Raw genomic sequence first — 72,089 nt, 5'->3', positions numbered from 1 at the left:
GTGACTCAAAATTGCAGTTTAAAATTACTAGCAAAAAAAGAAAAGTCATCAAGAGGAGGTGCCTCCCTTTTTACCTTTGTTACGTGGATCAGTTTGGGCTGGTCCTTATGTTGTGTATCATTTGAGAGATTTATCTGAGAACTACCTGGGGGCGGGGGTATGCTGCTGAGCATCAGTCAGCTGGTAGCAAGAAATTGTGTTTTGCATCACTCCTCCCTGCATCTCTCTGGCTGTGTGTGTTTGTTCTTTTCTTTCTTTCTTTCTTATTAATCTGTTGTTATTTCAACCCATGAGTTTTCTAACATCTGCCCTTCCAATTCTCTTTCCCCTCATTCAGCTTGGGGTGGGAGAGGGAGGGAGTAGCTGTATGGGGCTTAGCTGCTGACCATGGCAGTGGTTAAACCATAACATTGAGGCATAGGAAAGCAAAATGTATGAAGCTAGGTTTTCTAATCAAACTGTGCTCTTCTAGGAGCCTTATTGTTTTTTTTTTTTTCCTTTTTTGGTGTTTTGACCCATAGAACCTGAAGTTGGAGATTTGTAGGTTTTATTGCTATTCAGACCTTCAAATATACTTAAAAATTTTAAAGAATGTTGGGGCAGCAATCAATCCCTTTTCAATACACCATGTGAACTCATATAGCAACTGCAGCGAAAAAGGCATGGGCCCCAGATTTTATCAGGGAAGGTGTATTTCTGCTTGTCTACAGAAATAAATTATTAGTTTTTTACAAAACTTGTCTTCATTAATATTTATTTAGTTGCTGTTCAGCTGCTTGACTCAGTTCACTCTAATTAATTAATGTGATAAGATACAATACCCTAGTAGTCTCTGCTTACTTATTAGTACAAATGAATGGAAACAATTTTGAGCACCTGTTCTTTGTAATCTGTGTAAATGCTAGTGAATTGTCTCTTAGAAATAACAGCGACAATGACATCTTTTTATTCCTTGTTGCTGGTTGATAGAAGCTCATTATTATGAGCTATGAGTTATCACATTGCATAGAATGCTTTGGAAAATGCAGTCTCTCTGACTGTAAACTATGCTTGACCTTTGTACATCTAGAAGATACAGCTTTAATTTGCTTGCAATCCCAATGTGTCCATCTAAATTCATGTCCTGAAATGTTCTAATACGGAAGTGGCTCAAAAATTAATATATTAAATACCACTAAGGTCTAAAGAACCAAGGAGCAAAAAGTACAAGAACATCTCTCATTTTACCCTTTTCTGTGTCCTGTTTTTCTTAAAAAAGAAATTCGGCTTGTTCAAAATCTGTATTCCAGAGCTTCAGCTAAAAATACTGGGCTAATGCTCAAGCCCAGAGTCCTGCCATTTTCCATGAGTTGAAACTGACAGAAATAACATCCTGAATAGCAGATCCTTCTTTAGTCTGTGATCGTGTGAAAACTGCTCCTAATTGTACGTAAGCAAACTACTCATAGAATGGTTTGTGTTGGGACCTTAGAAGTGGTTTAGTTCCAATCCTCTTGTAAAGGACAGAAGCATCTCCCACTAGATCAAGTTGCCTTGGGAGGGGGCCTACAAGCATCTTACGGGGAGAGAGAGGCTGAAAATTTGTATATCAGGTTTTTTGGCCTTTGGCAGTGAGAAGAGGCTGAATTGAATTTTTGCTTGCTTGTTGCATGCAGCCCTGAGATTTTGGCTGGTATGACAGGAAGAATAGCAACTGCAGCTGGTGTGCAGCCGTCACTCTAAAGGAGTAGATCCTACCAGATGTGAGTGAAGAGTGAAGAAACTAAATAAATTGAGACTATGAAAGTCAGTTGGTGCAGTGTGCTGTGTGTACTGCCCTTTTACTGATGATCTCAAGGGAACAAATAAAGAGGACTCTGATAGGAAGTACAGCATTTGTGTTGATAGGTGGCAGGAGTGCTAAGAACAAGTCCTCTTCCTGGAAGTATAAAGGTGTGGTTTTGCACACACACATAAGGTATCCTCATTTTATAGCTTATAGCTATATGTATATCTATATATATCTATATGTATATAGCTATAGATCTGAGTATCACAGCTGACTTGTGGAATGGAACAACTCTAATAAAACAAAGACTTTCTGGCAAAGCACAGAAAACTTGCTAAGGGATTGCTACTAATGAAGTCAGTGGGATTTTTTCCATTGTTTGTTGAAAGGCTGAAAACACCAGAATAAAGAACAAGAGGAAAAAAAACACACAAAAAAGCAAAAAATAAAACAAAAAAACACCCCCCAAAACAACTCAACCGAAAACTTGAACATACAATTATACAATTGCAGGACTTGTTCTTACAGCTTTTACTCATACAAGTAGCTTCACTGATTTCCAAAGCTTACTCCATGTGGTTAAACATTGTTTTTCCCAAAGCTTAGGTTGCAGTGCTGGTTTCTTAATCGTTTTCAAACATAAAAGTCTTTGGAAACAGACCTTTTTCCTGTTGAGGTAATGAATAACACTTCTTACTTATTTCAAGGGTCCTTTAATCTTTCCAAGGTCTTTTTAATTAAAATGAATTATTTAGTATTTGTACAGCACGTTGAAAATACACAGAGCTATGTAAGTGCTAAATGTTGTTATTATTCACCTCCTTATTATCTTTTACGTTTCCCATAAAACTAGTTATGACGTAGTAGTTAAGCTCTTCAGTTCTCAAGGAAAATAAACATTAGAAAATGCTATGACTTTTTTTATTAAGGCACAGTAAACTAATGTTGCTACTTTTTGCAGCGGTGCTGATATTCTATGAGCACCAACTGAACCAAAACAGAGACAGGCTGTAACTTCACTTCTTTAAGAAACTGTACACTTAACGAGTTGCCATGCTAACTGGATTGTGATCCTGACATGGCACATGTCATGGGCAAATAAAAACAGTCTGTTCTCTTTACACTCACTAGCATTGAACACTACACTTGTAAACTGATATGTCCTTGGAAAATGATTACTGCATACCTAACCCATAGTGGTGTCGGTTACAGCAAGTGGTATAAGAAAGTGGAAAGTCAAAAGTGGAAAATCTTTCTTGCAAGGCATTTGTGTTATCCCTGTGCATGTGTTTCAAGGATGAGCACTTCACTGAATGCTGTTACAGTAAACTGAATTCTGTACAAATGCAAGATGCCGGTCATTTGAAAATCAGTGCTTTTGAAGTTTCTATGCTCGCCTGACTATTCTTGTTTAGAATCAGATATGTGTGTACTTCAGCACTTTGGAAGAGATTTTGAGGTGGTTTTAGGAAAATTATCTGATTTTGTTGAGAGCAGATACAATTTTAACTCATACCTTACATGGTGTACTGGGCAGTAGAATATTTTAGCTCTTAGAAATTTTAAAATAAATGTATTATGATAGATTGGATATAGCCTATTTTTTATTTCTTAAATTAATAGTGTTAATCTTACCTGTAGACAGGGAAGATGAGGGCTCTTTCTTCACTTGTAATAAGACTTCATAAAGAGAGTCACACAAAATCCTGACAATTTTCCTGGTATTTTGGGCATAAGGGAATAATAAGTGGCTACTGCATAGATAACTCAGAGGAAATAGCTCAAGATACTCCTATAATCAAACCTTATGTGTGAATGGCATTAATTTGTGTATTGGATATGTTATTCTAACTGTTAGTAATATCTGACACTTAAACAAGACCTTTATTATGAAGATATATAAATAACTTTAAAAGCTAACTTAATTTTCACAAAAACCTGTGTGAGATATAACTCTTTAGATAGTATATACATACAGAATCCATGGCAGAGGTTTTCAATGCTTTATTTAAAAGCACACAGAAAGTTCCTTGTTAAGTGGAATGATATTTTTTGACTCTTAATCTACTGTTCTGTCTAGAAATCACTTAGCTCCAACACCAAAAGGATTCTTAGGCATTATCCTTGTCTTTCCGAATCTCTGTTTCCTTTCAAATATCTTTTCAAATATTGTTAGGATAAAATGAAGACTAACGTTCTTGAGTATGTGCTTGTTGCAGCTATTGAAACGACCTGTCACATTCAACCTATGAAGAAGCAGCTTTCATCATCTATAATGACCGTACCTTTCCCAAGAGGAGGCTAGCAGCTTGTAAATTTTTTACTTCTTAAAATTAGGAAGTTGGCACAACAGAAAAGATAACCAGTATTTAGGCAAATTTAAACATCAAAACATACTTATTCAGAGCAAAGGACATGGTGAAAGGAAGCAAACTAAATCCTGTACCTGTGACAAATATCTCTTTAAAATATTTTTGTTGTTGTTATTAGATTGTTTCTTTCTTAGATTTTTTTTTTTATTATGCTCATTGAATTGTCCCATTTTATATGCACGATTTTCTGGTCTATTTTAAGATCAAGTCAGTAAGATTTTTATTTTTTCCCCTATAATTGGCCAACGTTATTTGTTGCAACATCATGTGACTAAGACTCAGCAATCAAAGTTGCTGTTTTTCTATTTATTTCTGGCTGAAATGATGCTTTGACTTGATAAGATTGGTAGAGGGTTTGACTGAAATAAAAACAACTATGAGATCCTGGAATTCATGTCCTGGTTGCTACACAATCGTGTAAGTTGTAGAGTTCCTCTGGGATTCCATTTCTTTCTCCAATCCTTTCTTTCAGCATTTTCTATTTAAGCTGAAGCCCTTCAAGGCAGAGATAATCAATAATATATAGTAACACAAAGTTTAGTATAGTTGATTATATGGCCTAAACTTCATATTTCCTACTGAAATGCACAGACCATAAAGAAATGTGTGTGAATCATGACCCTTATATGGAAACTATGGGAGAAAATGGAAGAAACAGACTGTTGGATAGTGCAAATATCAGTTCTGACCATATAGAAACTGAACACTGAAAGAACCATGCTTTTGCAGAGCTTCCTGGATCTCAGTAACTTCTAAGCAAAATAGGGTAATGAGATTAAAAAGAATTTAAGAATAATTCAAAAAATGAAGAAGTTAAATTTTACTGTAATCAAAACAGAGGTTTGAATAAAACTGCACTCTCAATGAGCCTGAAGAGTGCGCCAGCAGAGTAGAAGACAAAGTATGTTTATAACTCATAGTACACGGTTCTACTGTACATATTTTTCAGTTAGTATCCTCTGTAGCATCCATATTACCTGTGTAAATACAGTTCAGAAATGTGAGGAGTGATGTCCTCCATATAAAAATGAAATGTATGGAAAAGAAAGGGATATTTTTTGAGCAATGACAGATTTCAAATATGTTCCTCAATTTCTTGTGTCACCAGAGATCTGGAAAGTACTCTAAAAAAGTACTCATGTAACTTTGTATGTATTTGACACTATGGAAAACACAGTGGAAGTTTCTTACATTATCATCTAGGTGGTTTTAGAATGATAGAATTATCTTTTTATAGTGTAGTAAAGAAAATGTTCTGCATAGACAGTCCATCAGTCCACCATACTGAAGGAAAATAGCAGGGGGGGTGGGGAGTGGGGGGAGTAGAACTGAAGAGATCTTGAGCAGATATTCTGAGTGGCTTAGGAAAAAGCTAGAGTCCCGGGGCTAAGGGACATGTTGAGCAATATTGTGTAATTATGTCCCGTGTATATTTAAAAGATTTTAATAAAGAATATTGGAAACTGAAGGAGTTAATTAAGGAAATGCTAGCCTTTAAATGTCCTGAAAGCAGGTAGTTTACAAGGAGCTTTGGACCACTGCAAAATGATTTAATCCAAAGACCTGTAGTTTCTGTCATGAATACTGAAAATGTCATACTGGAAAAAGGTTTGGCCTTTTATCTTTGACATAAGCTCCCTTTCCTTACTTTGGAAAGTAAAATGTCCACAAACTCCTTACTATCTCAGACAATAAGGCCTAGGTAATGTCCTTCTTCCCAAAGATATGATGATAAATATTTCACCTCTAAACTCATGATTTATAAATGGCAGTAGTAGAACATCTGACAAAACTATGAGAGGAAAAGTTAGGCTGGGTAATTGAATCCTATTGGAAAAAAAAACCAAAAGAAACAAAAAATAAATAGACCCACAAATCAACACTCAGTCAATACACTAGAGGGAAGGGATGCCATCCAGAGGGACCTGGACAGGCTGGAGAGGTGGGCCTATGCCAACCTCATGAAGTTCATCAAGACCAAGTGCAAGGTCCTGCACCTGAGTTAGGGCAGTCCCAAGCACAGATACAGGTTGGGGGAGAATGGCTTGAGAGCAGCCCTTAGGAGAAGGATTTGAAGGTGTTGGTTGATGAAAGACTCTACATAAGCTGGCAGTGTGCTCTTTTGGCCCAGAAGGCCAACCGTATCCTGAGTTTCATCAAGAGAAGCATGACCAGCAAATCAAGAGAAGTGACTGCATCCTTCCAGTACCTAAAGGGAGCCTACAAACAGGAGGAGAGTCAACTCTTTACAAGGGTAGATAATGGCATAAAAAGGGGAAATGGTTTTAAGTTGAAGGAGGGAAGATTTAGGCTGGATATCAGGGGGAAGTTCTTTACCAAGAGAGTGGTGAGGTGTGGAACAGGCTGCCCAGAGAGGTTGTGGATGCCCTGGCCCTAGAGGTGTTAAAGGCCAGGTTGGATGGGGCCCTGGGCATCCTGGTCTAGTATTAGATGTGGAGGTTGGTGGCCCTGTCTGCGGCAGAGGAGGTGGAACTTGATGATCTTTGAGGTCCCTTCCAACCCAAGCCATTCAATGATTCTGTCCTTCTACTCTGTGTCCAGTTCTGGGGCCCCCAGCACAAGAAGGACATCGAGCTATTGGAGTGGGTCCAGAAGAGTGCCATGAAAATGATCAGAGGGCTGGAGCACCTTCCCCATGGGGACAGGCTGAGAGAGCTGGGGCTCTTCAGCCTGGAGGAGAGAAGGCTCCGAGGAGACCTTATAGTGGCCTTTCATTACCTGAAGGAGGCCTACAGAAAAGCCGGGGAGGGACTTTTTATAAGGGCATGTAGTGAAAGGATGAGGGGAAATGGCTTCAAACTGGAAGAGGGTAGATTTAGACTAGATATTAGAAAGAAGTTCTTCACTGTGAGTGTGGTGAGACACTGGAAGTAGCCCAGAAAGGTTGTGGATGCTCATACCCTGGAGGCATTTAAGACCAGGCTGGATGGGGATTTGAGAAATGTGGTCTAGAGGAAGGTGTCCCTGCCTACAGCAGGAGAGCTGGAACTAGGTGATCTTAAATGTCTCTTTCAGCCCAAACCATTCCATGATTCCATGATAAATTTGTTTGATCTGAGAATGAGTGTGAAATGTATTTAACAGAGCTACTGCTGAGAATGAAGCCCTGGTATAAATGCTCATGGCTATCAGCAGGGATGGTCATTCCACCACATTTTTTTCTTGGCATGCTTGAAGGGCTTTGAACTGGACAAAATGATGTATAAGGGCATGGGATGGTAATTTGTGGGATATTAACTATGTAGCAGGAGTCTCAAGAGCTGATTTACAGACTAAGAAACCTAGGAAGTAGGCAGCTGATACTGACCCCAGAATGGCATTAGCATTCTGGGGAGTTTTTTGCTTACATTTATAACATAGACCAGGTTAATCTGAAAATAAACTGCATTGTTTGTTTTTAAAACACGAAGTTTTGTTAATTGTCTTTACTGGTATGTTAAGCTGAAGAAAAATGAGGAGAATTGAACCACTTCAATATCAAATGCTGAACAGGATGATGATAAAATTGTAGTTTTCTAATGGCTTCCATTAGCAGCACCCAGTGCTTCCTTTAAGTTACTAATACTTACAGCATATAGTTTCTAATCTCAAACATCTAAAAGGCATACCTGGAAAAAGACCACTTTTTGTTGCAGCTGTTAATTTTCTGTTCTAGTGCTCCAAATGGCCCAGCACGCACAACAGACAGCCCTAAATATCCCATTCATTTCCAAAGCACAGCAATTTTTACATTAGAACTTCCATAAAGAGGTACTGTGATTACCTCTACTCTTCGAGCTAGAGACATTCTGATATAGACTGGAAGCCTCAGCTCTCAATCCAAATAAGATCTGAACTTTCTAATTGTCTTTGTTTGGGAAGAAAGAGTTGGATAATAGGAATCAAGCACAAGGAAATAGGATTCTTGGCAATTCCTGCTTCTGACTGAACTGGAAATACAATGATAAGGAACTTTATTATGCTGTTTCAGCATTTCTGTCTCCACTTCTGCACAGAAAATTATCCATGGAGGATGGAACTTTAAAAATGCCTCAGGATATGAAGGAGGGAGACGGAAAGCTTGAGCTGTGGATAGCTATCATCAGTGACTGAAGTTCACATACAAACATGGGACAAGAATGACAGGAGCACACACCTATTTTAATTCTACAGAAATATGCTGGATTAAGAGCTCTCCAGAGGTATAAACTGAAGAAAAATGCATGTGGTTTGCCAGGAAACAGGAAATGGCTGAGAAGCTAAGAAATCTGGGTCTGGAGGACTTTTCTAGAACTTCAGATTTACCTTAAATCAGTTCTTAGAAAACTGTACAGAGATCTTACTAAAATTTTACCCTCATACAAATCTCTCTGGTGTTTAGGATGGATGGGAATACATTAGAATCATAATTTAGAGAGAGCCATATGAGACCCTCCTGTACATATCCTTCATCTGGAGAGTGAGTGTAAGGCTTTCAATTCTAGACCCAGCTTCTCTTGGGAGTCTGGGATGTTATTTACAGAAACTACAGGAAGATGAAGTTGTTCTGTTCTCACATTCAGTACACTTGAAGTCCTTTTCTTCCTCTTGTGCAATATTCTAAAGGCTTATTGATTTTGCTTCTGATGAAGTTTTTGGATCATTCTTATTCATAAAATCAACTTTCCAGTTTTTCTTAAGAGAAACTACCTTATATTTTACGGTGATTAGGGTGTTTTGTTTTGTTCCAAAATTAAGTCTGACTCAGCCAGGTGTGTTTTAGCATCAGGTTTGTTCACTGTAGTTTATTGGAACATGGAGATTGTTTTGCATAGAAATTTGAGGTTCATTAGCAAAGGGATGTAGGGACTTTTTCTAGCCTCAAAGTTGTCACTATTACACACCCACGCCCACGAGTCAATTATTTCACTTTGCTGTCATACAGTGAATGCAGGCTCTTAGAAGGTGCCAGATTGGCAGCTTTGAAGTTGGAACAGATTTTGCAGAGGCATCTGTACTCCCAGTTCTCATGCACTTCTCTTTTTGAACCACAGTAGTCTGATTATAAGACAGCCTCAGTTGTAACAAGAATCTGGGTATAGCTTGCAATCTCTTAAGATGTAATTCACCTACACAGAGGTGTCCTAGCTTCGTAGCCTCTTTCTTCCTTAATTTGTTTGAATACTGTCTTAATCTGGAATCTGTTGGCTGAAATGCTCTCCACCTGTAGTGCTGCCTTGTGGACTTAGTGGGCAATGAGACTGGCTTTGTTTTCCTGTTCCACGAACTCCCCTCCAAACCATTATGAGAAGCCTCCCCACGTGAGTAGTTTGCATTTTCACTACCTATACTCAGTCTCACTGCAGATAAACTAGAGGCATCAGGTCTTCCAGGCTATTAAATCAGCATTTTTCAGAGCTGCCAATTTCTCAGAACTGGCTGAACTTTCAGTTGTGCAGCATAATGGCAGTGGTAGAATGACCACCAAATCAAACAGAACCAAAGGTGATACAAAAGGTAAATAAGGCAGTAAGGATATATTTAGTGCATTCACCTTTGACAGGCTGCTAACTGGGTTGTTGCAGAGAACAGAAGCAGCTTTAAGCAGGCAGAATGAGGCTGGGTGCCAGTGGGATGAATGTTGCTCCATTCAGACATGGTGCTGTGGCCAGGGTTGTCTGAGGCAGGTAGGGCCTAGTGACACTGAACTGTGGATAATCCATCCAGGTACCACTGTGGCTTGCCTTTGAAATTTTGTTTTTAATTTAAGGCATTATTTCTTTAAGAAAATATTTTGCTGATCCTAATAAATAAGTTGAAATATTCAGTCAATATCTCATGGCATTTTAAGTAAGGGAATTGCTGCTGAGACATGGGAGATTTTTCTCTTTTGGCAAAGAAAAAAAATACAGTTTTATAAGAGAGACACATTTCTGTTTGGCTGTAATAAACAAATTTTGCCCAAGGCAAGGGAGGCAAAGGTATGGCAAAGCTAAACTATCTCCTCCCCATCTCAAGCCATATCACTCTGCAGCTGTGCAATTCTCGGAGGATAAGCTCATAGACACACTAACTAGCTCTCAAACAAAAAGTTTCATTCTTTGATTTTGGCAGTGAAAACAGTGAGAAGCAACAAGGCAGACACACAGGTTGCATGAAATCCTTTGGGATGCTTTTTCCCATGAACCTCCAGGTGTTAGGACCAGAGAAGCAGCCTTTTTGACTGTCACCATCAGGTAATCTTTCCCAGCTGTGCTGCAAAGACTTCGAAATAGTCATGCTTAGTTTGAGAAAGTAAGGCAATCAAAATATCAATTGAGTCCACTTGTTCTGGGGTCTAGGCTCATGCAGTAAAGTACCCAAATATGGTAAGATTGAATGCTGTGGCAGCATATGCACATAGTTCAGACACAGAAATGTGAAGACCTGCACAACAAGTGAAGACTGTAAAATGCACCATCAGAGATGCAGAAAGTTCTTATGGATCCAGTAAAAAATGAGACCAGAGAATATGGCCTGAGCAAGAGTAACTCTGCCTCAAATTTCCTGTGTTAAGGCACAGTTATCAAGAGAGTTGCAATAAACAAAATTGCTAGCTGCCAGTATCCTAATCTTCACACTGCTGTGGTTGAAACCGGGAAAAAAAATGAATCTATGCATGGATATGGTTTTGATGGCACTGATTTCTATAAACATTACAGAATATTAACATCTATACTGATACTGTTGACTTTAGCCGCATACAAGGTCTAGTAACAGTGAATGCTTTAATGCTGTTGGCTTCGCTCATTCCATCTTGACAAATTATGGATGATATGTTTAATTTCCCATTACTGAACCTGACTGCTCCTTAGATTATGGGTGGACTTTTATTTTCTCTTGCTGATGGAGAACTGAGGTACATTGTAGGACTGTTCCCAAATAATATAGGAAGGTATGGCAGATCAGGTAACTGAAATGAGCTTTAACAGAAACTTATCTTAATTCTTCCATGTGTTATCTTCATCCCTGCCTCATTCTTCCTCGAGTATGGAATTCACACAGTTTTCCTTCAAGACAGTAAAAGCTCTCTCAATGCCTCAAAGTCTGAAATATCTACCATTTCTTCCTTCCTTTATGAAGATATGCAGGAAAATAACAAGAGACTGTTGATAGAGTATATGCTGCAGATAAATTTTTGTACTTGTCTTTCAAAAAAGATGCAGAGTGCTTTTCCCTGTATTTTTGGTGTCTGAGAGAAATAAATGCAGTGATGAATTGTTTCAGTTTTGAAAGAGAGAAGTGATAACAATATGAAGAAGCAGGGATTAAGATTTCATTCTCTGCTGAGGGCTGCTGTACTCTGTCAAACTGGAAGCAATGCTTGTGTCCTGCAGGGACAGACTGCTACTGAAGTCAGCAGTGGCAAAAAGCTTCTTTTTACATTTTCATTTAGTCAGAAGAGTTTTGTCCTTGTGGTCGGATTATCAGCATCTCTTGACTGGTGCTTTCAAACTCACAGTCTGAGGTAGCTGTGTTTAATTCAATATGCACAGTCTGCCTCAAAGGCAAGGAAGGTGACAGAATAAATATGAAATAGCATCTCAAACTTGTGCTCCATGAGCTTCCTGTTCAGCTTCCAATACACTTCAAAGCTCCATAGCTGTCTGGTCTCCAGCTGTCTTACAAACAACCTCTTCACCCACAAAGCACTCTGTGGGTAGGGGCAGTTGTTTCACAGGAACCCAGAATACACTCTGTTCCCAGCGTAGGTTCTTGCCTGATTTTACCTCAGGGAACAGGAAGAGCCTGAGCTGGACTGTCCTCAGTGCTGTTTGCAAACTATTCTCAGAAACAATGTCTGATGATTCATCTGGCATCATCATCAACAATCCTCAACCCTGTCTTTTAACAAACCTTCCAATGTAAAGAATGGGGAACTTCCCAGACAGAACCATGTATGTGATGGATCTACAGAAGAGTAATCTAGGTTTAAGAGTGCTTGTAATCAAGTGATTACATATGCTTGCTTGAGGTTAGACAGCAAGCTAGTTTAGCAGCTCAGGGGACACTTGTTCCTGTGTTGTGCTCACATGAGAAGAGCACACTAACTCATCCATTTGTGGAGATATATAAATGCCTGCTTATAACAATTTTTTGCAAGTGTTAGTAATAAAACCAAATATTTGAGGTTGCAATCCTATCTGTGGCAACAGAACACAGTCGTCACCAACATTCTGACTTACAAATTGTTATGGTTTGAGAAAGAAACACAATTCCTTTTTTTTTTTGTGGTTTTTTTGTTTTTTTTTTTTTTTGTTGTTTATGCTGGTAATGCAAAAGGTCACTGGTTTAATGTGAATAACCTTTAAAAGTTATTTCTTTGAGTAAACATTTGCCGGAAGATATCCTGTCTGAGTGGTATCTTTTGCAAATGCCTGATGTTGTGCTACTTATACAAATGTTTCTTTCGAAGCACAAGACAAGACATAAGGGGGACTTTCGAGAGGTATGCATCCTAACATAGTGGCAGCCCAACTGCTACTGCAATATATGAAAGTAAAAGACCCCAAAACAGAGAAGATTGATGGTGTTTACCTTCTGCAGTTGCTAGCAGTGGAAGGATAGTGATGACTGATGAAGACTAAGACACACTGATGAAGGAAATTTGCACTGCTCATCAAAGATGTGAGTTGACCGAGGATAGACATCACGCTGGCATCTTTGGTAGGGAAATGGATCTGGTGAGGAGAGCCCACAAAAGCACCTAGGGAAGACGTCCACTCAAAAACAAAATTATGGATGTCTGCAACAGGAAATAAATGTAATATTTATCTAAGGAAGTCAAAACCATGTTAAAAAAAAAATCTACTCTACCCCCTAGCATAATAATCACATGGAATGAGGTCTAAACATTATGGGGGGAGTGAAACAAAGAGAAGTGAATGAACAACAACAAAAAAACACCTTCAGCATGGGGCTGCAAGGGAGTCTTAAAATGTTTGTTTAACAAACTTACAGCCCAAAATGACTTATCTTTATTACACTAGTGTGTGTAGATAATTATCATGAGGAATATTGTAGTCCTTGAAGCTCAGCTGATTAACAGCTTTTAAAGATGTAACATTGTTTTGAATAGGGGACTTATTTTTTCTTTTTTTCTTAGCATCTTCTTTCACATATCAGTAAATGAAGTTAATTCTGAGTGTTTATTTATGTTTCCTTAAATATCAAGAAGGTAAAAAAAAAAGATATTTAAACACTATACATGCTGTACTTTATGAAGGTGGGAGAAAAATGTACATAAATATGCCCTTTCTTGGGATGCATCACCTCACACCCCTTCCTGGAAAAGACAAAAGGGAAAAATAAAAAACAGCCATGAGGAAAAAAAAAAAAACATCCACAATAGAAGCCTGCGTTGCTGTGTCACTTTCCACGTCATATGAAAATACCTTTTCCAAAATTTGAAAGCATTTCTTAAGAGCAGTCAGAAGCATATTGTTTTTTTTTTTCCTCTTTCCTTTTCAAAGCAAAGCAGCGTTCCACCCTTGCTGTCTCTCTCTCTTTTTTTCTCTCTTAAAAAAAAAAAAAAAGTTTTGAGAATTTCACTTTTCTATTCACTGCAGTCCTGGCCAAAGTAAAGCCCTCTTTTACATTGACGTCAAGATCTTTGCTAAGATTAGGGTTTCATTTCTCTATTGCAGCAATTAGCCAGGGAATGTATAAAAGGCTTCAGGGAAGCAAGCTAGAACTCCAGAGGGGAAAGCACTTTGCACCACAGGCAGATAGCAAGAGCGGGCGAGAGGAGGAAGGCAGGAACGGAGAGAGGGAGGGGGGGAGAGAGGGAAAGAGAGGGAGGAGGAAGGGAGGAAGGAGCAGAAAGTTTGTATGTCCACAAACCTTTTTTTAACAAAAGTATTGTAGCACCTGGTAGCTAGCTTTACTGACACAGAAGTGGGAGGTCTGTTCAGTGCTTAAATAGCTGAGAAACAATGGGATAGCGCCGGAAAGTTAACAATTAACAATCTCAGCTTAAATTTTGTATCTGCAGGGAACTGGAAGCACAGCTGCCTCTCTCTTCAGCAAAAATCAGAAGGTCTCCTAGTTAAGGGGAGAATTTTTGTTAACATCTTAGTTTCTGAAAATTAAGCAGCTTTGAGTTGAATGAGTATCATGCAGTTACGGTTTTAACCAGCCTGCTCATATTTAACCATCTCTGTTCATTTTGAAGAGTGAGACCGAGAGAGGCTAATGAGGCTTTTAAAATGCTTTTTACTTTACTTCTGTAAATGAGGGTGGAGGGCAAAAAAGGGAGCTGAGTTCATCCGGCAGAAGAGAAGCAGCAAGGAAGATGGGTCTGTTAAGTGTGGATTTGCTGATCACGCTTCAGATCTTGCCGGTCTTTTTCTCCAATTGCCTCTTCCTTGCGCTATATGACTCTGTGATCCTCCTGAAGCACATGGTGCTGTTTCTGAGCCGCTCCAAGTCTGCGCGCGGTGAGTGGCGGAGGATGCTGACCTCGGAGGGGCTGCGCTGCGTCTGGAACAGCTTCCTCCTGGACGCCTACAAGCAGGTGGGTGCGGGACGGCACCAGCACGTTGGGGTGGGCAGCTGCTCTGAGCATCCCTGTTGCCAGCAGAGAAGGGAATTACACCGTGTGCTGCACAGAGTCTCCTATTTGAAGTTAAGTTTGGTGGGAGAGGTAAAAGCAGAAAGGAGCAGTGCTTGTAGTTTGGGGCTGAGAGACTGGAGAGCTGCTGGCTTTTCTCTGCCACTCACTCTTTGTACAGCCACGGCCATATCACTTATTTGTGCCTTGGTTTCTCTGCCAATACGAATAATAATGTTTATAAAGTACTTTGAGATCTGCACATAAGAATAATTATACAATGTTCTAAATGCTTTGTAAGTTGTTGCTTAATTGTTTGCCATGTGAGATCCTCGCTGATTATGCAGAGTGCATCCTGAGATAGAGCTCTAGGTGCACAAATGTTCTCTACCTAACAGAGAACAAATTTAATTAGTTTAAAGTATAAAAATGAATCTTTGTCATGACACTACCATTTTCTCTTTCATATATGTTAATTTTTACATTGGAAGAAGAATTCAGGTAATAGTAAAACTGGGCATGGAGTGAAACAGTGAGCCTTTTTTCCTCCTGAAAGCAATGAGGATGTGTCAGAGATTAAAAATGAACTTGACTGACTGAGGGACAGCTGCCTGGTGATTTAAGTTAATAATGCTAATAGCAGTTATGCAATATGTACTTTTTTTCCCTTTAAAGTTTTGTACAAACATTACCCATTGGTACTGCCCAAGTCTCATGTGGTGGTTATAATTCCCTTTTATATATTGAGAAAGTGGACACAAAAAGATGAAATGTATTAAACAGGCCACCCAGTTAGTAGGTAGAAGAGCTGGATTCAGAGTCCTGTGGCTTCTAAAACAGTACTTAGTCTGTTAATGTGTTGTCTTATTTAGACCATCTAATTTAACACACCTAGTGATGTTATGAGGTCATAGGGGTCCTACCCAAATGATAGCTCTGTATCTTTTGAAATAATTATTTTTGTATTTTCTCACCCCCTAGACCCCTTTCACATTTTCTCAGTATTTGCTGTTACCTAGAGAAGTGAAGAGCTGGTGGTGCTGGTGATTGCTGGCTTTGTGATACAGAATACAAGCTGCTTAGTCTGAAACCAAAGCCACAGAGATGTTAATTTTCAGTATAAGACAAATATAAATAACATCAGTCTTTGCCAAATGGGTCAACCTCTTATTGCCACACTAGGAATCAGCCAACTGGCTATCCAAATAAAGTAATGCTGAATACTGAAGTTCACTATTCTCTTATCCCTTCTAATTTCTGGTTTTAGTCTTTTCACAAACATTGAGAAGCAAATGTTTCAGCAGCCTTATTTAATGGGTTGGTGAACACTATTGTTCCCATTTTACAGATGAGGCAAGACAGAACAGTTAATGCATGACTTGGTCAAGGCTCACAAGGAAGTCAGCAGCACAGCTCTTAAACAGCCAAATTTCCACTTCCCAAAAGTTTGACCTGTATATGGCCCAGGTTCTGCAGAAGGTGTGGAGCTGTAGGGAGTCACATAACCATGAAATATCTTCAGTCTCATTTTGCTTAAAATTATACTTTTGTTAAAGTCGTACTTTACATTTGCCTCAGTACTGTTTGAGTCAGCCACAGAAGTTATGGTTAGGATGGCTCTGTGCTGTTTTTGGTGTTGGCAATGAAATGCGTAGAACGTAAGTATCTTCCTTATCACCATTAAATGACCTAGATTGCTCAAGCCAGTCAATCTCTACTGTCCCTAGAATGAAATCAGCAGGAAAAAAAACATGTATAACATGTACAAATGTAACCAGATTTTCTCACCTAATTCCAAAAAGGGTAAATAATCCATTCATGCCAGCTGTTCTTAAGACAAAATGAACTGGCTGACAAATAATGAAAAGACTCCTTTTTACTTTACAGAGTTACAGGCCACAAAGCTAGAAAGTTATTGGAAAATGTTGATTGTCACAGAGAGGTTGATAATTGTAGAGATCAAATTATAGGGGTGACAAATAAATGGAGCAATATTAGCGGAAGGAGGAGAGTCATCTCTGCCACAAAATTGGTAGAGGTGAAAAAATACAAAATATACACTGTTTTATGACATAAGAGTTTAAAAAGCATGATAAATAGTGACATATATTAGATTGTCCTACAAAGCATCTTTTCCTTAAAATATCTTTTTTTACGTCCTGGAAGAGACTATCCAGTTGTCATATCTTAATCTTATCCAAGGTAGGAAATGAAAATATTATGGAATCAGGATACTGAATAGCAAAGCTAAATGCAGCCTATATCATAACTTTGGTTGCTTATTGCTCCAGTTTTCTAGCTGTAGCCAGGTATTAGCAAAGTACATAAGCAGGTTCTTAAACTCATTCAGTTCAGGGGTATTTATGAGGTAATCACAGATTTTTGGCTAGATTAGCAGAACTGAAGATGGTGAGGTAGACCAAAGCTTAGCAGAAGCTTTGCCAGTTAGCAGAAGTGTGGATCAGAGCAGTGACTATACTTGGTTGTACTATGTTTTATGTCACTTACGCAGAATTCTTCCTGAGCACTTTTCACAGTATATCGCATAAAAACACTTCATGTACCATTTGTATTTACAGGAAAATTTACTGGAAGCCATTCCAGAAAAAATCAGTGGGTAAATACTGGGTTCTAGATCAACAGTGAATTTATTCTAAGAAAGGCGCTCTGACTTGCGAGCACGCAGAACTAAGTGATTTTGTTTAAAGACTGGTGTACAAGAGATATACAGTAGTCTATTCACCATTCACTTTGTGAATAGCTGAAGTAGAGTGTATTTGAAAACAAGGTACTGGTGCATTTTCTCCTGTAGAAAAACTTTTTAATATCTTACCCAAATTTGAACTTCCTTTTGTTCTGTTTTTTGTTGTTATTAGGTATGGCTACACATGATTTTTTGGTTAAGGCACTTATTTAAGAGGCAAGATTACTTAGCAACAGCTGAGAATTTTAATATCCTCAGTGGACAAACAATACACAGTTTGATGTTTTGTACATAGAGTGTTTTCTATATTCTCTTTTAATGACATATTTTATTTTATTTATTTTCCCTACATTTTACTGTCCAACTAGAATAAAAATGACTGGTCTTATTTATCTTTGTTTTCTCGTGTGAATTTTATCAAAGACTAATATATCTCTTTTTACTTCCTTAGCCCCGAAGTTCAGTATCTGTCACACTCAGTGCTGGTACTGTCCAGAGCGCATCATCTCTGTTATTTAAGGAACCTTTACTATCCTTTCCCGAGAGGCAAGCGTGTCTTACTTTACAACAAGGGAGTCATTAGAATCAGATTAATTGTCATAAAAGAGATAAATAGAGCTAGTAGACAAATTACATTAACTTTATATAACTGGAAGGGTACTACTATTTTATTTAGATATTATTTTTCCAGTTTACTGCTGTGCGTTGTTTATCTACAGAAGCAGGATTATTGACTCCTGAAGAGAAAATCTTATATACATTTGTGTATAGGTATTTACACATTTTTATGTTTTTCAATGTGTACAGATATGCACGCACATGTGTATTTGTCTCTATATAGGTACATGGATATGTGTACAAATGCAAAACATGGACATAAATAATTTGCTCTTTCAGAAGACAGTCCAATTCCATTTCTCCGTGTATATATGTATATATACACATGTGTATACATCTGCACACATGTAGATACGGGTGCATGCACACCCACTGCTAAAAGATTAAAAACAAAAGAGATTTTGGGAGTGTATTAGAATACCTTCTGCATGAATTGTATGGTTTCATCTATACAAATGCTGTGAAGCATCTGTTCTAGCCTACAGCACATGTACTGTGTTATGTACCTTACAAATTTCTAGAGGAAAACCTGGAGACATTTTGAAAAAATATTGTATTTACTTTTAATAGCTTTTTTTTTCACCCAGTAAGTTCCATGCTTCATTTAGTACTGGAATGAATCCAATTTCTATGATTCTAAAGGTAAGAAATTGTTATGTAAGCTGCTTTTAAAATGAGTGCAGTAGTGCCCATGGTGAGGCCTTGCAGTGGGAGGTTTTCCAGTACCAGATGCAAGCTTTCTGTTTTGGCAATGCAGTTTCCTGTTTCTGGTCCCCAACACAGACCTGTAAGGATACCATAGAGGAAATCCTTCCTCTTCTGCACTTTAGTGTGGTTTTTTGAGGGGAGGCCTTCTGCCAGGACTTTTTTCTCAGTGGCATCTTCCTGATGAAGCTAAATGCTTGGCAAGGTTGTATCTCCATAGTGGAATGGTAACAGATGTGTGTATGTAGTTGTACACCTTTTAATTGCCTTGAGAAAGGGCCAGCAGTGAGTGCTGGCATTGCAGGCCCAGCAGGGAGGGGAGTTCTGGCCGAAGGTCCCAGCCTCAGAGCACAGGCCCACCTCTGCTTCAGGCCCACTGAGATCTTCTCAACTTCAGGAGGGTACAGTTAAATTACTTTTGGCTACTTCTACCTGCCTAACATTTAAAACATTTATTGTTTAAAAAAAAAATGTATGCAAAAGAGGACAAAATGGAAAAGGGTCAACTTCTGAGATGTTAAGTGCATGCTGTGCAACATTATCACAAAGCAGGATGTGAAGGTAATGGAAAAGCATGTCTTTTACCTGCTCTTTTGCTGTTCAGTATCTCTCTGCATTTTGGTGATCTTTTTTAATTGGAAGAACGACATAACTTACATACTTTTCTTAAGGTAAGGAGCATCTTTCTCTGCAGTTGACAGTCATAAAGCCAAACTGTGAAATATATGCTCTCCTGAAGGGTGAGTGTTGTGTAGTTTCAGGGTTTAGGACTAGACATTGTGTGGTATTAAAAGCTTTTATTGGCTTTACGATCTTCAGAGTTAGCAGAATTGTTTTCATTGACATTTTCAAATAAAAACAATCATGAAAGAAATGAAAAACAAAACTAAACCACAATTAAAACCTTTCCTGCTGTGTTTGGAACATAAATTCTACAGGGTTTGGCCTTGTCATTGTCATTATTATTAAAACATTGTCATTTTTATTAATATATAATCATGTTTATTGTAACAGTGTTTAGGGACCAACCTAGATCAGGGACCCATTGTGCTAGGAGATGTCCTAAACAAGAGCAGCAGAGAGTTTGTCCCAAGGAGCTTGCAGTTTAAACATTCAAGGCAGACAAAGGATAGGAGAAGAAATATGGTGACTCTTGCACTGCATGGGGTCTTGTCCTACCCACTTTATTTTGAGGATCTAACTTAATTTCCAAAATCTGTGCAGTCTTCTGCTTTCACTCTTATGTAGGAAAAGTTCTCCCTTGAACTGATTGAAAAGACTGCTTATCTTTTTGTGAAACTCTTCGGAAGCACCAGTTTGGCTATAAGATCTATATGAAAATTAGATAGTGTGCATCATCCAGGAAAAATCACACTTGGTCCTTGCAACTCAGCTCTGCCTCTACAGCAAAATCACTACTGTGAATTCACACAGTGATAAAGCTGAGGAAAAAGAATTAATAACCCTTCAGAGTAGTGTCAAATATGTGTCTGCTACCTAGACAGTGCTGACTAACCGGCCTGTCAGTGCAGGCCTCTGGCATCTGTAAGTAGGGTCAGTAAGGGCAGCCTGTGGCCCACAGGTGAACATGTTGCCCCAGAGGCCATAATGTCACAGGCTATGCTCCCATCTTTAGGGGATCATAAGCTCTAGGGAAGATTGCTATAGGTTCTCTGATCAGAGGAACTAGGATTTTCCTTTTCTTTATAAGAATGTAAGGCAAAAAGCTCCTTTATGCTTTCCCTTTGCTATGCATACTCATTTATGGGACTGGCAGTTTTTAAATAAAGAGGGCAACATTTGACTAGTTATTTTTATCTGAACTGTGACCTTTTAATTTGTCTCCCATTTCCCTCCCTCAGCTTCACACACCTGATCCTAAATAAAGACTGGACTCTGAAAGAACTCCAGTAAATTTCAATCTCTGCTCCTCAGTTTGGGTACTCAAGTTTCTTAAAGCAAACCGCCACCTCTGCATGATAAATGAAGAGTTGCCATTCCTGTACACTAATCCAAACAAGAACCTCCTATAACTTTTATCCACTCCAAAACTCTGACATATGTAAGAAGAGAAAACAAAAATAATAATATGTATACTTCTGCAGCCAGAGTCTGATTATTATTTGGATGAAGCACTGAGAAATATCAGGCTATTTGGAGGCTACGCTTAACTGAATGGAATCAAATCAGAGGAAAGCAAGGAATATGAAAAGAGCAAAAAGCTCCACGGATTCAGTTCATAACCAGCTGATGGACTCCAGTCCCAAGCACAGCATATCTGTATTTAAATGGCTAATATCACAGATTGCTAGTTGTCTGGCAACACCTATTTTCTTTAGGGGTTTGACACAGCCTAATGGGTGTGCCAAACTGTTTGAAAATCCCTTGTGCAGAGAACGAAAGCCATATTCCAATGCACAGAATCCCAAGAGAGTTATGCTAAAGCTGATAAAAGCAAAACAGCAAAAATGTAAATGAGGAGGTGATGTTCTGTCCACGGGGCTTTTCTTGTTCTCATGGAGCATGAACAACAAAGTTAGCAGTATGAGCTGTTTCTAGCCTGTAGTTTATGAATAGAGCTTTCTTTCTTGCTCCTAAGTCTCCTTCATTTTTCAGTCTGCATATTAAACATCAGCAGCCTTGCTCCCTTTTACGCTCCCTGCACTCAGAGGAGGAGATGCAGTACCAAGGCTCTCAAGCGAACACAAAATTCATTCTAACAATCCGAGTCAGTTCTTTTGGGCCAGGCTGGCTTGCACATGTGCTTTGCTTACCACACGTGTTTTACAGGGACAGGTGGCCTGGTTTCCACCTCTGTCTGCTGTCCAGAATGCTCCAGCTCAATGCTTGAATCATCACACACATAAGTACGTGATTATAGAACTGCTGGATTGCGTGTGAGGGATATTCTGCTAGTTTGTTTCTCAGAATATATATTTTGCCTGCCTTTGTGTAAGATTTCAAAAGCGGTTTGGCTGAATACATGGCTTTTTTGTTTGTTTTCTCATTGTGTTGATTTTCTTTTCCAAGAGCTATTTTTTCTTTCAGTAAATAACTACAAAGAAGACAGCCAAGCCCACAATGCAGATGATCAGCAAGGATGATATTGTCATCCTGTGTCAGTCGGTTCCCCAGCCTGGTGAAATAAAGAGTCCCTTTGGGAACGTCAGCGCTTCATCAAGACCAATTAGTGGAGATACCACTGCTTGTGTTTGAGCATTAATGACTGGGCAGGGCTGGTTTTTGGAGTGCCTGACACTGGCATGGAACAAGGCACCGACCTAATTACTCTTCTACAAGAGCAGAAAATGCCTTGTGAATGCCCTCTTGGCAAGGATGTCTCATTAAGGGGAAAAAAAAAAACAGCATAAGCACTCCTAGAAACAAAAATTAACACGATAGGTAACCGACGGCCATGAGACTCACTTTGTGGCTGTGGGAAATGAGAAACTGCTATAAGGTGGCAGATGACATATTCGTACCTTATTTTCTAAATCCACCTATTTTTTGGTCATTAAGAAATTTGGTAGGTGGAGCACAAGCATGCATCATTGGAGAATAGTGAAATGCATTGCAGTTATTGGAATCACTGTTAAGTAGTAGTTGAAGGGCATTCATATATTGGTGTTCATTCAGAGTTGTTTTGTTAGTCTGTTCTTTCATGGTTTGCAAACTTGCCTAGGAAAAGAAGCATTTGGTAGGCCTGAGCAAAGAGTTGGTGATGAGGAGCTTACAATATTTAGCCTCTCTTTCTGCATAAATATGATTAAGGAGAAGACTGTGGTTTCTCAGTTAAAGATTTTAGTGTTGGTTAGAGTATTTTTGGTTGTAATAGTGTTGTTAAAATAGAATCTGAAGAGTCAGAGGAACAGTTTGCTCAAACGTTTCTTGTCTCCTGAGCAACTCTGTTCACTGCTCAGTTTTACTTGCTTCTGTCCTTTTTACCTTTATTTTCTTCTCCTTTGAAATGTGCTGGCATATAATAGGAATTGAAAGTGTGTTGCTCAGTTGTGATTTATGAGACAAATCACATGTAATTACTTATTTTCCTTGATTGATTGAGCACATACTCTTAAATACTGAGGTCCATTATTCATCCAGTGAGTGGGTGCAGCAGCACAGATATTTACATGTCATACTTTGCCCAAAAGATGGATTTGGGGCAATTCAACTCTGAAAAATCAATTGCACGGTAGTGTAAGAATGGTTAAGCTTTCTAGGTGAGGGGAATCTAGTGTTCATGCAGATATTATGTTTTTGGGAAATTATCCACCTAAACTGTGGAGCTGTCTAGCTGGCTTGTGGATGAATGCAACCCTTAGAATGATTAGATCACTTCCAGATGATCTTGACCTTTATATTTTTTGCTTATATCTGATCTTTACCATACAGACTTCTACTTTGCCTATCTTACATATCATGGCAGAAAGAAATGAAATGTTCAACAGCTCTGCAGAAGAGTATTTACTGTCTGTAATGAAGTAGGTGTAGCACCTCTTAAATGCTGGGAGTCTCTTGTAACATGGATAAACACTACAGCCTGAGCATCTGAAGCTGCCTCTCTCCAGAGAGATCATTTCTTCAATTGAGAAGAATTGAGATACAGCCTTTTTCCTTCCTTGAGTTCAATGGGGAGCCCACTCACACAGCAGATCTTAAACTCATGTATTTCAAAATTTGCTTGTTTCCAAAGGTAAATGAGCATGAGCCTTTTCTGAACTGTTACCAGGGCTCTAGCAGATGGTGCATGTTGCAGATAGAAGGTTCATAGGGGTCATGGAGGGCTTTGCTTGCCTGGAGCAGCACTTACTCCCCTTGGCTGCAGTGCAGCTACACATCTGCTTCCAGGGGTGTCATCACTATGTGCTTGGCCTGGAGAGATTCAAGGGTCTTGGGTACTTTTATTTCCATGGTTTTCTCTCTTGCTGAAGTTTGAGTACATGGCATCAAATTTGTGTCCTCATTTGCTCCATAGAAAATATTTGAAATGATGTTTATATCCTGCACCAACATGTGGGACCTTTTCATGCAACTGTAAAGTCTGGCATCATTAAAAGGAGAGTCTTACAAAATCTGCTTTGGTTAGACTCTGATTCTATTGTTATTCTGATGAAATAATGCAGAGTCATGAATAACTGTAGATTTGCCCAGGTTAGTCAGGATTCTCAGGGGGGAAATGCAGGATCCAGTATCTATAAGGTACTTGCCTCTATATCTGTGTGGAGAAGCAAATACATCTGTTAAGTATTCACCTGTTAACTCAGCTTCTTACTATATCTGACTCGTCAGAATACCCTACAATGCAATATAGATTAAAAATATACCTGAAATCAGTAATTAATTTACCTTTTACACAGTTCTCATTCAGTGTTAACTTCTATTGATTTCATTTGGAGTGTAGCTTCAGAAAGAAGTGAATAAAGTATGAAGAACTTCAGAATTTGGCCCATATGTGTCCTTCAAAGCAACACTTCCAAACATAATCAAATAAACAGGAAGAAAAGAGAAAGACAGAGAAATAACAAAGGATAACTGCATAGTTATACTAATGCTTGATATTAAAGGCAGATGCATAAGAATTGCTGTGGCAGAACTCATTAAAACTAATTGTCTTAAGGAGTAAGATTTTGTGATTCTACGGCAGTTATCAGCTAAAGATCTCAGAGTCCTCTGCAGGCACCACCTTATTCTGGCAATCCCAAGTGAGGGATAATATTCTGTCCTTTTTCTGTAGGAAGGGAATCTCAGACAAATGCCTGCTGGATTTCACAACTGCCTGTTGGATCCGAATTACTTCTGGGGTTAGATCTGAGAACAGCTACCTTTCTCTTCATCCTACTTGAGCTGTCATAAAAACTTTCTACTTTCCTTGCTGTTTTTGTCCAGCCTTCCAGAGAAGCACTGTAGTAGAAGGAAATGAATCACTTGATCACTAGCAGAGTGATTTGAAGTGCATTGTTATCAACGGTCCACTGTCAAAACAGAATGAGGTATTCAGTGTTTGTCTACAGAGATCTTTCTTGTGTTTGTTACTCTGAGTATTTTCATTCCCGGACTGCAGGATGGAAGAGAACATTTGTATATAAAATCTTCAAACTTCTCAAAATTGAGAGGCACTACGTGTGTTATGAGGATCAGGAATTCAATACAGACTGATTTTGAAGAACTGGAAAAGTGATTTGGAAATACGGGATGCTGCTCTATGGAGATGAGTACAAAGCACTAGATTCAGGCTGGGCTGGTGATGTACACAAATCCATGATGAGGAAAATCTAGAAAGGTGAAAAAAGAAACCTAGGCATTACAACAGCTCATTAGCTAACTCTTAGTCAATAGTTTGCTGTTTTTCCAAAAGAGTTATTGTGGAAAAAGCAAATAACTGGAACATATAAACAGGTGTAACTTGTGGAACTGATGAAATAATTGTCACAGAAAAATGTTAGAAGAAACAGAAGGTAGTCCACCTGAAAGCAAGCTAGAGTCTGCAAACATAAAAGAGTTGACAGGGCTATGTGTATGGTAGACAGGACAAAACAGGTCATAGAACAAATTTTCTAACAATAATGCAGTGGTATACACATCAGGAATGCCACATTTTCCTGTACTGTGAGTAGGGATGAACTAGACGAACTTTTTGATGCTGATGCTTCTAAAGATTTGAAAAATGTCAAATCCCCATGCTAGTGTCCATGTGGGCAATTGCAGTACTATTTGAATAGGTAATTATTGATTTGAATGCAATAATCATGAAGGATACTGGGCAAGAGGTCATGCTAAATTTCTATAATATTCTTTGTTCTGTTGTCAGGTCAAACTTGGAGGAGAAGCTCCGAACTCCAGTGTAATCCACATAGCCAAGGGCAATGATGGCAGCAGTAGCAGCTGGAAGAGTGTTGGTGGCAAGTGTGGAACCAAGTGCCATCTTCTGGATTTTGCCAACTCTGAGCGGCCACTGGTGGTTAATTTTGGCTCAGCTACCTGACCACCATTCACTAGCCAGCTGTCTGCCTTCAGCAAGCTGGTGGAAGAGTTCTCTGGTGTGGCTGACTTTCTGTTGGTCTACATCGACGAGGCTCACCCATCGGATGGCTGGGCTGCTCCTGGTATTTCCCCTTCTTCTTTTGAAGTTAAGAAGCACAGGAACCAGGAAGATCGGTGTGCAGCTGCTCACCAGCTCCTGGAACGTTTCTCCTTGCCACCTCAGTGCCAAGTGGTGGCTGACTGCATGGACAACAATGCCAATGTGGCCTATGGGGTTTCATTTGAGCGAGTTTGCATTGTGCAGAGACAAAAAATCGCCTACCTGGGAGGTAAAGGTCCCTTTTTCTACAATCTTCAGGAGGTTCGTCTTTGGTTGGAACAAAACTTCAGCAAAAGATGAAATCCATTCTCTACAGAAAATATGCCAACAGATATGTCCCTTTAAGGTGATGTAAAAGGGAAATAGGGAAAACATATGCTGGTTTGAATAATGCCTTTCAGATGATTGCAGGAGAACACAGTTTATAACAAGGTCAAACTAGGAAAAGAAAATGAAGAACCAACTCACATAAACATTACTGTAAGAAAAGAATCCCACTCCTGCACTCCCTATGGGACAGAAAATGTGAAGAGGCTCTGGAGAAAAGGTGCTGCTGGTGTGCAGGAAGAGAGATGAGGTAAGATTTGTCTCCTGAAGGAACACATCTCATGAAGTGTCAGTGCTGGGGTGAGCTGGAAGCCTTGCTGCCTGGAAGACAATCCATGGAAAGGCAATGCTGTGCATTTCATCGGTAGCTCTTCTTTACTTTCCTGTGGCCAATGCAAGAAACTTTGAAGGAGCCAGGGTCTTGCAACGACTTTGCATAGAAATGCAGTTGAGTGTGCCATTCCTCCTGTCTTGGTAAAGATTTTCTTGTTTAGAGACTACAGGAACCATCATGCAATGCATCGTGCATGCACATGATTGCTCAGATCAAGATGAAACATTGTATGCTGGTATTTGTACTCTCTGTGGACATCTCTGCACAGCATATTAACAATGCAATTCTATCTATATGTTTGCATCCAATAGGTAGGCCTATGCCTGCTGAGAAAGATAATAAATTTTTTGAAGTTGTACCAAAAAAAGAAAGATGATCAAATAAGCCCATTATGATCCACTTTGAAAACTAAAAATTTGGACTATGTGTAACAACACAGCAAGAACCATCTAGTACTGGTATCACGAGACAAAACTCAGCTGGTGCCAACTCCTGGTTTCTCAGAGCTGGCATCAACATGCATTTATCAATACTCTTCCATTCTCCTCTCTCTTTCTATTCCCCCTTGATCCCTTTCTGTCTAGAACTAAACTTAAAGGTTGCTTCATTTTTAGATTTTTTAAAAATAACTTATTTCTCTCTTTTTCTTTTTATTATTTTAGTTTTATTTTTATTTGAGTTAATGACCATACAGATGCATTTTGGGGATGGAGGATCTTACATACAACATACTTTACCTCACTGAAGTGGAAACTTATTCTATCCCTTAATCTGTTAAGTGTAGTCATGCTGATTTTTGCTGTCTTAGATACTTGCAAGTAGTTTATAGCTAGATTAGTTTAGCTGAAAGTTAAGTAGTTTGCAGCCTCAAAATTAATGAACTGCACTTCTGCTCTTGGATGAGACAGTAGTCTGTGTTTGTTTCACTCGTGCTCTCGAGCGTCTTCTCAGAAAAACAGGGAGGACAAACAGTGTGAATAAACATGAGTAAGTGTGAAAGAAGGCAGAATTTTCATAGGAATGGGTTTGAGGAATATTTTTAATTATGTTTTAAGAGACGATGTCAATTTAGAGTAGACATTAAATTTAGGTATATTAAAAACTAAAGTGTTTTAATCAAGCCTGATAAAAGGGCATGTTTACAATGAGCTAACTTGTTAGAGCTTGGACGTGAAAGCTCATAAGGAGAGATGGACTATCAAGTATTTTCTCAGCTTTGACGGAAACAGGAAAGAGGTAAACAGGGTAAGCTGGCAAAAATCAAATTAGTTCCTTTAATTTCTCATCCCGCCAACTATCAGGAAGATGATGTATTAGTACTAACACATGAAAGAACAAAAAATGCATAAACATTTTAATTTTTAAAATGCCCCTTTAATGTTGCGTATTTCTTTTTGCTTGGCTTTTGGTCAAGTTAGCCAATTAAGAAGGCCTTTGGAAATGTATTTTCAAGTACAGATCTAAAATAATGACAGTAACATGAGTGATGTCTGCAATATTCTGGTTCAAACTTCCCTTTCTTATGTTTTCTTCTGGAGACTGTTAAAGGTAAACATGCTTCTACAGTCTGGCAAAGTGTTATCAGAAGAAGGGTGTATAGAATGCTCTTCAGGCCTTCTGGTGAGCCTAGTTCCTCAGAAAGAGTATGTGTGTGTTTATGTATATATTTATGTATGCACATAAATGTACATTGTATGTTTGTATGTATGCATATGTATGTATACAAGTGGTATAAGTGGTGTCTAAGGCCAATAGTAATAATCATTCTGTCCTTCCACTCATTAAGGTTACTGTAACTTATTGCTCAGCGTGAAAGATTGTTATACATCCTCATGCCTAAATGTGGTATATCACTGAATTTTTAAAACCTAATATTATAAAAGTAGTGACATAGCCAAACTCCTTGGTTTATTTAATCCAGTGTACTGCCTCTGACTGTATCAGATGCTTCAGGGGAAGGTGCAATAATTTCTTCTGGAATTTTCATTATTTCAGATGTTATTGGATTTGTCATATCTAACGTGATCACTGATGTCATCCTTATCTCTATGAGAAGCTGATCCAGAATTATGAGACCTAGATATTTCTTGAGGTAGGGAATTCTATAATCAAATCCCAGTTTAAAATTTGAATTAGCTGCTCAGGTGTCATTCTCATCTCCTGCTCTTGTATGTTAAAAAGGTATAAAAAATGATCCCAGTTTTTCTTTTGTATGTCAGTGCTTACATTCTCTACATCAAAATTTTCGTATTGGTTTACATTTGGCTTATTTTTCCTTAAGCCAAACAATAAGTCACAGTCTTATATAGGTTCATATTCTCTGCCTTTTTCTGAATCTCTTCTGTTTTTGCTACGCAGTTCTTTTACTCAGGTGAGTAGAGCTGTGTCCAAGTGAAAGCATACATTAGTGTACCTCATATGGCACCTTTTCCTAATTATATTCTTAGTCATCTGAAACTTCATGAATCTCCATATTCTTTGTAAAACTCAAAGTAGCAAGTCTTTTCTTTCTGTCTTCTCTTCCGTGTCATATAGATGAAATCTCAATTGTTTATCTGAGAAATGCTAGCCAAATGGTTATCACAGCTGTTAAAACATACCTTTAGCTCGAAGGAGGGAGTCTGACTTACTTATTCAATTAGTTAGTACCTCTTTGTATACCTAAAATCCCAATTCATTTTCAAGTCCATTTTTCTTCTTTCTTTTGGATTTCTATTATTTTGCTTTAGTGCAGTATCTTGTTATTCGTAGATGCTTGTTCATCACACAGTATAAAGGAATTATAAAATTGGCTGCTCTAAATGGGAAATCCACAAGGATTTTCCACAAGAAAAGATACACAATAACTTAATTTCTTTCTTGGCAACAAGAATGCCTTACTCTGCCCAAAACTTAAAGATGGTTCAGGCTCAATGAATATCAAGACAGAAATACATTCTGTAAATGCTTAAATTTCCCCAGAAAATTTGCAGTCGGTAAGCAAGGGAAATATTTAAAAAATAAATAGGCTTAGAGTAAAAAAAAATTTCTGTAAGTGAATGATAGAGGTCTTCATATATATGGTCTTCAATTTTTTCTTGACAAGATTGAAACATCTTATAGGAAAGGTTTGAAATTAAGCTTTATATATTTTCTATAGTTGATGAAAGAAGAGGACGTATATCAGATACATTAAATTTTCAGGTAACTGTGGGTTATTTCATATCCAGGCAGAAAGTTTGCTACCTTGTTAGCATCCTGTTTCATCATTAGTCTAGTCTGCTGTGAGGTTGGATTTGCTTTTATCTCTTACTCTCACTATTTGAGGATGTTAAACTACATTACCCAAGGTGCTTCAGTATGACATAGTTATTGAGCAATAGCTTGCCAAATAGGTGCCTGAAAGTATTCTGGAAGGCTAGTGTATGTAATAGAGGCTCTAATACTGTGCCTCAGCATTAGTATGGGAAGCTTCCAGTACTTTTTCTTTTTGAGTAAGGTTAATAACCATTCTGGACTATCATTCTATGTTGTTCTGTGCTTAGCTTCATTATTTAGCACTGTATAAAATGAATGTAAAACATTTTGTACAGAAAACAATAGCATTTTGCTGTTGCTTGTGTAGACAATGACATAAATTTAAAGCAACAGGAAACTATGCCCTGTTCTTTAAAAAGAAGGAAAGACATTCCAGAACATGTTGTTAAGCAACTGTCTGAACACTTAGAAAATGCAACCATTTGTATGAAGGTGATCTTGGTGGGAAAACCCATAAAACTTCTCAGAAAGGTATCAGTGATACATTCAGGTGTGTGTGGGGATAGAGGTTATGTTTCTGTATGTGTTAAAGTGGCTTTTCTGTGATGTACAGTATAGGTTTAATGGTTTTTAAGACTCATTCAGTACTATAACCAAAGCAATAAAAAGTATCAGTTAGGGAATACTGGCCAGTTTTGTTCATCTCTACACCATGTCAGTGCTGGATCCTTGTTCAGTTACCTATGGGCCCAATGCAGAGACTTCAAAGAAGAGAGATTGGGGTGAAACCTGAATGCTTGTGTGTTTATGAAGAGCACTAATAAAAGAGTAATTGACTCAGTTGGTGTTCAGATGCTCTCACGCTGGTATTCCCCTGTGCACCTTGGTGTCTCTGTGCTTGAAAGGTGGGGAGTCTCTTTAAATGCTGTTAACAAAATTACTGGGGTGTAGATGCCTGTGTGTACTGATTGTGTGCGTCATTGTTTAAATGTCAGAAATACACTTTATAGGAGAACCAGCAAAATTTTGTTACAATATGGTGCTCCATGAAATATGCTTTCTTGATTTCTTTTATTTTTTTCTCATATTATAATAAACTATAAACAAAACCATATCTCTTCTATGTATTTTTATTCTAATGTTGGTAATTAATGTGCAGTGGAATTGACATTACTTAAAACTTAAAAAAAATGTTTAGCAACATAGTGTACATCTCCCTGACTTGATTGTAAGCAATATGAGCAAAACCCTTCATATAAATGCTGAGACTTATGTTTTCCTACTTTAATATTTGATTGCTGCTCAACTTCTAAGAAATATAAAGGAGAGAAACTGAGATACTAGGACAGCAATTGAGTCTGCATGGAATTACAGTATTTCAAAAAAACGTATGCGCTTGAAGAAAGCATGCCAATCCTCATATAGCACACAAACCTTGGTCAAATTTCTTGTGAATGCAACTGTTACACATGCAGCTTCCACTTCAATGAACATGAAAAAAAAATGAACTGCACACTTATGTGAAAAATAAAATTAAAATCACTGTCACAGATAAGAAAAATGTAAATGCAAGGAAGTCCTGCAGCTTCTGAAACAAATTCACTTTGTGATTTAAGCTTTATTTTAGAATTTTTCTCCTCCTTGTCACCTTTGTTCCAGTAAGCTTTAAAGGACCCTGTATCTGAAAATTACTTGTGAATATAGGGAAGAAATATAAAAAGAAATAGATAATAAATATAAATCTATAAAAAATAGATATAAAAGAAATCACCAACAGGGAAGATACAGAAAATGTTACATCTTGGTGTCCTGAGCAGAAAAGTTCACTACACTGTGCTGGACATGCCTTTGGAAAAACAAAACAAAAAATCTCTTTACATTATCCAGTTCAGGTTGCAAAAATAACCTCAAAAGTACTGAAAGAAGACTTAAGCTGTGTGAATATTCCTGTAATCTGGCTGACGTGTGCTATGACCTTTAAATCGATTGCTCCTTTATATCAATTTTTGCTCTTCTGGAGACACCTTATGTGAGTGAGCACCCTGGTCAAATCCTTAAGGCCTCACTAAGTCACTTGACCTAGAAAGGAACAATCATTCTAGATCATATAAATCAAATATGAATACCTTAAAGATTCTAGTTCCTGGTAAGATGTTGCCTATTATATAAAGTTAAAGAACAGGTAGAAAGAACTGAAAAAAAAACAAAACCTCTCTCTTTTTGAATCAGTATTTCCCAGATTTTCATATATATAGTATTTGCATTGACTTTAAAAAAGCTGTTCTGATTTGGTGATTGGTTATGTGTGCAGGAAATAGGAGGGGAAGCTTTCTCCAAGCATTATCTTCTTTAGGAGTTAGTCAGCCTTTGATGTTCTTTGGTCCAGATCCTTACCCTTGTATCCTTCCTGCACCTGATTTCCTATCTTTTGCTCTTCTCAGCCTGTAATACTCATGATTTTCCCATCACAGTTGTTGGATTTGTGTAGTTTATTTAAGGCTACAGATTACCCAAGAGCTTCATTTCAAGTGTAAATACTTTTAAAAAGCTGTCAGTTGTCAGAAGTTCATGTTAGATATGCAGAACTTTATTCTGTTTACCCTGGTATCTTCAGTGTGCCACTGATCATCTGCACACAGGTTTGCTCTCACAGATAGTTTTCCATGTGCCAGCCTGCAGAGCTAAGCACTGGGTTTCTGGGCAAACAGTAACAGTATGAACAAGTAGTTCACTTCCTGCAAACTGCAAGGCAGGAAACATTCAGATTTTAATCTCAACTCTGGCTACCGGAGTTCATCACTCCCCACGTCTGTCAGCAGTTACTAAAAACTCATAAAGCTGATGTTCCAGTCTTGCACAGGGTGAAGGTCTGAGTGCCGGGAGTACCATACGCTAGACCTGGCCAGATGTCTTATGAGGCAAATCTTTCTGAGGTTTACTCGCAGACTCACAGGAAATTAGATCAATCCCTCCAAACCAGAAATTGGTGGACTGTGCTTGTAAATGAAAAGCACTTGCTTGATGAGAAGAGAAAGTCTTGTAGATTGCTCTCGGTATGGAAGAAACAGTAAATTCTTAGCAGATGCAGACATTCTTGCCAGTGATCCTTGAAGATCTTTACAGATGGGCCGAATGGCACTGTGTGGGGCTCAGTGTTTCATAGCACTAAAACTACCCTCAGAACTTCACCTAAATACTGTACACATCTGATGGAAAATAGCACCACTTTACCATGAGTGCTTCCAGAACATCTGAAAGTACTTGAAAAGTCAGAAGTACATCTCAATCATAGAAAACAGCTAGGCTGGATGTAAACTTTGTAACTGTTCTTTCAGGATATTTCTCTTGGCTGTCACCGACATCTGTATACCTTCTTATAATGTTACTTCTTTGTTGTACAATACTATCGCAAACTGTTCAGCATCACACCTAGTTCATCTTGGGCAGATTGCAATGAGTCCTTAATTCATTCTCAGCAGTGATGCTGAGCAGATTGGAAGTTCAGGTCATCCCGGTTATTTCTGCAACAGGTTTCTATGAGACAGTAGTTCAGAACTTTTTTCAGCTGTGGAAGTATCACAGGAAGTGAGACTGGGGGAGAAAGTTCACCGGATCTTTTCTGTTCCAGTAGGACTAGCTGTTGTAAGAGGTCTCCCTTACATGTTTAGGTGGCTCTGGAGAGACCTCATTGTGGCCTTCCAGTATATCAAAGGAGCTTATAAACAGGAGGGAGACTGACCCATTAAATTCTGATACTGATAGAACAAGGGGAATAGTTTTAAACTAATAGAGGAGAGATCAAATTAAATGTTAGGAGGAAATTCTATACTCATGGGGTGTTGAGACACTGGCACTGGCTGCTCAGAGATGTGGATGCCCCATCCCCAGAAGCATTCAAGGCCATGATAGATGGGGCCCTGGCAAGCTGATCTAGGGGCAGCCTTGCCCATGGCAGGGAGTGGGAATTGGGTGGGCTTTAATGTCCGTTCAAACTCAAGCCTTTCTCTGATTCTATGATTTTATGATATTTATGACAAGCTCCATGAGGCTTCATTGGCTCCATGAAGCTTCCATTTACTTGTGCCTTTGGGACTTTGAGTATCTGAAATGAAATTTTACAGGGCACAAATAATTTCCTTCAGGTTTCAGAAACTCTGTAACTGTGACAAAGCCGGGAAATGCTCCTTGTGGTTTATGACAGCTATTTCGACTTGTTTCTGTGTGTTATAAAAGAAAGCAGACAAACAGTCATTGTAAACTCAGTATCAGAGCCCATGTCAATATGAGGCAAAAGGCAGATTTTAAGGGCAAAGTCAGTCCTTCACGACCCCATAAAGCCCCCCTTACTATCTTTCCCCTTGTTCTTGAAGTAGATCACCACTCCTTGAGAAGAGGCATTCTTCAGTGGCCCACTGAGACTGTGAGATCTTTTTCCTTTAAAAGATAGAATTTTGCTGGAACTGACCAGAGCAATAACAGAAAAACAAATGGACCATGAGAACTAGGTATGTTTCCATTCCCAAACTGGCTGCGGAGGAGGAAGATTTTCCTGCTGCATTTTCACTGTTTTAATCAAATTCATGTTTTCTACTGCTACAGAAGTGAATGGGCTGCTTCCGTGATTTAAACATTTACTGTGCCAGAGCACAGAGCCTGAGCCAATGAATCATTTTACCTTTTTTTTTTTTTTTCTTTTCTTTCCCTTTGTTTGAGGCCAGGTAAATAGATACTGTAAGTCACATCTGAGATCACTGCTGCCTGGATCATTACCCAGAATACCATCTGCCAAGCTTCCTTCTATTAAAGCATCATTAGATTCCCTCTGATGTTCATTTGTGGACAGCAGATAAATCAGTTCACTTGACAGATAAGAAGGAACCCAAATAACTACTTTTTATTACCATCTATTACCATACATTGTCACTTGATATATTTAATCACTGGTAAGATTTTAATTAAGTGCATCTTAAATCTGTTTGTTTTGTCAATTGAAGAAAAAAATAGACTGCATCAATTGATAGGGCTTTGAGTTTTCTGTAGACTTATTTTTAGGTAGACATACAATAAGGAATACAGTTTTAAAATGCATACATGTTATATTAAATACATGTCATATTATATGCATAGATGGGGCCCTGGGCAGCCTGATGTGGTGATTGGCATCCCTGCTCATGGAAGGGGGGCTGGAGCTCAATGATCTTTAAAATCCCTTCCAAACTCAGCCATTCTATGATTAACATGTAGCATGTATATATGTTCACTGATATTTAGAGAGCAAGAACTGTTAGTAAAGTTGTTGGTACTTGCGTTCAGAAATGCAATTAAGAAGCAGTAGTAATATTTATATTAATAAAAAGAACACACCAGCTGAAAACTTTTTGTATGCATTTGTTGGAATAACTAACTTGGATATAGTGGGCAACTAATTCAAAGATGTATTTTTTTAAGTGTGTGTATATGCTTAAACTGCATAATTTTGAGTTTTAACAGAATGAAGGGGAACAATGTTTTGTTCAAATTTAAAGGTCTCTTCTTCACCCTCTTTTTAGTTTTAATATCTTAGTGGGTTGAAAATGCTATGGAGTGGCCTGAGGATAACTCTGCTGGAAATTCAATCACAGTTCATACAAAATCGCACTATGCAGCCTGCTTTCTCCATCCTGGCAGCCTGAACCAGAGATGTTCATGAGTCACCACAATGCAACAATCCATGGCTCCTTCAGGGCATTATGTAAATCTACAAATAAGTCCATCATGTGATTAACATTTCTTAAGGATTTATGAGCTTAAAAAATTAAATGTGGTTAACCTAAATACAACTGATATAATAGAACTTCACAGTTCATACTTTCCATTATTCATCACTCCCTTTTGAAATACAATCTTCTGTGATTTTTTTTCTGAAACATTCCAGGCATGAACTCATCCCAAAATTGTTCTTTTTTTTTTTTTATTGCTTTTATTTTTTGGTGGAAAATGTCAAGACATTTTCTCAAAATGTGATAAAGAATAGAGGTACATTGACAGGGAGACACTTTTTTTTTCCAATAGAAAATACAAATATGTATTATCACACTTGCACAAAAGGAGATGCTCATGCCAAGTATGACTGACTTTTATCACTTAATATGTTGAACATCAAAACAATTAAGTCTTCAAGAAAAATAATACCGTTAAGTTGTTGGAAACTTGCAGGTGAACATTTTGCTGTGGAACACAAATACATCATACAAACTGTGATAGTACTTGCCACAAGCTAGGTCTTCATCATTTCTCTAAACATAAAGATGGAAGGACTGGATGTGCATGGAAGATGACTTCTTTAAATCAAGTTTTTCAGAAGAATTCAGGGCTCACTAAAAGAGTATTGCAGAGAAATATGTGCCATCCAGCATGTCTCTATTTTCAGAAGAGTTTGTTTTCATGGGTAAAAATCAGCCCCTTCTCCATCCAAACTCTCATTATAACTATCTAGCTATTTCTGTGGAGCATTGCTTAATTTATTTATTTATTTATTTATTTATTGGTCTCTCTTCATCACTAAATAGGCAAATATAATTGCACTGCTATGGAAAATCACATTCTCTCATGACTCTTTAAAAAAACATATGCTTTCTTTCTGACCCATTTTAATTTTGCATGGCTGCTTTGCAGGTAATATGTTTAGCGTGAAAACCTATGGTCATGTTTCTGGGACATGCCAACATACCCCATGTACACAAGGTCTGCACAATCCTAAGAGCATGTTCTGGTTGAGCCGGTAGTTGTGCCTGTTGGGGCACATGCAGAAAGTAGGCTGATGTGGGCCACAGTGTGGATATGCTTTTTGCTGTCCAGAAGGCCACATGTAAATATATCTTGCAGAAATACGTATGATTTCATTTTCTTTCTTCTTCTGCATCACTGTCAAGATGCCACGTTCTAGCTGTTGCTCTGCTGCCGCTGGTCATATCTGTGATCTGTTAGTATCAGGGAAAGTAGTAATAAGGGACAGCTTTCAACCAGATCAAAGATCCAGTGGCACCAGACAATAAACAATCTTCTTAGTCCACTTCATCCAACAGATCAGGGTCGTGTCTGAATTAGAAGAAAAGTAGGTCCTGAACACAAACAGTTTCCAGGGCTATTGAACAAGGGGACAGCTGAGCTTTGAGGACATCCTGCCATGCACCTTTCCTGCACGTCAGAGCAATAGCTGCTCAGCAGCCTTGGTAAAATGCCAAGGATGGATGGTCCCTCTGTAGATCAAAACCAAATCACCTGGATATTTTTCGGCAATTAAATTAGCTGTTAAATTCCTATATTCTAATTATTATATCATAGAATCGTAGAATCATGGAATCCTTAGAGTTGGAAATGGCCTTTAAAGGTCATCTAGTTCGAATCCCCAGGACAGGACATGTGCAACTAAATTAGATTGCCCAGGGCTTGATCCAGCCTCGCCTTGACTGTCTCCAGGGGTGGATTATCCACCACATCTCCAGGCAACCTGTTCCAGTACCTCACCACCCTCACTGTAAAAGACCTTTTCTTTATATCCAGTCTAAATCTACCCTCTTCAAGCTTGAAGCCATTTCCCCTTGTTCAATCACCACAGACTCTTTTAAAGAGTCCGTCTCCTTCTTTCCTGTAGCTCCCCTTTAGATACTGAAAGATCGCTTTCAGGTCACCTTGCAGCCTTCTCTTCTCCATGCTGAAGAGCCTCGGATCTCTCAGCCTGTCCTTGTAGGAGAGGTGTTCCATTCCATGGATCATTTTTGTGGCCCTCCTCTGGATGTGCTCCAACAGGTCTTTGTCTTTCCTGTACTGAGGACTCCATATCTGGATGCAGTACTCCAGGTGAGGCCTCCCCAGTGCAGAGTAAAGAAGTAGGATCACCTCCCTTAACCTGCTGGCCGTCGCTTCTTTTGTTGCAACCCAGGATACGGTTGGCTTTCTGGGCAGTGAGGGCACATTGATGGCTCATGTCCAGCTTCCTATTCAGCACTACCCCCCAGGTCTTTTTCTGTAAGCTGCACTTAATCCTTTCATCCCCCAGCTTGTACTGCTAGTGAGGGTTTCCTCGACTCAGGTGCAAGATCTTGCATTTGGGTTTGTTGAACCTTATGACGTTCAAGCCTGCTTAAGCCTGTCTAGAACCCTCTGGATGGTATCTCGTCCCTCTGGTGTGTCAACCACATCACACAGCTAGGTATCATCAGCAAACTTGCTGAGGGTGCACTCAACCCCATTATCAATGTCACTGATGAAGGTATTAAAGAGTATTGGTCCCAACGCTAACCCATGTGGGACACCATTTGTCACTGATCTCCATCCAGACATGGAGCCTTTGACCACCACTCTCTGGACTCGATCCTGCAGCCAGTTCTTTGTCCATTGAACAGTCCACCCATCAAATCCATATCTTTCCAATTTGAAGAGAAGGATGTTATGGGGCACTGTGTCAAAGGCCTTACTGAAGTCCAGATAGATGAGATCAGTGGTTCTTCCCTTGTCCATTGATGCAGTGACACCATCATAAAAGGCCAGTAGGTTGGTCAAGCAGGATTTGCCCTTGATGAAGCCAGGCTGGTTCTCCCATATCATCCCCCATCTTCCATGTGATTTACTACCAAGCTGCTTGTCTAGAAATACAGCCAATGTTTATTGAAAACTCCAAATATTCAGAGAAATTAAGCAATTCTTAGACTCATTTAGCTGCATGATTTGCTATGATAAGATTTTAAATTCAGCTTGTTTTTTTATGTAGAAAGCAAGGAAAAAAAAAACCCTGGCAGAAAAAAATCCATTAAAAGGAAGGATAAATTTATTTTATTTTTAAAAAATAACGTGTGACTTAAACATCTAAATTTTCTCCCTTTGAATTAATTTTCATGTTATTCCCTAGAGATTACTAATTTAATTGTTGTTCCTGCTCACTTATAGTGCAGGTATTGTTAGAAATCTCTTATTTTATCAGATATATTATTATCTTACCGAGTAAATATTAATGAGAACATTCATTGTGATTTTTATTTTTATAATGCTAATATTTTAATGATTTTTCCATGGTTTCTTTGTAATGATGCACAACATGCACCTGTGAGATAAAAATAACAGAAAATTTAGGTGTCTTTCTGTAAAATTTCTCTGGAATTATACATTTCTCTGACATTCTCCTCTATCCAAACATCTTATAATTCGGTTGATATTTCAGAAACCTAATGTCTCCACCATAATATAGTGGTTATTGTGCTGTATAGGAGCTGCCAGTTTTCACATAAAACATCACAAAGTGTGCATGCATTTGTCAACTATTTCCTGTTATTTTCTGCAAATTCAAAACGTTAGTTCTGGAGCCTGAAACAAACTCCAGATTCCTCAAAGAAGGCATGGGCTGCCTGCAAGGTAATGCTGGGAGACATCTTATCCTTCAGAATAACATCCTTATATTCCAATTCAATTGCACCAAGCAATGTGGGATCCAGGGAATCTGACAAACCTAATGTGAAAAACAATTCTGTTCATTTCCTCACTGTACTGTCATTGATTATTTTTTTGCACAGAGAATGAAAGGCATGTTAATTAAGCAAAGACTTGCAGAAAGCTAGAAAGATGTGCTAGCAACTGACTTAGAAACTTTGCTGTAGACAAAGGTTTATAGAAAGCACCTACTGCAAAAGGTGTTATATTCATTGATAGGCCAGCATATTCAAATGGCACATTGGCTGGCACCACTGTTGATAGTTCTTATGCATTAGAAAACTGAAAATTACAACTTGTTTAACTTTAGAAAACAATGTCAAGGAAATTCTATGATTCTATGACTCTATAAATTGCAGTGTTACAGGAATATGAATGAACAAGCAAAGACAAACAAAAGAAAAACCCATGACTAAGGACCTCGTTCAAGGAACAGAGAAATTCAAGTTGGGAATCCATAAGTACTATCTGTAGTGGTGTACAATAACCCTGAGATCTAACATGGTTGTTATCCAAACTGGTTGCACCTTGAAAAATGTCTTTTTAATGCTCTACACACTAAATGTGTAGTTGCAAGTTGAGTGTAATTAGGTGATGAGCGAAGGTCGTATTTAAGCAAGAAGGTGATAATGGATGTTAAATTTAACACTTCAGTCAAGAAGAAATTCAGATAATAATTTTTGGCAGAAAGTTAAGAAAAGCAAGCTGTAAGGGATAAAATTTTGAGAACAACTGATCTCAAGTTACAGAAATAATACTTAAGCAATAATATTTCAGAAATTAATGAATGGTATTCAGAAGTCTGATTAATAAGCTGGTATTAAGCAGTTGAAATTCTATGTGATTTGATAATTTTTACTGCTAAAATTTGCTGTAAAATAGTTTTTTGAATCTTTTAAGGTGAAACTTCTTTAAATGTTTGAACTTACTAGGTGGAAATACATTGAATCGAAGCTTTGAGTAAAGCACCTGTTATCCAGTTGACTCCAGAACTAGAATTCTCACATCTAAAACCAAACCATGACTGTACAACCTGAAACATGAGTCTCAAAATGTCATTTTGGCAAATGAATGAATGCTGTACTGCTAGCATAGTTTCTGCAGATATCATAGAATCATAGAATCATAGAATCATAGAATGGCCTGGGTTGAAAAGGACCTCAAAGATCATTTAGTCTCAACCCCCCTGCTGAGTGCAAGGTTGCCAACCACTAGACCAGGCTGCCCAGAGCCCCATACAGCCTGGCCTTGAATACCTCCAGGGACAGGGCATCCACAACCTCCTTGGGCAGCCTGTTCCAGTGCATCACCACCCTCTGTGTGAAAAACTTCCTCCTAATATCTAACATACATCTTCCCTGTCTCAGCTGTCAAGTAGGCCCAATAATATTTTCCATATAGTGGAACTATAGGATTGACCTTTTGTAGTTCTCAGGTAAAAAGGGCTTGCTGTGATATTAAATCATGATAACTGTCTTGACATAGAAGTTTCTCAGGCAAGGAGCAAGAATTTCTTGATATCCTCATTCCTAAGGTTGCAAATAAACCCAGATAAATATCCTGGTAATTCAGTCTCAAGAAAAATAAGTGTAACAGATGACTTGACCATTTCTACAGGCTTAATTATGCAAGCTGAGAAAGTTTCAGATTTTTTTAAACTGGAAGTTATTATGAAAATGTAAGTATAGGACTAATATTCAGAAAAAAAAAAAGAGGTAATACAATTCACAGCAGAAAACTGATATGCTCTGTGTTTGAGAGGCTTCTCACAAAGTCAAAGCTTCATTTGACTTGTTCTTGTCTGTGAATCTTTGGAGCTTGTGTTGAACTGCAGTTTAGAAGAGATATGAGCATCAAGATCAAAGAAGTGAGACAGCCTTGGAATCAGCAGTGGAACAATAAAATATCTGCTAAATTATCCCTTTCTCCACCTCAAATAATCGTACGTCTTTTTTCCTGCAGACTTATTAATGAGTCTTATATTGACTCTGTAGAATCTCTCCTTTAAAAAATAAGAAATCATTGCCTTTAATTAACCTCTTGAGCACCTCTCTGAGCTTTCTTCAAAAGATCAGACTTTTACATGCACACAAAAACAACAATATCTGAACTTGCCCTGGATAGAATAACAAACAGAAGTAATATTATAGGCTGTATCAGTAAAAGAAAGATTTTGACTGTGTCACTGAAGGCTTTTGTTCAGCTTTTTCTGAATCACTGTTTGGTATCAGTGAGAGGACAGGAACACTCAGCTAGCCACTAATTGTCCAAATGCTTCTGCAACCACAGGTGGGAAAAAGATAACTTTTCAACATGTCCTGCTGTAAACTGTAAACTGACACACAACTGTACCTTTCAGTTCATTATATAGTGCCTTCTCCATTTCATTTTAAAGTGATAAGACACAGATACTTTCCACTGTTATTTACAAGTTACTTTCATATGAAGGGTGAGGATTTTTTTTCTTTTTTTCCTAACTGGCTGGATGAAGCCTTATTTCCCTTTTCTGAATTTTCTGAGACATCCAATCTCCCTTGTTATTAACTGAAAATCATGCAAACAAACCACATGCATTTATCCAGGCTGCCATCCAACCGAATTCTCCCAAGTTTCCTGTTTCTCAGCCCTTTACTTTAAACTGTAGACCACACTGACTAGTCCAAAATCTATTTAAAAAAATCACTTATTTATAAGTAAGGTTTAGAGTAGTTGTAGGATTTTGAAAATCCCAGGTATGAAAATCAATAGCCAACATTCTGTTTTGGTCTTTTGTAAATTTCAGAGCCATTTGCAAATGTAATCCAGGTTTTCCTCATACAAATTTTATTTGGGATATGTACAAACAGACATTTTGAGCTAGCTTGTCCTCTGTTCAAAGTAAGAAAAAACGTTAAATTTGGCACTGTAGATTTTTGGAGGAAAGTAGTAGTTCAGACAGAATATTATATAGTAAATTCTTATTGAATATCTTGTTATGTTCTGAAAGTTACTTGGAGATTGTTGATATTGGTAATATTTACAGTAAGAATTCAGTCTTTCTACCTGAATTCCATAAAAGATGAGAATCTTTCCTTTCAGCCATCACTTCATTATTGCTCAGGGGATCATGAGAAACATAACTGCTCCTTTGGATGATTTTGTTATTGTTTTTGTTAATTAAAAATCAATATTTAATTCTTGCAACACAAACCACTTTCATTTTCAGTACTGATTCTTCCAGATCTGCCGTTATTCCTGAGGTATTCTCTATGAACAAAACATCAATAGGGATCTTCACCTTCCATGTAACACACACAAGTGTCTTGTTGTTTAAACAGAATTCAGATCTGTGGGTGTTTTTCTAGATTTTTCAAAAAAATGTGGCAGATGCAGGAAGTCCTGGTATCAGTGGCTCAACAGGTGAGCACTGCTCTCTGGTTTGAGACTGGACTAGACATCCTCTAAAAGAGGTCTGGAGGCTGACCCTTCGCACAACTGAATTTCTGTTAAGCTTGCACAAGAATAGTGGTGTTTCCCCACTCTCTTTCAAAATACTAGTTTGCGCAAGTCTGTTTCCCATCTTTATACCTGAGCAGCACTCTCCAGGCAAGGGATGCAGTCCTGCTGATCGCAAGTTAAGTCCTGGCACTGTGGACTTTCACGTGAAGCTCGGGCACGGGCCAGCTGTCACTGCATTTCTGTAGCAGGTGGTGCAAGGACAACTGCTTATACGGTGGTTATTGAGGCCAGTTTGGTAATGCTGCGTGTAATGCTGCCTGAGTGTCATGCCTGCTGCTGAGAGTTATGTGGAGGAGAGGTCAGAGCAGGTGGCATTGGCATAACCCTGACCCAAAACTGGGTAAACAGTGCATTAAAATGTGTTGCCAGCCTAGAGGAGACCTACCACGTATATAGCCCATGGCATGAAAATAAGCAGTACTACGAAGACCTGTGATCACATATAATGACCCAAGTACCGCTGTTTATCTTGTGGGCCTTCTATTTGTAAGTTCTACAAGTTTTGTTATTTTTTTACTAACTTTTGTAAAACAGCCTGACAGTCCTTCTTGTTATTGCTTTTTTAATTCCGGGCACAACATACTCAAATGTGACATTCCTTTACTCTTTACCCTCAAACATATTTGCATGCTTATACATCAAAAGATGACGCAAGCTCTTCCTACATGGAGGTACTGATTTTCAAAGGAGTTCTGCTGTTTTGAAGGTAGCTTCACACATGACCAGATTTCTGGAACAGTCTGAGATGAAAGTTTTGTGTGTTGGTGATAAATGGGACTGAGATTCTGACATTACAGATTTGGAGGCTTACAGAGTGCACAGGATCAAAGCAGCTGAAGGCTTGGTTTACTGCTGTATCAAACAGACACTAAACCACAATCCAAAATCCTATCACAGTAGTCTCTGGATGTGGTCCTTCTCTGGCTAGTGCACTGCCAGCCCTTTCTGGGCTCAGGAGTTTGTCCTAAACTGCAGCTCAGGACATAGAGAAATCTCATCAGTTGTGTTAAATCCTTCATGTGGGGTTGTTATTTTTTTCTTAATGAAGAGATAAAAGTGAAACTTACACCTGAAAAACAAAAAGAATTTTCCTGTATTAACCAGGATCTGATCTATCTTCTGCTGTTTTTAGTAAGTAAAAAGCTATGTGCATGCATTACTTCAATCAAATGAGACATCCCCAGGTAGAATCATAGTACATCCTGTGTTGAAATGGACCCATGAGGATCATTGAGTCCCTCTAGTACTACAAGGTCTTTTACAAGGTACTCGAGGTACTTTGATGTACTAGTGTTATAAGTTTATCTTGTTACACCGGACAGCACTGTGCTGCTCACCCGCAGAAGGGCACATTTCTTGTTGCCAGCCATTTTTATACTCAAGCTGGAAAAAAAATGACTGTTGAATGTTGCTGTTGGCTAGGCTAATTATGATTTTTCAAGACAGAAAGAATTTTTTTAAAGAATGTGGATTTGCACAGCAAAGTATCAACAACAGCATTAACAAGGCTGAAAAGGGAAGGCACTGAGGCATCTTTGTAAATCAAAACCCTAACTCTGCAAACTTACTCTGGTCTGTTTGGCACCATATGGAGAAAGAAATAACATGCCCATTGCATCCAGAGCTCAGATTTTTTCCTGTTTAATAATAGTTTCATTTCAGAGGAAGCTCTCCTGCCTTACTTAATTTACCAACTAATTGCTAATTACTAAATTAAACCTGAGGCAGGTGTAAATTTACACTACCCCTGACACAGCAGGTACAAAAGGACTCAGATTCCCATCCTAGTGCTTCTAGCAGAGTATAGCTAAGGGCCTGGTTGTAGAGCTGTTTCTTTAGAGACATACAAGAGGAGTCTTTATTTCTGAGTATCTTTCTATATAGAAGTTCTGAATGCAGTATAAGGTATGTGTTCTCAGCAAAGACTTGGGCTATCCTTTAGGGAGTAGGAGGCAGTGGTGAATATCCTCTAGGCCTGTGGTTCCTTCCAAAATCTGGAGGAGGTTATTGCTTATCCCAGTCCAGTTATAGACATGCTAGCATATTGGATGGGGGTGAGAAATTTTAAGAGTTTGTACCACCTTTCTTTATAGATTTGTCCTTCGGTATATTTCTGCTGTGTTCTCTGAAGTATTTTTTCTGGCCCTTTGACTTAAGTTGATTGGTACTCTCACTTCTGATTATCCTTTATGCACTGTAAAAGGTTCTAAAATAAATCTTAAAAAGAATGTTTGGCATTCAAGAACAAAGAGATTCAGATGCTCCATAACAAAAACACTGATTTATCCTTCCTATTCTAGACAGCTGTGCTGGCTGCTCTCAAAATTCTTTGGCTTAAAGCTGTGATGGTCAGGACCTGGGGTGTATCACAGACTTTGTCCTCAGGGTTATTGCAACAGTTGTGCTGCATAGTGACTATGAGATGTTGGGAAAGGGCTCTTAGATCTGGGGTATGACTTCTTTGCAACTGGTACATAAGTCTGGAAATCGTGTCACATGAGGAGACCCTGTAATGTGGCCACAATTAAATCAATGCTTGTGTAATAAATCATGAGGAACTTGGAGAGATAGTCCATTTGTTGGCTTCAGAAAGTTCCTAAAAGGCCTTCAGAAGTCTGAAGAGGAGATACAGGAAAGAAGGGGACCGACTCTTTAGCAGGGTCTGTGTTCATAGAGCAAGGGGAAATGGTTTCAGTCTCAAAGAAGGGAGATTTAGTGTAGATATAAAGAAAAAATCCTTTGAAGTCCGGGTGGTTAGGCACTGGAACAGTTTGCCCAGTGATGTGGTTGATGCCCCATCCCTGGAGACTTTCAAGGTGAGTCTGGATAAGGCCTGGGCAACCTGATCTAGCTGTGGATGCCCCTTTTCATTGCAGGGGAGTTGGACTAGATGACCTTCAGAAGTCCCTTCCAACTCTAAGGATTCAATGATTCTTGTGTTGCATTATCTTATATTCCCAGTATGTACACTGGAAAACTGGGGCACAGAATCAATCACTAGGGATTTTTGTCAAGGTCAAACTGTGAATTAGACAAAGATTAATTACATCCCACCTCTTAATTCTTGAGCAATTATAGATGCATACTGCTTTGCAGAATAACTTCTATGTCTTCCCTCTGTTCCTTCACATTATTTCCCACAGATCTTGTAAGCTTAAGGTTAGATGCGCTGTTTTGCAGCCTGGAGTCAAAGCCTACAAAGAGTCAATTGTGTACTTGATTTTTTTTTGTCATCACTCTTAGACAGTTAGTTGTTGTTTACCTTGGAGATCCAAATAGCTAGGAGGCAAATTATGGTTTGCAACTAATTGTAATACAGAAGAAGCCTAGGACACTGGATGTCTCTTTCCAATACCATAATACTCAAACAAGTAGGATATGTTTGAGACATGCCAGCTTCTTAACCCCAAGAGCAGCCTACATAATAAAAATACTATCCACTGGTTAGAACAGGCAAAGAAATCTCCTGCCTCCTCTTTATGGGAAAGTGCTATTGCACTTACAGAGTGCAGATATGCAAATTATTATTTCTCTTGCTATATTTATTGTTGGTGTGGCCTCACCTTGAGAATTGCGTCCAATTCTGGTTTCCACAATATCACAAGGATGTTAAGGTTTTGAAAGTGTCTTGGGGAAGGCAAGAAAGCAGGTAACAGGACTGGAAGGCATGTCCTGTGCAGAGAGGCTGAGGACACTTTGTTTCTTGAATCTGGAGAAAAGAAGTCTGAGAGGTGACTTCATTGCCCTATGCAGCTCCCCCTGAGGAGCAGAGGGCAGTGTCAATCTTTTTTCCCTGATAACTGATGATGGGAAATGTGAGAATGTCACAAAGCTGGAGAGGAAACATCACTTCACTATGAAGAACGAGCTTCCTAGAGCAGTGGTTGATGCCCCATGTGTCAGTATTCAAGAGGCACTTGGATAATGTCCTCATTAATATGCTTTAACTTTTTTAACATGAAAATGTCAGGCAGTTGACCAACTGATCTTTGAACTTTCTGTTCTATTTACAGTGTCAAATATTGGTAATATGGAAGTGATATTATTTTTATGTTCTCAAAATAAAGTAAAAGAAATCAGATGGTAAAGGGAAGATCTTCAGATTTGCATGTTCTAAGTGAAGCTTTTGTGTTTTCTTTAGTGTGCTGAAACTTGGTGATCTGCTTTAGGGTCTTCTGACCATTGGCTTACCCATGAACAATTTAGTGAGGAAAAAGACAGGTTTGTACAGTGTTTGTCCACTATTTCTCTCTTGTCTTTTAACTCTTTCTCACTGCAAGAGCAGGAAGTGTGACTGTGCTGGTGGGGGGGACCCTGCGAAGGTAGGTTAGTGGTCTGTGTGCCTGTTCTGAAGGCTACTTCAGAAGGCTGCTCCTCTTACTAGTCCACAGAGCACAATATCTACATGAAATAGTTAAACTTATTGCAAACAAGTACTTACAAGTACTTACTTTCATCCGTGCAATCCACTATTTTCTGGTGAACTTAGAGCTGTCTAGGTCAAAATTAGATTTTGAGAACACCAAGCCTAGCTGGGCCTCAGTGAAAGTGGCATCACTTCTTTGCTCTCTGTCATGAATGGAGCACTCTTCCATCATTGTATTAAAAAGCTAAATATCCCATATACATAGGTCTCTCTGAAAGTAACGCCTCCTATTTATTTCTATTTCTAATGTTCGAAAGAGTAAATTCTCAGCTACAAAATGCTATTTTTCAGTGTAGCCATCATCATTAGCTGTGTTTTTTTGCCAGCAGTGTGTATGACATGCTTGTAAAAATCTGCATACACTGTCACCATTACTGAAACACACCACCCATCGCCTTGCTGTGCTTGCATCCACTCTTTGGTCTCCAGGAACATTCAGGAAGTATCCATGAATATGAATGGGTGTTTTTTTCTGCATAAAAGAATTTAGTTTCACACGTTTGCTTCATACACACTTCCATGTCAGATGCCATTTTGTCAGACTGCCATATATCACACAGCAACGGCATGTAACAGAATGTTGATGGGAAGGTTCAACCTCTACTGCCATACCATCAACATTCACCTGTAATGTCATAGGCCAACATCATAAAATAGGAGGCATTACTTCTGGAGCAGCCTATGTGCTTTTTCTACATGGCTTCTAATCCAGATACATCTTTTACAGTGATGTGTATTTGGATTTTCTGTGTTGTGACACACAAGGGGCAGTAGAACTTAAATTCTCTCTAATATCAATGTGCTTTCTAATGTTTTTATTGGTCTAGCTGTCTTCAAAGTTGTGGTTTTAAACACAGGACAGAAGGTAAATTTGAGTGAGATGCCAAAAGATTTGTTTTGACTTCTGTGATGTTTTAAAAGCTATTGAACATAACAAGCAGAGTTCAGCCATTACCAGGATTTAATTTAATATATGTATTCCCTTACACATAGCTGTTTGTAAACAGCACACAGAGCAAGTCCTAGGTGGCCATGTTTCTGGAAGCTGCAGGATGAATTTATTGAAAAGAACTTGAGACCCATTCCCCAAATGACTTGACTCAGTGAGGCTTTTTTTTTTTTATGGTAAATCATCCTGCAGCTTCAACTAGAAATGCATCCAAATATCCCCAAGCTTTAGAGGAAATACAGATACAAACTTTGAAACTAATATTTTTCCCTACTGGAAAAGAACCCCTTCATTTTCTATTTACCCTATTCCTCCTTTCCCTAACAAAGCAGTATTTTTCAGATCATGTGAATTTTATTTACTCACTACCACGTAATTACATGGTGAGAAATTGGATGGCTTCACAGGAGCGGAAGTGGAATACCGACTGCTTAACCTGTAGGTGAATATCTCAGCTCTGTGCTATCTTGGTAGTGAGTGCAGATGGGTCCCAAACTTCTGCTGCGTCTCTTATGTCGTGGCTTAGCTCAGCTCCGTCAAGTTCCTTTGTCATAAATAACAACCAGTGTTAACATTGGATATTGGCAGTCTTGGAAAAAGAGTAAGGGTCTTGAGAAGAAAGTCCCTCTTGCTTTTATCTGTCTGACTGATTTGTGTGTATCATGAAACTATGGAAGTGCCTTCTCAGTCTCTTCTTGCTAATGCTGAGTGCCCATGGAACAATGTTATCATTTGCTGACAGTAGATTAAAATTAAATATTTAGCTGCAGTATTTTAAATAACTGTCTAAATCACTGCTGGAAAAGCCAATGATTTTAAAAGACTTTTGTAGTACAGAAACAACCTGAAAGAATCATTACATGGCATGACTTTTGTTCAGGGCTGGGTAAGTATTGCCCTTTCACAGTAGTGAATTTTTTTTCCTGATCCAGCAACAGTTGACTAGTTAGCATGAGCAGTTGTAATCTGCACCAGGTCCTGCTAATATGCCTGTTTTTCTGCTTAAGAAGGAATGATGAAAAAATGCAGTCCAGCTGTTACAATATAGAAACTCAAAACACGAGCAAAGCTTGTGAAAAAGCCTAACACAGAATGAGCTTTTATTCATATGGATACAGTTTTTTTTTTTCTTTCATTTCTTTATTTTTTTTTCCAAAAATCCCATGGAACTTCTTCCTATAGCTTTTCGTAAATCTTCCCCTTGTTGCTGGGAGACTTAAAACAAACAACCAAGAATATTTAATGATCTCTGAATTGCCTTGTTATTAACTGAGAGAATTTCTAGGTTTCCCACTTACCCAGTTGGCCTAAAATCACAAAAATAACCTCATCTTGTTATAATCCTGTTTCACAACTCATTTTTCACAGCTCAATTCCACCCCAGACCGGTTTTTCTTTCTTCTTAGCTCTCGTTTTTCCCCTACTGCACATGTATCCACTCTTCCTCTCTCACAAACAGGCTTGCTCACACACTCCCACACATCCACACTTGCTTACATCAGGAGCAGTTTACAGCTTAATTTGAAAGATGGATCTTAATAAACAAAAAAAAAAGTTTTCATTGTTTCTGATGTGGAGAACAACTAACAAAACAAAGGAAACCAGAGTGGGCAGCAAAACCCTTGGGGTCTGCAAGCTTAGTTGTGGGAAATGTGGTGTTAATTTCTCTTATTTTGAAATCTACTAATGCTTTTCAAAGAGCTTGAAAGAACATTTTGTTTATATATAAAAAAATAATCTGACTTGGTTATATGGGATTTATTTGGGTTCTTTCTTAACTAGGAAAGTTTGCAAGAAAACAGGATATTTGCCCCTGAAGAGGTTGTCTGCTACTTATTTCCCACACAAACTTCCTGCTGTTGCTACTTTGGAAACTACTGTCTGATCTACTGGAGTCGCAGGCCTTTAACTCCATCACTGGTCACAATATTCCCCAGACCTGGGCCTTTAAAATGACTTTGCCATCTGGTATCGCTCCTACCCCTACTTCCATGAGCATCCACTGACTGAGGCACTTATCAGGCTCACTCTTGCTCATCTTTCCCTTTAACAGACATTTTGTTTTCCCATTTCTCAAGTTTCCCCTCTCCTCTCATGCTGATCTTCTTAGTACCTAAACTTGAACCATTGCCACTCTCTGGAGCCTGTGGGATTGAACTCCCTTCTTTTGTAGTTCAAAACTTCAGCACTTTCCCACTGAGCAAGTAAACACCCACAGGCTTGCAAATCTCCTTGGAAATGTGATTTCCTGTTTTTCTTCAAATTCATATTTGCTCTTTTCATCCTCACATTAGCACACTCATTATGACCCTCCTTTCTTTAACTTAACCATTCTCTATGGATGGTGTTAATACTGTGCCAAATATATATATATATATTTAATCTGAGTGGTGAAATGGCATTTTCTTCAATCAGGGCAGATTACACAGTCAGCTGTGCATTGGAAGGTCAACGTACAAAAGCATCATAAATGTATTGATCAACCTGGAAGCCAGGGATATTTTTGTAATGCCCTAGTGACATACTGATTAAGCCATAAATGATGAGGACATACACTTCAGTCAATCCAGCTCCTGGAATAGCCCTCCAGCCTTCATCTCCTAGTGTTCTGCGTAAATGTGCTTGAACTTCATTGTAAAACACCAGGTCAATGGACTGCAGAGTATTCAAACAAACCCTTCTGACTGTGTGTAAGCCAGCCCTCCTGCCTGCACCACAACAAGTGAACTCATGGCAGGGAAATGTGAACACTTGGCAGATCTACAGCAGATGCCATTTTAATTGGTCTGTGATGAAGGTAAGCTGTTCCTTCTCAAAGGTAGCACGTTTTCCACTCCTGCCTGGCAATTTGACTGCTCACCTAAGCTGTGCTTAAGACCTTCATTGTCCTAGGCAGGAACTTGGTTTATGCTAGTAACAGTAGCATCTGGATTGAAAATATGTTAGTTAGACAAAACAGCACAGGGATAGCCCAAACTGTTTTTTGTTTATTTTTCCTTTGGATTTTTATTTCATCTTTTCATTTGCAGCTGCAGTGACATCTGCTTTTTTTTTTTCTTATCATGATTTTAATACTAAACTGAGTTGATGGCCAGAGTGTCATATCAGGGAGCCGAAGAACTCTACCGTAGGCTGAAGGGAGCTGTCTGGCAATAGGCCTGAATGGCAAGCATACATGAACTGTTCTGTCCCAAAGAGAAGTTGAATGAGAAATGTCAATACTATGACATTTCTGAGTATAATATGCTCTAGTGCTGAAGAAGCAGAGCTGAAGAGCCTTGCCTACTGTTACTTACTGCACAGGGATATGATTATCATATGCAGCACCAAAAGTCAAGTCACTGCAATTAGCAGTACTGGAGTGTGTGACTCTCAGCAATAACCCAGTAGTTTCCTCTCCCCCCCCCCCCCCCTTCTTCCTGGCTGAATAGCACTGACTAAGTTAAAGGTGGTTTTCTTTGTGTCAAGGAAACAAAGACTGGTGCTTCTGTTAAGATAATAGCTATATAGATGATCTCCCTTTGCCATTTCCACAGGGAAAGCGCAGCAGCTTGGCATGCAGACAAGAAAACAACAAAAACATAGTTTTTATTACCCAGATAGGTTCAGGTCTGATATAATTTGATGTGAAAGTCGTTTTTGGCTAATTCATGCTAGGAAATAATAACAGTGCAGTGTCTTCAAAGAGCCTGAATGTGTCCAGCACTTCCCTAACTACTGGGATGGCACTACTGACTCTGATAAGTGAAGCTAAGCCTACAGACCATTTGGAGAGTGGAATGAGTGTGGGTGGCAACTGGCTTACTAAGTATTTCACACCAGGAACATAGTGCACCAGCTTTCTTTGATCTGAATGGAGTGCCAGGGCTCTGGGCCAACACTCAGTCCTAACCATTTAGGGTCCTGATTACCTGGGAGATGCTCCTTGTTTGCAGTGTCACAACCCCTGATCTGGTGACGGGGGAGTGCGTCAGGAAGACGTCTGTGGCAGTACACTCTGTATTGCAGCCTGCATTGGCTAACTTGCTAGGCAACGTCTGAACACAGGCTTTCTCAAGTGTTTGGGAGGAGTTTAGTTGATCTCCTTTGAGCAGGGACAGAACAGAGTGGCTCTGATCCCAAATCATTATTTTGCCACGGATTAATTAGCAGTGGGAACAATTTATTCATTAACTGAATTTGTCTCTCTTCTCTGTTTTAATTTGGAAAAAGCAATTAGGGACTAAGGCTGATGAACTAGTGTGTAAATACACAAATACCCAGCCACAAGGACCTGTGGCTTTCTTTATAATGAAGGACATTTATGCACCTGTAATGTAAACTTCCAGCAACATTCCTGCTGGAGTTTGTAGGGATGAGGATATGGGAAGTGAGCACTGTGGCTGCAGTACTGGCACCTGCACTTCACAGAAGCCAGACCCTTGGCCAAGACCAACATGCAGATGCGGCTGTGTATCAGGTCCTGCTTGAATTTAGCAGTTCCTGTGCATCCCTGCAACTAGCTACTAAGGGATTTCCTTTTCACTTTTTTACCTTTATAAAGCCCTCTTTGGAAGTGTAGATACTTGTACTTTCAGTTGCAGAGGATTTGTTATGTAAAGGTCACTAAACTGTCACTTCTCGGTGTGTATTTATTATCATCTCCTGTAGACTTTACAGCATTGCCCCTCTCCAATTCCATCCACTTAGTATAGATGAGAAAAATCCTGCCAGGTGAATCAGCAACTGGTGGAATCGTGTTCAGGCACTATTTAAGGTTAAATGTTATGAAAAACTGCAATGACTTCTACAATTCTGGGGATCAGTTGGCCAGCTGTAGTCAAAAAGGGATTCTAGGCTTGAGAGGTCTTAACAGCTGGAGGGATAAGCTGCTGAGTGGTCATTAAGTGATGCAGGCAGAGAGTTGACTCTTAGAAGTTTGAAAGCTAAAGGAAAATCAACTCAGAGAACTGATATGCATAGTTTCCTTTGAATGTGTTCTTCTGCTGTTGTTTCTAACAATAGCCCACTGATTCTGTAGTTAATTTTGTAGTAGAGCTTTTATAGTTAACTTGCAATTTCAAGTCTCATTTTTCAGGGAGTGAGTTCAATCATTTAGACTTTGTCTCGGACTCTCCTGTGACAGATTAGGCACCTGCATCATAATTGTAACCAGACATTCTCTATTTCCAAGGACTTTTCTTGGCTCTTTCTCATTGATGCCTGAGTTTAGAAGCAGCCAAAGGGAGTTAACAATGACTTAGCCACTAACTTGCTTTCCTCTTCAGTCCTTGGTGAAATGAGCTTTTGTGAAACTGCAGACTTGCTTTACTGTTTTTTGTCAGTAGTCTTAGTTGGGTGGCACCTAAAAGAGAAAATGAGAGCATAGCTCAGCTTCCATCTGTTGAATGACCTCCTTCCTTGCTGGGCAATCTGTGTGACAAAAGGAAAGAAATGAGGCAGAAAGAACTGGAGGTAAATAGGGAGAAATCAACAATAATGGGGGCAGATATTGAATAACCAGCTCCGTCAATCTTATCCTGAGCCTGACTTTTTCTTCCTCTCCTTTAGAGAGGATCTCTCTGGCAATCAAATTAGAAGTGGGGGCTGAAGCCTGGGAGTGCAGTGGAACAAGATGGCAGCCTGAAATCTTGGAACAATTTTCTCCCATGTGGAGAGAAATATTCATAGGACTTCTGTCAGAAGAATGGGTAGGGATTGGCCTCAGAAAGATCATGCAGAAGGTAGCAGGTAATGAAGGGTCTGAATCTTGGTGATATTTCTGTCACTGACACAGCTGACAGAAAGACTGAGCTTTTAATTACAGCAGGATTCAACTACATGAGTTGTTGGTGCAAAGTGTCATCAAAAGCCTGTATGGAATACATCCTCCATATGGGTGAGCTCAGTCTCAAGAGAAGATACTAAGGATAAATAGGACATGAATAAAAACTGTCCTTGGTGAAGCTGCACTACAGGGCACCCTGCTGAGAGAAAGGTGAAGTTTGTAAATGAGCTAATGGAGGGCTTTTTATCTAACAGCCCCACCATCTTGACTTGTGACAGCCATAAACTGAAGTAAAAGAGTAAAATTAAACTCAAAACTGCAACCTGTGAATGCCTTTCTTCTGCCAAGGAAAAAAATAAAAGCTTTCAGGTCTCTCTGCTGAAGCAATTGGTTTTTAAAGAGCTTTTTTTAAAAGGTAAATAAATAAAAATAGAAGATAATGACATAGCCTTTGCATGGGTGAATAAGATGTTCCTCAGTTGGTTTTATGACTCCTCTTCCAATCCTCTCTGGTGTTTGTGCAGCAGACAGCAGCAGAGCAGCTGTTCAGTCCTACCCTGGAAACCTAATGTGTGGAATAAGTAGAGAGAATGAGCAAAGGGAAACTTGAGGTGTAACTGGGCAGTTGAACTTGAGGAAAATAAAAAATAAATGTTTGACATAGCCTGCAAGTTAGTGTCTAGCCAGAGTTCAGAAAATATCAAGCTCAACAGTCTGATTAAGCATGACAATCTCTAGTTTAGGAAGGGAATCAGAAACCTTAGTTTCTCAGGACCAGATCCAGAGTAGGATTTAGACATCATGACATTCAGTACAGCAATTCCTCCCCCAAATTCAAGAGCTTGCTTACAGTGTAGGAATGCACAGAGCTGACTTCTGATCATTATGTAATGAATTTAGGTGTCTAAGAATAGCAGTCACACCAAATGGAGGAGATGAAAGTTTGAGCCAGCCAACTGGCAATCCTGTTGAGACAGGAGAATCTTATGTTCTCTATATATGTTCTCTATATTCTCTATATCTTATATTCTCTATAATCTATATTATGTTCTCTATATATAGGTTTAGAGAGTAATCTCAGAGGTGGAATTTTTTGGAATAGATTCAAATTTTGAGAGTATATCTGGCAGATAAGTGCCTAGCTTGAGTTTTGAATAAGCTTCTCCAGTATTTCATGAAATTTGAGGAGGAACTACTGCCTTTGTTTCATGGCTATATTACTCATTCAGGAAGTGTTAAAGATGAATTTAGACCTTCAGCCTGCAGTAAGGCCATCAATAATTCTCATATGGGAAAACTTTCAGCATTTCTTAAGGCTGGGTCAGTGTGCACAAGGCTGGAAAGAAAACAGAAATACAGTATGATTGACAGGTACAGTGACTGAAACACTAGATTTTTCATAGTTTTCAATGGTTTTCTTGTTCTACTCATGACGGCAGAGACCATATACTCCTACAACTTCATGTGAAATATGGATGGGAAGTTTCCATACCAATAGCTAGCAAGTTCAAGATTGCTTCTTCACTGACATGTTCCCGCTTTACATTTCTTAGTAAAGAATAAGAACGGTGTTATTTCAACTTATAGCACTAATAGTACACAACTGATGGCTCAGGTGGCCTAAAATAAGACAAACTAAAGAGCAGACGATGCTCATAAGATGGCATAGCTGTCTGCTCTTTAGAGAAGGCAATATGACAAAAGATAATTTGATAGCCATAGTCTGACATACACCTGGGTTGCAGCAGTCAAATAGACTGTGAAAACCATCACACTGCTTATTCTAAATGTGTTCTGGGCTTTCTTCTGTGCCCAGGGTCTGCAAAGCCGTCTCAGAATTCTTTTCCTTGTCCTTCCATCATCTCACTTTAATGTGGGAGGTGATACAGACGCTTGATCATTATGATTTTCTATGACTCATGGTCACCAACACAAAGTTAAATTGATCACAAAACCATCCTTCAGGAAATACTGATGGGTATCCTTGGGAATTTAAGTTAGGTTCAGGTAAACATCTCTCACACTGGTTCTTCTGATGACTGGAGAAATTTTGTCCTTCCTGCTTTCTGTTTCTAACAACAAAGGCTCTGTTCTCAGTTAAATAAAAAAACTATATACTTGGTAATAAAGAAAAAGCCAAAACCCTCCACCAGAAAATATAATGATACACCAGAAGAACTGTTTATGCATTAAAATCCCTTCTCAATTTTCCAGAAAGCATCCAAAGCTCATTAAAAGAGGCTTTATTTTAGTGTGGTTGTGGTTTTCATTTTCTCTCTTAAAACAGCTTCTGTCACAGACAAATCAATTTCTCTGGCATTTTCAAACACATATTTCCTAGCAGTCAGGCTAATACCATCACAGGAGGGAGGCATTTAACTATTGCTGTTTCACCTTTACTTCAACATTGAGAAATTCTGTTATGCAGTTCCCACTGACTAGAACTTTGGCTGTATGGAAATATAGTCACAATACAGCCTTTAACTTAAATAATAAAAACAACCAGCTTACCCAATGACTAATTTTTGAATCATGCAAACTTTCTTTTTCTCTGTTGAGTTGGAATACAGAGAGACCTTAGAGTCAGATAATAGTGATGGGCTCAAGATGCAGCATGCAAACTTGAGATTTCATTGCAGACTGTGTTAAGGATCAAACAGAGATAAGACATGGAGCTATTTCTCAACCGTGGTGTGTTTGGGCTAAGTGTGTATCATTTTATCTACAGTCTACATCCAGCCTCTGAATGCTGGTCTGAAGTGGGCTTATCTGCTATGTTTGCTATGCAACACTCTTATCCAGGTTTTCAAGTTGACACAGAACTTTTCATTACTTCTAACATTTTTTTTGTCAGACCCTGATTTGAACATGGATGGGAAGCCTCAATTATAACCATCATTTTCCCATTGAAAATGTGGTCTTGACCACCCAGCATGAAGAAAGCTTCCTCGATGTCAGTAGCTGGATATTTTTATTGGTGTATCCCTCACAGTCATCACTTAGTGAAGTCTGATTTAGCAAGGTACTTGAGACATCCTCAATTTTAAATCAGCTTATGGTCCTGTGTAAATCTGAGACACTTCTCAGATACTTAAAGTCAGGCAGATTCTGATCTGAGTCCTAAGAAATACACAGATTCAGAATGCTCATTTCACATCTAGTAATCCTCTGTTTCTGCTACTGCTAATGCTGTAATACTGGAAGAAAAGATGGGACAATTTTCTCTGTGAGGCATTTTGTTGAAGAGCTGAAACAAAGCTTGCAGAAAAATGGAAGAGGAAGAAAGAGATGGCCTTAGAATAGGTAAGAGCAGACAGGATTGATGTAGAGACAGTTAGTCCAGAATTAAACCCATCAGTGGAAGAGAGGTAGTTAAAGAGAACAAACAGTCTATGGTTAAATACTGGAACACAAACTTCTGACTGAGCTATTGCTATGGATGATGAAAGCTGATAGGAGGGTGGAGCTGAATTGTCTCTTGTTGCTATAGCATACCCCAATGTCTGTGAAGGCATTGCATTTATGGCTTGTTTCATGAGCTAAGGTGAAATAATGTTCTCAGTAGAATATGTCTGGTTTACATAGATATTGTGTACTTCTAGGCACATATAAAACCTTGCTCTAAAGACACCAGAGACGTCTTTCTATCTCCTCCCTTTTTGAAAGAGGTAAGCCTGGTAATTATTCACTGTATTATTAGCTTTATTTTGGCTGGTTTATCAGGTTGAGTCAACTCACGGGTTAGATAAGCATCAGGACAGATGCAAAGAGCAGCAGCTGTCCACAGCTGTGGCAGGAGTGACTCTTCTCTGCATCAGCAAAAAAAAGCACAGCCACCTTTTGCAAGGTCAACATTTTCCATACCCCTTCCCCCTGTACCACTGCCTGCTTTTTCAGACCTCAGTTCATGTCATCCTCCCTATGCAGTGTAGCATGGTAGAAGATCTTGAACACTGAAGACTACTGTGTAGATGAACGAAAGTTATTAGTGCAACACTTTTGGATGGATTCTGACTAGGTGTTAAGAAACAAGAAACTCTTATTTACTCCTCTTCTTATAGCGTCCTGACCATGCCACTTGGCCTTAATGAGACTCTGTTTTTCTATCTTTACAGGAAAACCATGCCTACTAAAACTATGGCAAGTCTAAATTATTTGCTTTCCAGAAAAAAAAAGTAGTTCGTTTAAGCTTCAGACCTATCTGTCATTCTCGTGGTTTTTGTGCATATACTTTTCTTTATTTTAAAAAAGTACAGAAGATGAGAAGACTGGAGGGTGGTGCTCCAAGACAAATTTTAGTGGTTATTACTGTAGCAAATAGCTGGATTTGGTAAACATATGAACAAGACTTTTTTATTCTCAGCACTTTTTTTTCCCCCACAGAAGAATGTGAGCCACTCTTTATTAGGTGTAAATTGTGTATTACTGCATCAAGAGAATGATGTCGATTTACATGGGATCATGGCTTGGCTCACTCAAGCTCTGCTCCACTTTGCTGGACTACTTTGTAGCTGTGAAGTGGAATCCTACTGCTTTCTTCTGCAACCTTATTCCTCGCATCTCCCTGACCCTAGTTTTTGTGTTTCCTGATCTTAAAGCACAATCTCTTAATTATGGTCAGAGAAAAGGCATAAGGAAAAGGAATGTCCTGATTTGTCTTTTAACTGCAGTTCTTACTAGTATTTGTTTCAAAGTGCAATTACAGGAACGGAAATGACTATGCAAAAATGGCCTTTTCCTACTAACAATCTCAGCTGCTTGTGTACATTTGAGTCAAATCTGCAGACCTTTGTTGACATAAGTTTTATTGCAAGTCATATTTATTTTCCAGTCTCTGTTATAAAATAAACTAGTAGGAAAATCTGTCTTCAGAGAGGAGAAAGGAACCAGAGCGACCAGCAGAGCAAAAGTCACTTCTGTCCATTGCTGCTCCTGTAACAGACAGCTTTTGCTGCTGGAACTGTTAGCTTCTCCTGCCCCCTCGTGCAGGCTTGTGAATACTGCCAGCAATTTTCTCTTGCAGAAATCTGCCAGAGGAACAGCTAAATAGAGCAAACAAATATAAGACCTTTGAGATATAGCAGTTGTGTTGAACATTGTTTTGCAAAATAATCTTTTTGATAGCCATGGGAAGAACTGTCCAGTCCTGCTCTGGAAAATCTCTCAAGTCTCTAGAAAAGACTTCTTCAGAGCTTGGTTCTCCAGGCCATAAGAAGTAGAGGCCTCTGGAGACACGTTCAGATTTGAAGCCAACTGCTTCCAAGGGTGTGATCTGAGGAATGGTATCCTTGGTTTCCTCAGGAATTAAGTGTGGAAAGGTCAGCTGAGCCTTCCTACTCATCTCTGTAGGATGTTGGGAACAGCTCTCCCATCCCTGTTCAGCATCTGTTCACTGGCATGTTGCTGGGTCCTGCTCTCACCTGGTGCTCTTTATCTGATCACCCTGTATTCAGATATCTCCCCCTAGGCATCTGCTCTCCTGGCCTATATCTCTCACTATAATGAGTTTTAAAGATATTTTTGCAGTGCACTTAAAAAAAACTATCAAACAATAAGGTGATTAAAGGGTGAGAGAAGCTGCAGTGTCTAGGTTTCACTCTGGTATTTCACTGATATATTCCTTATCAGAAGCAGCTGAGGGAGCTGGGATTGTTCAGTCTGGAGAAGAGAAGGCTCAAGGGTGACCTTATTGCTCTCTACAACTACCTGAAGGGAGGTTGTGGTGAGGTGGGAGTCAGCCTCTACTCCCATGTAACTAGCAATAGGACTAGAGGGAATGGCCTCAAGTTGTGCCAGGGGAGGTTCAGTTTGGATGTTAGGAAATAATTCCTCTCCGGGAGAGTGGTCAGGCACTGGACTGGGCTGCCCAGGGAGGTGGTGGAGTCACCATCCCTAGAGGCGTTCAAGAAATGTTTAGATGTTGTACTGAGGGACATGGTTTAGTGGGAAATATTGGTGATAAGTGAGTGGTTGGACTGGATGATCTTGGAGGTATTTTCCAACTTTGGTGATTCTATGATTCTGTGATTTAATGTACAGGTTTATAAATCTATTCCTAGGTACGGTCTTAAATATCCTTATACTTGAGGTGAAGTTGAACTGCCTTAGGAAAAATAAAAGCTGTAATACTGAGCTGCTCAAGAGCAAACAAAAAGGGCAAAAGGAACCATCAGGAATTCAATCCTACAATTCTTTCCTAGGGGTCCATTTTGTAGGGTTTGGGCCTTTTTCATCTTTCTTTGCTTAAGAGAAGCACTAATAAAACCCCCTCCCTCAATTCTCATAACAGAGGCATAATATTTCTGCTGTTATTACTGTGAAGAGACCCTTAAGATATGTAGGGTCTCCTATCTCTAAGCTGGCTTTACTCCCTGGAAAATGTAGCTGTAAGTTACAGGGCACAATTTTGTTGGGGGAAAAACTTAATAAAGAAAGGCACAGAAGAAAAATCTGCTAACAGCTGTTAAACAAAAGGATACCACCCTCTGTGTCAAGAAGTCCCTAAGCTTCTTGATTGCTGAAGCCAATAACTTTCCTGGGGAAGTATAACAGTGAGCTTGCTCTGCTGCTCCTTTCCCTGCTTATGCTACTGCCTGAAATCAGGTAATCAGCTAGATGGATCTTCAGTCTGATCCTGCAGTTCTGTTCTTATGGGCTCTCTTCATGTGAAACCCAATGGGAGCACAAAGGCTGTGATCTAGAGGGAAAGGGATTAAGTAAGTCAAGTTAATTTACACATTTTCTGCAGCACCAAGCAGATCTGTCTTTAAATGTACAAGTAGCTATGAAAACAGAGAGTTTAAAAGAACAAAAAAGAATGAAAAAATAAAAGTCACAAATGAATTAACCCAATCCAAACTTTAAATAATTCAGCTTAGAATGATAGTGTTGCTGTTGTTACTGCAACTTTTTCTAAGGCCTCAATTAAGCCTTGAGAAAGGGAGCCAATGCACCTTTAAAACTTTCTGCTTAATCAACTATAGCGAATGCTCATTTAATGATTGTCTTTTTGTACCAACAAGAAGTAACAACGCTTTTAGCAAAAGAAATGGAATAAGAGAGAAATTGCCTAATCAGCCCTACTCATGCAGCGCTTTGTGAGAGAGATTATTGAATTTTCAGTCTCCGCAGAATTTTAATGAAGCTCCATCTTGCTGGAAAATCCAGCCCTTTGTCAATAAAGTTCAATAACTCGACCACCCATGTAATAAGATGTACTGGCTGAAATCTTTCACTTGCCAAAGCCAGAGCCCTGCAGGAATCTCCCTGAAAGTTAAAAGTACTTATTTGTATTGCGTATTTTCCTACAGTCTGCATGCAGTGGTATTTTTATTCACTGTAGTGAAAGTCTGTTTACAGTGAAGTAGAGAAAAAATTCAAGTTTGTCTCAGTGTGCTGGTTGCTATTCTAACAGGAACATTGCCCCACTGAAAGGGCATACAATCATCTTGCGTTTAGGACTGTATCTGTCACAGAAAGAGAACAGTAAAATACTTCACTGAGTTAAGAAATAGGTAACAAGGTACAGAGAAATACAGAACTGTAAGAGTAGGAAATGAAAAGCATTTCATTAAGATCTCTGGTGACTAAATTGATAGGCAGAGAAACTCAGAAAGCTACTGAGTAGCAGAATACCCTTGCATCACTACTGATGTTTGGTATCAGGAAAACAGGGAGAACTCTGCTAAAATGGTTAGAAATTGGACATTCACAAAAAAAATGTACTTAGTTTGTCTGGAAGTGTATAGAGAGTCTTATGTATTTACCAAAACTTGAAGATTTAATAAATCAGAAAGTAAAAGGACTTGGAAAGACATTTTTGTTGAATAACTGGCCATACCAGAAACCTCTCAGCATAGCTAGTTTTGAACAGAAGCCCCATTCTGAATCTACAGGATCATTTCTTGCTGAAAGTTTCACTGTGGCTCTGTACTAGTCCAGTGACAAATTGGTTTTTATCGATTGTCTTTTTCCAATGGAAAAACTTTTGCTGGAACTATTTCCAAGCTGTTTATCCTGCAGAATTCAAACTTTCGAAGTGGAATTTGTGAAGCGGAAAATCCATAGACATCAGTAGGGAGGTGAAATTTGGTGAAAACAGTAGAAGAAAGTTTAGTAGTTTGGATGAGAGTATACAAGCCCATGACTAATGCTATCAGAAAACAATGGAATGACACTCAGAATTTCATAGTGGCAGATTTGCAGTTGCTGGAAGTTTAGAATCAACTCTGACATCAAGGTTGCAGTAGAAACGAAGAGAAAAAGCCTGCAATATACATGTCACAGGACACAGCAGGGTGTATGAAAATTTCCTTGTTCAGGTGTCCATGTATGTCTTCCAGATAACTGTTTAAATGAAACAAAGGTAATAACAAAAGGTTAGATGGACAGAATGGACAGGAAAGTAATTAGAGATACCCAGAGAATGGAGAACAGGCCGTAAAAGAAAAGCAGCGCAATGGCCAGTCTCTGTTTTATATAGATGGGGCAGCCTGGAAATGTTTAATGAAGGGCCTGATAAACTATGGAAATCTGTCAATCAAAACAGGCTGAGTAGTTAGGATGTTGCAAACTGCTTTGGGGAAAAATGGTTTTCTACTTCTTAACCCAAAGCCTTGTGTAAGCATGCCAAAAAAAGCATTAAAAGTTTCATAGTGCCTGCCCTGGAAGGAAAAGAACTAATTACTGTTGAAACTCTAGTTTTGGGTAGCAGTACAAAGACAATGTTTATAATTTATATACGAATCTGAAATCCTTGCTACTCTGACCTATATGACTCAAGTCATCCAAGTAAAAGGAGATGTGGCTAACAAAAGAATTCTGTTCAAAAACCTGTCACAGGTAGCATTATATTATATTATAGATCCTTTGGGAATCTCAGGAAATTCACTTGTAAAAACCAAGAAAGAGAACAGGTAAGCAATTTGGTAATAAATATTCGTAAACACTACTAAGGTTTGAATCAGTGGAAGACTTAGTGCATCACAATGGAAGAAAGAAGGCAGAAAGGGAAAGAGACTGGGAATGAATAAGGAAGAGAGAAATGACTAAAAGGAAGCAGTGTTGATGGCCCTGCTGAAAAGTGATTTAATGAAATGGAACTGTCCATCATGTCGGAAGCTAATCTAAATAGAAAGATTATTAAATACTTGCAGAAGATTTTTTTTCATGTCCAGCCAGAGTAAAACTCAGAGAGAAGGATAAGAGGAACATGATTTAATTTTTAAAATAAAAGAGACTTCTTTCTTGAGCATTAGTTAGGTTAGAGTTGGACTAGCAGACAATGTATCAGGGAAAGAAAATTTATAGATAAAATGGCGGAGAGAATAGATTTTAGAGATGCCAGGAATAGGCTGGTAAATTAGCGTGAAGGAAGCAGCTGTTCTAAAGATTGGGCAAACCAGGAAAGATTGAAGTGAATAAAGACTGGAAAGGAAAAAAAAGGAGAAAAAATACCAGAGGAGGAAACACATGAAAGTTAATATTTGAGACATAAGATGTGGCCTAAGAGCAGAAAAAAAAAATAAAGGATAGTCAGCAGGACCAGAAATCAGAGTGGGTGTAGAGAACAATGAGCTTGCATATTCCAGTGTTTGTTTTGTGGAATCAGATAATTGCCAGAGCATTTGCGGTTTATGTTTTAAAACAAATGTCTGGGAAGTGTCCAGGCTTGATCTTACTGAGCATGTTAACCATCTAAAGTTAACTGGTTGTTAATGAACCTCTTCCTGTCTAGTTGCCAACTCTCCTAAAAGTGAGTGTAGTCACACAAACCTTTTTATGTCCCCAAAGCTCAGATGAGATAAAATATGTAATTGAATGACACACCCTAGATAAGTCACAAGATATTGCACCTCGCAGGTGTTAGTGGGTAAGATTCTGTTCTTTTGTGGAAAGAAGCCTGAAAAATCTATCTTGATTGCTTCTTTTAGTTTTACTCTTCATTTACAAAAAATATTACATCTCATGTCCTTCATGTAGAGATATTTGTTAGAGAACTACAGCCTGGTCTGTTATCTATGTCCAGAATATATAGTATTTTCTTAAAATAAAGAATGCTTAATTAATGAAAATACATAATTTTAAGGAGGTGAATGACTAATCTCCAAGTGTTTGAAAGTGAGGGCAGCTGAGCAAGATGTATTAAGGGAACTGGATACCAAGGAGACAGGATATGTATTGGTGCCCAGATCCCTGTTCAGAAGCAGCTTATTTGTTCCCTTAATACACACTGTTTCCATATCGTGAGGAGTAGCAATGAAGGGACACTTAAGCAAGATTGGAAGCCAGTTACATGTGAAATGCATGGCTTTCTGAGAAGCAACAATGCCAACTATGGGGTGTCAATACTTCCAAGACAGACATACTGTTGTAGCCTTGCAGATGACAGCTACGTAGGTCATTGTGGATCATTATAAATCTGAGATTCTATTTTCTTTCCTGAAAAGGTGCAAATAAGCTGTGAATAGATGGATACCTTGCTGAGTTGAGGGTTATGAAGATTTAATTACATTAAATGTAAGATATTGCAATCTTGTTAACAGCATGTCTGAAAGGTAAGAAATATGAGTTTTATTTCTAGCTTTTCTAAAGCATTCCTTCACTATGAGAAACTCATAGATCCAAACTTTGTTGAATTTACTCTTGCTGAGAAGTATTTCACTTAAGACACTTTGCAAAAAGTAAATCATTAATCTGTGGATTCAATACTTGTTCTTTCTCTTCCTATATGCCTCATTTTATATCTGTAAGATATGTTTTATGTTTCTTACATAAGATAATAAGGGAGCACAAAGATTAGTAATACAATAATAAAAAGATGTTAATGAGTCTGCAAAAGTAAATCCTGCTCTAAAAATAAAGAGACTTGATAACCTATGTCAAACTGAAGCTATAGAAGTGCATCTTTAGTACAAAACTGGGCAAAGCAGCATCAGTGACATATAATACAGGCCAGTATAGTGAATGAAGATTAGTTTTTTTCACAGATATATTTCCATTAAAGAAACAGCACCACTAGAGAAATCAACACTGCACATGAGATCTTGAGAGTATAGTTGACCTTCATGAACTGATATTTTTGGCCTTGGGCGCATTTACTTTCAGCTCTAAAATAAACATTTTCAGTTTAATGCAGCTTAAGTTGTACAACTGGAGAATGCTGATAATTGTATTACTCTTCTTAGTTATTGCTTGTGAATTCTCATTTTCCTTACCTACCATGAAAGGCTATTTTATGATTTTATGGAAAGAATACTGAGAGATATTTCTACCTACATCCTCTCATGACATGCTCATATTCTCCCTACTGGGGGACATTTCAACACACTAGCACTCTCTGCAGTACATGAACCTAACAAGCTGGGGAGGCTGGAGTAAAGTTTCTTGTTTTTTGAAGCTGGTAGGAGTGGTTTCAAATACCAGCTAAAGGCTTGGATTACATAATAACTGCTGGCACACATCACGACACACATCAAATGAAAAGTGTTTTGCACCTTTCATTTCCTTCAATTCTGTATGAGTTTTCAGACTATACAAAGTGATGTGAGTTCTATTACGTGGATGAAAGTCCAAATCACAAACCTCATTCTTCCTCTCTAATTGCCACCCTTATCTTCACCACACTGCATAAGGATCTTTGTTTTCAATACACAAAATAGAAGAGTGCTTAAAGAAGGTGGTTACTGTAACAAAGACAAGCATCCTACTTATGAATCTACTTCTTTAATTTGGTGTCTCCCTTCTCTTTTATATTTCATATATACGCATCTCCAGTATTGTTTAATGTCTCCCTGTATGATTACCCTTCTTGAGACTTGTGGGAGTGTTAGTTGCCTGGTGAAAGTAGATGGCATGCGAGCTCAGGGTAGAATACTGTTCTCTTTTCTTTGCATTATATCCCAACTTTTCTTGATTAATCCTATGCTACAGTTAAATGAAGATTTTTTTTATTTTCTTGGCCTCACTTCATCCTAAAAGGACTTCGATTTGCATGGGAGGAAAGATTACACAGAAAGGGACTTATAAGTGAAAGCTGATTGAAAAACCCTCCTTTAGAATGTCTGGTCCTTTTAGTTTTGTGTTATACTTATTTCTTTACTCTTTTCAGCTATCCGTCTGTGCCTTTGGTTTGAAGAAAAAGATAGATCATTTAATATACAGTAAAATCTCAGGAACATTTCCCCCCCTAAATCTGCAGTTTTAAAATTGAGGATAGATCCAAGGAGGAGTTAGATGTCTACGGTTCTGATGAGAGCTGGGGTGAGGCTAGCAAACTTGATGTCGTTTCTGCTTCCCTCCTGGGGATTAGCAGAGGACAGCAAGGAGTGGAGCAAACAGAGCAATTACTCTCTGCCTGAATGTTATTGCTTTAGGGGACCTGAACCATCCCCAGAGAAACAATATGTAGATCAACACAATTTTTATTAAGAAAACAATGATAGACACTAATGGTGAAATGAAATGAATTACGATGAGATGGAAGCTTCAAGGGTCATTTGCGATTTGGTATTCAGAGAAGCTTTTGAAAGACAATCCTATCCTTTTCATTAATCATTAAAAATCCTGCATTAGGTAGCTTTTTTTTTCTCCACAAAAAAACCAAAACAAAACAAAAAACTGGAAAATGCAGAAAGTTTTCTGTTTTCCCCCTGTGCTGTATTTAATGTTGCATTTTATATGTGTAACTTAGGCTTTGCTTGTCCTAAATTTCTCCAGTGTTTGTTATTTGTAAAATGATGCCCTTGCCCTCTCCAACCTTATATTGTATGAACGTCAAAGAGAAGAATTGAGGAAAGGAACGAAAAGTGTTTTGTATCCTTGCTACTAACAAAAACTCACAGGGAGACATTATTGCTCCTTCAGCAGGCCAGGGCCCATCTCCAAACTTGTACGCTTGGTGAAGGCCCATCTTCCACTAAGTGGCTAAAATATGCATTGCTCCACGAGTAATAGATGCAAATGTGTGTTTACACACTGGTATGTTTTATGCCATCCCTGGGAAGTGTGACAGCCATATTTGCCTCACTAACTTAAAATTCTACTTAATACTAGACACAGTTAAAACATAAAGAAAAGGAATTAGCTACTGCATCTGAGAAGTGAAAAGATATGAATTTCATAGCTACCTGAGATTTCAGTTGAGCTTTAAATATTCTCTGTTAGATCCATTTGTCAGAGAGGAAAGGATAATTGTCATAATGGATGAGAATAGTGGCCCTTTTATTTCCTAAGTAGAATTTCTGCCTTGAACTCTATTCTTCCTCAGGTAACCTTTTTCTCAGTGATGATAAATATACTCCAAAAGATTTCCTAAGGCTTCTGACTTTGAGTAGTTCAATTAAGATATTCAGTTATAGCAACTTCTAATGAATTAGGGGGAATGTTTTTGCATATATGAGTCAGAGGTGTCTTTTTCTATAAAATGGTTAGTGAGAATAAGCATTTCTGAATTGTCAGAACAATTTCATCTAGTCTATAAGCTGTTACAGTCTGGAATTTTAGAACAACTTAATTATGTGAATATTGCAAGGGTAATAAGGAGGGCTGCTTATTGATCCTCACAGCAGAGATAATACATGATAGGTAATGAGACAAAGATGGCAGAAAGTAGTAAGCTTGGTCTACAGAGTTCTCCATTCTGAATCTGCTGCATATGTAGAGGCATGGGCATGTAAATCTTTTCACAGTTCTGCGAATGTTTATAGATAGAAATCCTTCTGGGTAGTGCCAAGTGATTATTAAGTCAATGGATATACAGTAAGCTTTGTGCCTCTGTGGGGCAGGACCTGAAGGACATAACTACTTAAACTAGTATTTTCATAGTGTTATGTTAACTTAGCCTGTATATCCATATATACAGTCTCAAAGAAGTCACCCAATGGTAAGAAGTGAATCAGCAGAAGCACCCACAGAAGGCAATGGAATTGTGCAGGCTTTTGGCAGAACCAAGTTTGACTCATCTTTTTTCTTTTTGGCTTATTTCTCTTGTTTCTTACGCAGGGCTTCTCACTACTGTGAGAAATAAATGATTCGACATTCCTGCCTTCTTCCAAGTGGTCAGGATCAGTGTTTAAAAACAAACAAACAAACAACAACAAAAAAAAAAAAACGCACAACAACAACTGATGAATAAAGGTGTTTCTGGGAAGTTTCTGGAAGAGATGCTGCTCCTAGACTGCATATTGCCATCTGATTTGATCCATTATCCATATCTATGCCATTCAGGTTCATCAAGAGATTGGTTTTATGTATAAAGTGGCTGATATGACATATGTAGTAGTGCTCAGTAGTGAGCCTTATATTTGAGTTCCTCTGCCCAGCTTCTGGTTCTGTACTCCAGGGTCACTGTCAGTACAGCCATTTTATTGCGTATAGCATAGCTGTATTTTTCAGTCATTATGTCTCAAAGTGGCCCTTTCTGACTCTGGTGTCATCAAGTACCCCGTGAGCTTTGCACTCCTGGAGTGTGACATTGTCATCCCCTTCAAAGAGTAACAGCTGTACTCCAGTGTCTACTGGCCTCTTGTGCAATTTCTGTGTCCATAGATTGCTCTGCTTCAGAAGTCTGTGTGAGAAATGGGTCTGACTGCTCTTATTTCATTCTGTCATTGCCTATTGCACTTTGAAAGGTATATAGAGCATAAGAATATGTGGTTAGCATGTCACTGAGCCTCTGATTTCCATTTTAGTACTGCTTGATGTCACCTCTTCATCAGTGGCTTTGGAGAAAAGTAAGTGCAGTGAAAGAAGACTGTCCGTTTGCAGTGTGATATTCTTGTTCAGATTAGAATCTGTCTAAGCACTGTGACTGTCACATGTTGAGAAATAGCACAAAGAAACAAACAAACAAACAAAAAAACAGCCAAGAAAGAAGACATCATTCCTGCTAATATCTAAACTCAGAACGGTATTGGTTGTGAAAGCATGCAGTGTGCTGATTGAATCTGCCTGACTGCGTGCAATAGCACTCTTTGCTCATTCAGATGTGGTGAAAAACATTGTTTTTTCTTTTCTGCTTCCCTCCCTCCCCCTTTGCAGTGTGACTTTTTCTGTGCCTTCCTCTTTGTAACCTCTTTGTAATTGGCCTTTGGCAAATGGAAACACGGCCTGTAATGATTATAGTCAGAAAAATTTTGCAGGCTGTAATAGCCTTTCTATGCAAACATATGCTAATATTTCTGAAAATGGGTGTTCTATACAAGGCTGGATAATATGCCAAAGCTCTTTGCCACTTAGAAAGTGGAACTTTGCTTGTATGTTATTTCTTCTACAGTGAAGTAGCAATGTGTTACCAGTGTATACAGATTCCATAAATTTCTTTCATAGTGACCTTTTTTTTCTTTTTGTAAAAATGCTTCTTCCTCTTTATGTCAAACCAAAATGTTCAGAAATGTAGAATGACTCTATGTGCGTGGAGGCTGTTGCAGAGGAGTGTGTTTTACTGTGCATCTAGGTTTCAAATTCCTTTCAGTATTTCCATGCTGAATTGCAATATCTCTGAGTTTTATGTATGTATCATTAAAGCTTGCTTGTTTAGATAGCTTTCTGGTCAAACAGGACTGTCAACAGAAACTATCAGATATAATGTTCATATCTGCTTCACTCAGAAAGTTAATCCTCATAACTATCTGTATCAAATAATTAATTAGGTTGAACTATGTCATATTTTGCAAAATATGCCAGACAGTGGAAAATACCACAGAAACTGAACTTCTGTAAGTACAGCTTGTATAAGCTATGTGGCTCCCTTCACCAGAAAGTCACTCAGTTTATCAGCCATCCTTTCTAATTTTTGCGCCATGGATTCAGTGTTATTTGACTCTGAGAGTTTTCAGTCTATCCCTAAAATTCCAAATGGGATCATGTGAGTCTTTTATTCAACCCCCCATTTTTTTATTTGATGCTTATCACAGAGCTGGCTCAATATGCAAGTGAAGCAGGTACTTATTTCCTAGGCCTGGGGAACCAGTACAGGCTTACTGTTTCCTTTTCCTATGTCAGGATTCTGTTATTCATCCAGCCCCACCCTTCCGTCATGAGACTGCAGACTCAGCGTCAGCTGCATTGGCTGAACCTTTGAACTTACCACCACGATGCTCTGCTCTTCTGTAACTGACTCACTTTTTGACTGCAGGCAAGTCGCATTCATTCTCTGTGTCTCAGTTTCCCATGCACAAAACGCAGAAGACAACCCTGTCTTTTTTGAGGCTGTAGTGAAGTCTGGTTAATATTTAATTAATCTTTCAGAAACAGTGTTAACTGTAAGCTGTGTTTACCCCTTCCGTCTTGCAACAGTGCTGTGGTGTTTAATCAGTAACATTCAATCACCTGGAACTAAAAAACGAGTCTAAAAAGCTAAAATGTAACTACTGTGGATGCTAGAGGATAAAACATTGAGAAGAGAGTAAGTGAGCCTGTTTTGGTGATATTTTTTGTGTGTTTTTGATGATGGAAGTGGAAAAATCATGGACTGCATGAATGATATCTTGCTCTGGAATGAGAATTATGACAAATAGCTGAGATTTCTTAAATTAAGACTTCTTTTAAATCTCTTACTGCATATGCAGACATACATGTGTGAATGCAAAGGCTTTGTCCCTGAATTGCATTTGTTGTAAGTAGCATGCTTAGAAGTCAGCATGCATTTGTTTATGCAGCAGGGTGGGTGACAAGAAAATACTTCTAGTGTGATTGAAAGAATGTGAAATCCATTTGTCAAACACTCAATAAGGTGAATGCTGGAGATACTTAGCAATTTGGTTTGATGGTGCTGTGCATTTTCTAATTTATTGGAAGCTTGCTTCTTTCATAAAGTAAATTATGTATCATTAATCTTTTTGGGAAGCTGGTGTCCCCAAGTTAATTTAGTGATTATTTTCTTAGATAATCTACCTGCTAGGAAAGTATGATTAGATCAATATAGGGAAGTAATCTGGCCATCAGTGATTTATGTACATGCACATACAATGAGCATCCCACCACACCCGACCTCTCAAAGGCATTCACATTTATTTTGGGAAGAGAAATATTTTATTTCAGATCTTCTGGCACGAGATGTTGATCACCGCTAAGATTTATAATGGCAAAGGGAGCGTGTTGATTGATCTCCACACTCATCTACCTAAACATTTCTGAAATGTGAGAAATTAGTACTGATTCTTCAATAAGCTCCATGAAGCCAAAGCCACGAATCAGTGTACACAGCAAGAACAGGGTTGTAATCAATGTTAGAAGGACCAATTGATTTTTAATTCAAGAAAGCAATTAAGCATATGCTTAACTTCAAGCACGTTTTACGCCTGTGGTAATCAGCTCCCTCAAAACACACATGTCTATATGGCAGAGCACTGGAGGCTGAGAGGAAGGTCTGGAGACTGTCCTCCTCATACACAAATCACATGAGGCTGCTGCAACAAAGACTGAAATGTGTAGAAGTCAGTGAACTGAGCAGACAGAACCTGTGTCCATTTGCCTTCTGGATAACTGTCTGGGCATACTCCTGCAGTGTATGGACACCCTGGAGCTTCAGTCCTCAGGGATACTGGGTAAGATGCTTCAGTGTGACCAGTCAGTGAACTTGGTCTCATCTGCAGCCTTGAGGCCACTCATGCAAATACTACAAACCCAGATACTGTGGTCTAAGGATGCAGCAAAGATGAGATTCTGTGCTTTCCTGTAGCAAAAGGCTGTTGAATCAGACCCTGTTCATCTGACCCTCATCCAGCTTCTGGCATTAGTAATATTCTTTGCTTCCAGCATGGTTGCATTTCTAACCTGATGTTCCTGTTACAATAATAAAAAAAGGCAGACAGGATCTAGATGAGTTTGGTGCAAATAGTAGCTTAATGAGAAAGTAAAATGGTTTAGAGAAAGTATGTTTCTGCCTGAGTCTTCTTCCCAGCTGCAAGCTTTTGAAGAAAACTGAGTAAATAAATGTTTCTCTGATAAAGTCCATTTTTGCTGCCCTCAGTGAATTTCCTGGTTCCAGCTGAAGCTGGAAATAAAATTAGCAGTACTTTCCTGTGGCAGATATTTCTATCATGTTTTTAAGCCAAAGGGATGTTTTGGTTGAAAGTCTCTTCTCAGGAGATTTGCTGCCTGATGAGACAGACAAATTGCTTGTGTAATGCTACGGAAATTAAAAGGCCAAACCTGCTCTCCATTACCATCATTTATAACACGTAAATGACAGAGAAGCATACTTTACTTTCTTATGCCACAGAAGAGTACAGCCCAAAAGTTTAAAGAAATAACTGAACTTTGGATTGTC

At 38.7% G+C, this 72,089-nt stretch overlaps 1 protein-coding gene and 1 long non-coding RNA gene across 3 annotated transcripts; both read left to right on the top strand.

The window, feature by feature from the left end:
• On the top strand, positions 13,848 to 30,830 carry DIO2 (iodothyronine deiodinase 2). Of its 2 annotated transcripts, none has more exons than XM_021402535.1 (2): positions 13,848 to 14,674; positions 25,546 to 26,118. In XM_021402535.1, the coding sequence occupies exons 1-2, from the start codon at positions 14,453 to 14,455 to the stop codon at positions 26,116 to 26,118; spliced, it is 795 nt and encodes a 264-aa protein (XP_021258210.1). In that variant the 5' UTR covers positions 13,848 to 14,452. The 2 variants fall into 2 exon arrangements, with proteins under 2 accessions (XP_021258210.1, XP_021258209.1); XM_021402534.1 differs by having other exon boundaries at positions 13,849 to 14,674; positions 25,546 to 30,830.
• On the top strand, positions 40,418 to 50,156 carry LOC110402043. Its single transcript, XR_002440840.1, has 3 exons — positions 40,418 to 44,581; positions 46,818 to 46,897; positions 49,834 to 50,156. It is a non-coding gene; the product is annotated as an uncharacterized LOC110402043 (long non-coding RNA).

This window comes from Numida meleagris, chromosome 6 (assembly GCF_002078875.1).
Source record: "Numida meleagris isolate 19003 breed g44 Domestic line chromosome 6, NumMel1.0, whole genome shotgun sequence".
Taxonomy (NCBI): Eukaryota; Metazoa; Chordata; class Aves; order Galliformes; family Numididae; genus Numida; species Numida meleagris.
This window is presented reverse-complemented; position numbering and strand designations above follow the sequence as displayed.